Below are 71,686 nucleotides of genomic sequence, written 5' to 3' on the forward strand. Positions count from 1 at the left end.
TGGTACGTATTTAAGGCCTCTTGGAAAGTGTATTTAATGCCTCTTGGCAATTGTCCGTGTTCTCAAATTGTGGTTTTTAGAGAACAATTTAAAGATATTTTCTCTATTTCATACATTGTTAACGATACCCAAAAAAAAAAACTCATAGACCTTTCCATTTGTGTTCTCAAATTTGTTTTTTTTCTCGTTTCCTTCTCCAAATGAGAGAATGATTTGATAGCAATATTGATTGCGAAGGATGGTGGCAGTTTGCGATCTGAACTTCACATAGATTAGGTGATGGAAGGTGGGTATAATTGTGAATAATGTTTAGATGAAAAAAATATGTAAGAGTAGGGAAATAGAGGTGACAATAAGAGAAAGGGAGAGAGAGATATCGTGAGAATAATCTCAAAGGAAAGAAAGAAGGTGCAAAAGGAAAAAAATTCAAGCAAAAGTAATGAAAAAGGTTAAAAAAATCATTTTTTAAAAAAAATGGATACAATTTCTTTTAATTGTAAAATTATTGAAAAAAAATTATATAATTTTTTTTTACTTAAAATTATTTATATTTAAAATATTAATTTATACCTAATTTCATTTTTTATATATTAGTCCCATTATTTGAACCATCTTCCAACTGTTCAAATTTTTTAATGTACTTTCAACAATCAGCATGAGATGAATTAGAAGCCCCAAATCTCATGATATTTTCTTGGAAATGGGCTACAAATACAAAGCAATAAAGAAGCTAACTCTAGGTTATTAATTGTAATTAGGAGAAAAGCCCAAAGGCCCACAACTTGAAACCCAAATCCATTGTGGGAGGGGACTGCTCTTGGTTGGTCCGGACTCTGGAGATGGATTTTCAGACATGCGTGAAGTCAAAACTCTAGGCTATGTTTGGTTCCGGAAAATTTGAGGGAAAATGTGAGGAAAATAAAATACAAAGGAAAAGTAGAAGGAAAGAAAAAATGAAGGAAAATAAAAAAATAGATTAAAAGTTGATAAATTATTTTTTTTGTTACTTCAAACTTATTTTATTTATTTTAACTCATCAATATAAATATTAAATAATTTAAAAATACATAAGTTTTTAATTAGTTTTAATTATATTTAATTTTCTTTTATATTTTTCATAGAATAACCAAGAGAAAATTATTTTCCTTAATATTTTTTTTTTTCCTTTGTACTTCCCGGGAACCAAACATAACCTAAAGAAAACTGGCCTTCCCAAAACGACCAGCCCATCAATCAAGGGGTAGCAGAAGAAATCCATGGTTTCCAGAGAAAAAAACTAAAATAGTGAAGAAATTAAGTATCGGCATACTACTGACTGGGCACTCCAGTATTGAAAGAAACATGTTTCCCTCTTTTGTTAGGCGTAATCCAATTATTGATTGGCTTTAGGACTTCCAGTCTTCCACTGATTTCTGCGGCCGCCTCTGGTTTGTGAAGAAATTAATCATAAAGGTTGACACAAACAACCGTGCAAAGGAGAAGAAAAAAAATTGTTCCATGCACGGCTACAATAATGTCGCTTCTGGAAGCATGTGTTTTTTGGCATCATGGGTAAATAGGGAGCTACCAATGATCTTGCTTTGCAGTAATATGTTTCAACCAAAAATAAAAGATGCAAAGAATTAGTATGAATCCAGCACTTCACAAGATTATGCTTGGCACCCTTGGAACACACATTTTTTTAACGATTCCAAGGAGAAATTGATATGCTATTTTTAGCTTTGTAAATTTTAGAGGGCGTTTTTAGGTTCGAAAGCATTTTTTATTAAAAATAATATTTTTGAAGAGGAAATTAAGAGTACTTTAGGGATGATTCTAGAAAGCGTGTCTAATATTTCTGATATTTGAATCATAAAAATTTTAAGTATTTAAAAATATTAAAAATGTTTTATAAAATTATTATTAAATGGGTTCTAAAAACACTTATATGGTTTTGAAGAAGCATTTCATAGATGATTATAAAAAAACACTTTTTATTAAAAATATTTAAAGTCCATTTGTCTGTAAATCTAAATATTGTTTTTAATCTAAAAAGTGTTTTTGAAAAAATATTAGGTATTTAGTTTTAAACTTTTGAAAAATTATTTATAGTATTGAAAAATCAAGAAATATTTTATATGTAATTCTTTTAAAATTACTTAGAAACATACTTTCATTTAAAATACTTTGAATATAAACACTTCTAAACACACTTTTAAAGTTCGTTTGATAGTGATTATGAGAAGTATTTCTAGTTTTTTTATGCTTAAAAGATAAAAAAAAAAAAAATTAAGTGTTAAAAATACTATAAACACTTTTTAAAATCATTGTTAAACGCAGTTTTAAAGTTTGTTTGATAATGTTTTTATTCAAAATGTTTTTAATGAAAGTATTTTTTCTAAAAATATTTTTAGGAGAATCACTTATTAAAGTGTTTATCCAAAAACCACTATAAGTGATTTTTTTTTTATATATATAAAAGTATTTTCTAAAATTTTTCAAACACCTCATTTTTTTCAAAAACACTTTTTAATTTAAAAAACGCTCTTTAAAATTACTGCTAAATAAACTCTATATAAAAACCATAATAAACGCTCTTTTATAATATTATATATAAAATACTTTTAACAAAAATGAGGATAATTTTGTTATTTTAAAATATTTATTGAATAGAAATATGTTTTTTTTATATGATCCATATTGAGAGCTCCTTTCATAATGCTTTTAAAAAATACTTTTAACTAAAAAAATGATAAAATTCAAAAAAACACTTTTAAAAAGTATATATAAAAATAAAAATAAAAAACATTTGCCATGTTTTCTAAAAAAACATTTGATAAGTTATTCTTCTTTACAAAAAAAAAATACATCAATTAAAACACTTCAAATAAAAACATTCACATATACATTATAAAAAGTGGGATTCATGTTTAAAAATTAAAAGAAAAAATTTTAAATTATTAAAATACATATTAAATAATTGAAAAAAAAAAATACCTATCTTATTAACTTAACTCCAATCCAAGCTTAATTGTATATACCCACTAATGTTTTTTTAAACCCACCAATAATGTTTTTAAACCTTACATTCATCTATACTAAAATATAGAACATAAATAATCAATTAATAAATAAATTAAATTAGATATTTTAAATTAATTTAAAAAAATTATAAAATGATATAAATAATAAATAATATTAAATTATTAAATCAAGTTTTAGTTAAAAAATCTACTTGAAACCCAACTCAAGTAGCAAAAAATAATTGGCTACAATAGTCACACATATTGGGTACAAGATCATGATAAAAAGGAATTCAAAATAGTTGATCTCCCTGTCATTGGCTGAGTTGGGGGACAAAAATGTTGAGAGTCTTGTACAAGATAAGACAGTTGGTGTATGATTAACACATTATGTATATAGAAAATTAGAGATTAATCTATGGCTTCTTGAATTTTTGCCATTCTGCCATGCCTAATCCCACTACTTCTCTTATCATTGGTTTTCTCCCAATTATTCATTTCCCACTTCCAACCTTGGAAATTGCTGCCTTCTTCTCTCTTCCATTGCCCACCGGCTAAGCTCTCTTTCTTTCGCCTGATGACTCCATTGCCCGTCTCTTCCCTGCAATTTCCAGCTTAGCGAGTCGACGGTTGGAGGATTCATCCGTCTTTTCATATCTACTCGTGTTTGACCATTGCACTACACGTAAAGATTGATGGAGGACCTGAAAACCTTTGACTTTTTCATATGTCATGATTCTTTGCTGGAAAATTCGCTGCCTTATTCAATTATATGTTTGTCACACGTCACCTTTGCATCATGAATTATGTACCGTGTTTCACCCTTGCCATACACATGTCCTATATCGGATGGTGTTGTGTTTTGCTTTTTTGGCAATCCGCAGATTGGATGGTCAGGATGGAGTGATGAAAGAAGGTATGGGTGTGTTTGGTGCATTGGGAGCACACCACATGAGCAGAGGCCATGGGTGATGGTACCGTCAACAACTTCAGTCAGACAAGCTGGTATAAAGATTATGACAAACAGAAAAAAATGAAGAAAAAGTGAAAAACATAATTTGCAAAGGTTGAAGGAAGGAGTTGTGAAATTTCTCCCGAAGGAAAAAGAACATTGGGTGAGTTCCTCATTCTTTTCTCAGATTCCAGAAGATGGGATTTTCTTGGGGTGGACTTTTCTAAATGGGTCTTGGATGTTTGATCGGTTCAAATTCTTTATCGGGTAGCTCAAACCCCTCTCAACAACCTTAAATATTTTAAGCTTTTTTTTTCCTCGTTCGGGTCTTGATTCATTAATTTATTTATCTTTTGTTCCAAGTTGATTCTTCCTGTGCTGCTACCTTTATTTTGTTTGTTATGTGTTTTATTGCTTTTCAACCTACCAAACCTCACAATCTGCAAGTTTTTTAATGCCCAGATGCCATAAAGAGGTATATTTGCCTTTAGGGTTTGTTTTTTTTACTTTTTTATGTGATCCATGGTTAAAACCCAAACTTTGCTCTTACCTGGAAGCCGGTTCTGATGCTCATCTCCATCTGGGTATCTATGAATTTTCAGGTTATAAATACTGATTTCATCTCTGTTGCTTCCTGTTGAGGTCTTGCTCCTGCTTCAGGTATATGTTGTTTCTTACCCTTGTTTCTTATGAGCTTAATTGCCATCTATTTTCCATTTAATTGGTCATAGATCTCTCCTTCTGAGGAGATGACTCTGTTTGCTCCAACCTCAATTTGTAATTTTTGGCTTTTCTGATAATTTTTTTTCTTCTGTTGTTTCTAAATTGTTGTGGCCTGTGTGAGGGAGAAAGAAATATGTTTTTTGACTGATATTTTTGTGACTTCAGATAGCTTTTTAATCAGTTTTCTTTGTAACTTGTAAACTTTTCTCCAATCCTGTTGGTCTTTCAGTTTTTGTATAATCATGGTTTGTTTTTTCCTTTTTTGTTGGTGGGTGGGGGGGAGGTAGGCTGAAGAGAGATCTTTCTCTTAAGATGATGTTGGCTACTTTCCCATATTCACTTAATTTCAAAATTGATTTTTATCATAACCCATCACAAGTTGTAATCTGACTGCTATTTTAAAGGGGAATTTGAAGCTTGAAGGTTTTATCTTCTTCTTGGCCTCAATTGGTATCTGAGGCATGCCCTTCATACATAAATTGAAACCCTCTCAACTAGGACTTGAAAATCATACCATTCCAATATTTTAGTTTGTACTCTATAATCTCCATAGATTCTGAGATGAATGTTGTCTGCCTATATTCTTGATGGACGTCAAGTTGATGGTGATGGAACAAGTGTATTTCATTTGCAGACATGACTCCATTATGCTGAGGAAAAATGTCTGATGACCCGAAAAAAGCTTTTTGATAATTTAATCTTAGAATGTGATCTCTTTTTGGTTTTCCTAAGATAACTAGGACCAGAACATTGTGAAATCAGAGTTTTTTTTTTGTGCATCAGCGAGAACTTCTTTCCTATGCTTTGTGGGACTGTATTTGAGTTGATATAGTACCAATCCAGGATGACTAAAGAGTTGATTCCAAGTTAGGTAACCTCTGGAATTGTATGGTGCAACTTATTTGAATGTGTCCTGGTAAATTATGATTGATTTTGCTGATAAAAATGCCATAATATTGAAAACATTGAATACTTTATGCTGATTCATTTTAAAATAACAGTAAAAATGCATGTCATGAGAATTAATTGCTAGTTTTTTGAAGCATGGGGAAAATTTTGTAATTTCAGTGTTCAATTTAGTGGCCAAGAAGCAGGAAAAGAACAGGAAAAAATTGGATCTTTGAACTATTAGGGTACCAAATATCCAAAAAAAAAAAAATTGTAATAATGTCGAAGACGAGGGTTTAGCTTGAATACCCCTTTTCTTGATTAAACAATGATGGGAAAACAAAAATTTACCTTCAGAGATATTTGTTCATCACACACCCTCTCATAATCTGTTTAGGTGTTGCTTATTTTGCTTCAAATGGTGATTCTGAATTGGCATTTTTATTTTCACAGCCAGATAATCATGGTACTGACAATCACAAATTATTTTCCTATGTGTTGATTGTTCTTCATCCATATAATAACCTTTCCTATTCTCTTAAACTTCTTCCATGAGACTGAAGTAATTTGGAAAGGGAAATTTCTGATACCAATGTTGAGCTCCCTCTGAATTTTTTCTTCGATCTCCATATGAAACCTTTTAGATTGTCATCTTTTAACCCAGGATGATATGTTTGGTCAAGCTGAAGTCTACCTAGGATATAAAATATTCATAATATCGTATAAAATAAAATAAAAAAGGTTATATTTATCTCAAGCCCTTGAGGCCTGGCTCAAGTGGTAAAGAGATGGGGAGGGTTTGTGGGAAATTTCAGGTTCAAGTCCCAATGAGGACAAAAATTTACCTATAAATAGTAATAATAATAATATCCAATCAAAAATAAAAAATAATAATAATAATAATAATAATAATAATAATAATAATATTGTCAAAAAAATATTAAGGCTTATGGAAGACAAGGCTTGGTAATAGAAGGATGGGAAACGGTCATAACTCTAGAAGGAGAGAAACCTCATTTGCAGAGAGTTGAAGTTTTGGCATGGAAAACAGAGATGCTAAAATAACTCTAATAAATTTGATGGGATGGAATACCAGTTATCTGTACATTATGTTATAAGGTTAAAGCTAGTTCTCATCCATCAACCTTCCAAAACATATCTTGACTTGATTATGATTTGCTGAACTATCTTGTTCCTCCATTGTTTTGTTTGGTCGAATGCAGGCATCCTTGACATTTCGGGGAGATTTCTATTGAGAATTTGCAGCATCAGGTGCTTATTTAGTGCTTCTTCTCGGCAAAGGAAACACATTTGTTCTTAAGTTGCAGTTTACCGGGTTTAGCAGAAATTTCACATCGGGCACTAGTGACAGAGGACTCTAATTCTAGAGGCAACCAGTTTCCCTTGAAAACTGAGTGATTAAAAGAAAACCATGTCTTTAGTTAGATCTGCAGAGCTATCTGCTAAAGCTTATGGTAATCCCAACCTCTATTCATTCAAGGGAAGCAGTACGGGCCCTGGCTTTTCTACTCAAATATTCCGCTCTGATAAGCGGAATATCATGTATATGACTGAATCTTACTGTAGTGAGAGTAATGATCCAAAGTACTTAGTCGACTCTCCAACAGAAGAACTGATACACCCACCTAGTTCTGGCATTTCAGGAAGGCCATTTCACCCACAGGGTACCGCTTCTTACCAGCTCATAGCTGATTCTGTTTCCTCCATGACTCCTGAAGGCTCATTTTTTGAGTCAGACTACTTGGAGTGTGAAAGCCCAGATCAAATCAATTACAATGAAGACAAGATGAGATTGAAGCTTCAAGAATTGGAGAGAGCCCTTCTTGATGATAATGATGATGATGATCAAAGCATGGAGATTGATGCTGATTGGGCTGATCCGATTGGGAATGAACTCCTCCATGACTCACCCAAGGAGTCTTCATCCTCAGATTCTAACCTAAGTAGCATCAGCAGCAACAAAGAAGTATCACTAATACCTACTCAGACCACCAAGCAGTTGCTTTTTGATTGTGCTGCTGCACTTGCAGAAGGAAACATTGATGGAGCATCAGCCATGATAAGTGAACTCCGGCAGAAAGTCTCAATCCAAGGAGATCCTCCACAGAGGATTGCAGCCTACATGGTGGAAGGTCTTGCAGCTCGCATGGCTTCCTCTGGAAAATGCCTCTATAAAGCTCTGAAATGCAAAGAGCCCCCATCTTTGGACCGGCTCTCAGCTATGCAGATCCTCTTTGAGGTATGCCCATGTTTTAGATTTGGACTTACAGCAGCTAATGGTGCAATCACAGAGACATTTAAAGATGAGAAGAGAGTTCATATAGTAGATTTTGAAATAAACCAAGGGAGTCAATATATATTGCTGTTACAATCGCTTGCAGAACAGTCAGGTAAAAAGCCCCACATTAGGTTAACTGGAGTGGACGACCCCGACTCAATCCAACGTGCTGTAGGGGGCCTAAAAGTCATTGGGCAGAGGCTTGAGAATCTAGCAGAAGATCTCAATTTGTCATTTGAATTTCAAGCAGTGGCTTCAAAGACTTCAAATGTCACTCCGGGAATGCTCAACTGTAAGCCTGGAGAAGCACTGGTAGTAAACTTTGCTTTCCAGCTGCACCACATGCCTGATGAGAGCGTCTCAACAGTAAACCAGCGAGATCAGCTTCTCCGGATGGTTAAGAGCTTGAACCCGAAACTTGTGACTATTGTTGAACAAGACATGAACACAAACACAGCCCCTTTTTTCCCGAGATTTGTCGAAGCCTACAACTACTACTCATCTATGTTCGACTCTCTTGATGCAACTCTCCCCAGGGGCAGCCAGGACAGAGTGAATGTTGAAAGACAGTGCCTGGCACGGGACATAGTTAACATTGTAGCATGTGAGGGTGAAGAAAGAGTAGAACGGTACGAGGCTGCAGGGAAATGGAGGGCAAGGATGATGATGGCTGGTTTCACTTCATGTCCAATGAGTCAGAATGTGAGTGATACAGTCCGGAAACTCATAAGGGAATACAGTGAAAGGTACACAGCAAAGGAGGAAATGGGTGCTCTCCATTTTGGGTGGGAAGATAAGAGCTTGATTTTTGCTTCAGCATGGAGGTGACTGGTGTTTAGATTATTCAGTTGCAGATATCGCTACAGCATCTGGCTTGCCTAGGTATTGTTTTGGCTGCGTATGAACTATATTTCTATGTAGGATCAGTATATATTGCGTTGCCACTTTATTTAACGTAGAATTAGGATATAAGGAGATGTCTGATCTAAGTCACTTGACGATGAAATTGTATGAAGTCTAATGCTTATAGGACTGCAGATGAAAAAATATATGAACTGAGTTGTAACGGCCATTGATTAGTTTACCAATTTGTGTTGCTGGACACCCAAACTAATTCACCAACTGGATGTTGTTCAGTCCATTTTCTTGGACCTGCTTTATATGTATAACCATGGCATCCAAGCCCCTTACCTTGATTCGTCCACCATCTATCTGATCAAAGGAGAAGGCTATCATCTGCGTCCCTGGCGAACCTACTTGTGATCCTTGGATTTTTCAGCTATGGTTTCTCATGGAAAAAACACCAACCCCTGTAACTAAATGAATTTCTTTTTCAGTGGAGCGTTCCAAACGACTGGAACTTTTTCAAGTTTGTGCCTAGCTCTAAGCAAAGTTCTTTCTACAGAAATAAGCTTTCCTCCTCATGAAGGATATGCCATCCAACCCTGGTCCCTGTTCCTTTCCAAGATCGGATATGACTATATGAAGCCCAACACATTCTTCCAACTATAGACAGCAGGAATGATCACATTCTTCCCCAAGTTTACGTCCAAACCGGAGTTGAGTCAACCTGAAAATCCCCTAGTTGGTCTATTAAGAAGGTTCTATGACGAGAAACAGCTAAGTTGGTCAACTATGAAAATTCGTCACTGCTGTAGACAAAAACTGCAGCTTGAATTGTCTCATAATAATAAATAAGAAGGCCAAAAGAAACACGATTTTGTGCAATTTATAAGACTTGAATAATGACAGAATGTGATAAGATTATTTAAAGAAAGGGGGTGGGGAAGAACAAGACAAGATAATTCTCTGCTTCCGGTTCAAAAGGCCAAAATATTCTTGAATGTTTTCTTCTAGAGGTGTAGAACAAAACAAAATACTAGTGAAAATCAACCATTCCAGTAGATGACCAACTGTTCCTGCGCAGGCTTGAAAGATAAATTACCGAGTTTTGACCAAAACTACTCATTATTTTAAAAAAAAAAAATTCCACAAGCTAAACCTCGTTCCAAAATAATACTAATCTAATGCTTTTCCACCACATTGGCATCCACGTCATAGAATATGATCTATGACCTTTAAATTTAAAATTGTAGTTGGTGATTATGATTTTGAATTTTTTTTTTTAAATCGTAATTATCAATTACCGTTTTAAGCTTCAAGTTAGAGCTCAATGGAGATATCTTTGATATTTATTTGTATGATGTTTATTTATTTATTTATTATGAATGAATTATTATATATTAAAACAAAAATACAATAAATTTTAAACTTAAATTGAACAGGTATATGTGTGATGTCGCATATCACATACATTATAGTATATAAAAAATAATTAATTAATATGATAATTTATATCATTTTTTTTTACAAATATGATTTCATATTTTATTTGTTTTGAATAAATATAATTTTGTTATATTTAATTTATATTTTAAAATAATTAATTAATTATAATTTATATTAAATATAATTTCAAATTTTTAATAAAATTAAACAAAAATATTTTTATATCAAATTAAAAATATCAATTATTTATTTAATATATTTTTTTTAAATGATCATATAATTTTATATATATTAAAAAATTTAAATCAAAACCATAATCAATAACTAAGGTTTTAAAATCAAGTTCAAAACTATAATTATCAACTACAATTTTAAAGCTTAAAAGCGTAATTATCAATTATGATTTTAAATTTTTATTAAAACGGTCAAAGTTGTAATCATCGACTATGGGTTTAAACTTAAAGTTAAAATTATAATTGATGACTATAATTTTAATTACTTTAAAAAAAATTCAAAACCGTAGTTACCCACAACATTTTTATGATGTGAATATTTTCGCGAGATGCACTGGAATGGACACCATGTTGAAATCAAGTTGAGTTTGCGGATATTTTTTTAAAAATGAGTTATTTTTTGTCAAAACTCTAAATTAGCAACTCATCATTCACCAGTAAAAGGAGTTATGATCTTCAGCTTCGAACCCTCAACTCTCCAACTTGTACTAATTGTATGCACAAGGGCAATCAATCAGTCATTTACCAACAGCATCGAACATTGTCCTGCGGGGACAAACCATATCCTCCATGTGAGATGTTTTAGCACACCAGCTGAGGCCTCTCCAAAACGGCTTGCTCTTCGGCCCTATTCTTACTAAGAGAAAGAAGGGAAATCTTGTATCCATTACATCAACTAAAATATATATGAAATTTTAGAATTCTTTTTAAATTTTAATGTAAAGTAAGAAAAAACATTACCAATTCATACATTTAATAGTACTTTTAAATTTGTCCTACAAATTACCTTTAAAAATAAAAAACAAAATACAAATCAATTTAATACAATTTATTAACAAGTACATATACCATTTATTTTTAGTATTTCTTTCGTGTCAATATATCTCACTTACCATTTACTACGCTCCACTTTTCTCTTTTTTCCTTTTTTCTTTTTTCCTTTCTTACCACCATAATTCGTTATCACCTATTATAGTTTTTATTATTATTTTTCTATTTTTCCTTTATATTCTTTTTAATGTATTTTCTCATAAAACTTCTTTAATTTTAATTTACCTCAGAGACCATTCTGGATCCACTTTATGGTATAGGTATAGAGATTATCATTACAAAAGAATAAAGATGACAGGACTGCAATGAAATTCTGCTGAGTTAATGGAATAAAATTGAAAGACAATACCATAAAATTATACAAAAATAAAAGATGTAATAAAAATAAAAATAAAATAGAAACAAACCCTTGAATCTATTGTCTCCTCAGGGTACAACAATTCCCCCACATTCACTTTTATGGCATAAAATCATCCCAAAAAGGGAGAGAAAAAGATGGCACTAAAAAGGGATCATCACCTAAAATTACAAAATTTCCCTGCCATCCTCTTCACAAAACCCTGCCATATTCCCAAGTCATAAAAAACATGAAGGCAGACATGTAATCTATACTCAATGCTTCACACCCACAAAACACAAAGCTACCTCAGCCTGGGCCTGGAGCTCTTCCAAGACTTTTACAAGTTTCTCACGGCTTACTGTGGTTTCAATCTGCTCTCTGAGCATTTTCCTCAATCTTCATCCATGCACAAGACACAGAACAAACCCAGAATGACTAACTGCAAATTCAAACAAGGAGGAAAAAATAAAAGTATTTGATTCTTATGCATGCCTGGCAGGATGTATCATCACCACAGATTTCAAATTGCAATGTAAATGTGAATGAATGAAATAGTTAGAGATTTTGCTCTTATGAATAGCTGCTATTGCCACTCAAGCTATCATATTATGAGCAAATTAAGGGTGTACAACCTACCTATATTCTGGAAAGTGACTCCTTAAAAGATTAAAACAAAAATAATACTCTTCATTTTTTACAATTAAAGGATTGGTCACTAAAATACTAATTTCCTTGAGTTCCAACACAAGATTAGCGATGCAAATTTTAGATACTTCCTGGTTAATGCATGGCCAGCAAAAATTGCATAAAAGCATATTTTTTTCAACCCCTCTTTCCTTCATTGTGAACAATTAGAAAATTCATTCCGTAGTCCAAATCTTCTGGTTGAACAGGATAAGCAGGAAAAACCTGAAATCATCTACTTCATCTGCCCTTTTCGAGATAACATCCATTAATGCAGAATACAGACAAAATGTATGGCTAGCTTATACTGTAATATGATTCTGGAAAAGCGGATTCTTCAACCCATTTTTTCCTTCATTTTGGGCAACTAAAGAATTCATTCAATAGAGTTCTGATCTTCTGGTTAAGTAAGATAGACAGGTAAAATATGGAAACCATCTATTTCACTTACCCTTTCCTGGAACTACCAAATGCAGCCTTAACCACCGAAATGCATTACATATACCTAAAATTGTATACTATAATACAGAAGTATCAATGTGGAAGGTAAGTTTAAGCAGGGACCCAATGCAATGGCCTCCTTAACAAGTAAAAAACCAAACAGTGCAGAATGGGTTGTTAGTCTAGGATGAGGATTTCTGACTGGAAAAAAACAAAAAAAAAAAAACAAGGGTCTTCAATTGGAAATCACAGCCAAATTCAATGCTATGATTTAAACTTACTTAACATTCAACTCAATCAATGAACTGAAGTTACTAAACGATGTATGGAGATGATATATGGATGCAGCATGGGAAAAAAATTTTATTTTGTTATCAAAATGCAGCATGGGAAGATTAAAAGGTTCTTTTCTTTTTTGTCTTTTTTTCATAGGTTAAAAGGTTCAATTCTATATCTGATAGGAAAAATAAATGGACACCAAAGAGTGCAACTAGGAATTATCATTCTGATCTGCATATAGCATTCCTTGTTTCTAGCCTTCTATTTATTTATTTATACATTTTAGACGAACACTCAACAAATGCAGAAAGAAAATAAAAAGGAAGCATGCTTAGCAATGAAATAATGTGGGACTGATGAAGATGTACCTATGGACAATGGCTGTGTCTCCATGACCTGTGCAAATTATGAGCATAGTATTAGCCGGCAATTCATGGTAGAGGCTTCGGATTCTAGTGTCGATGCGAGTTAGTATGTCCTTCAATTCAGAAGTCACACTAAACTTGATGCCTTTTGGTGTGGTAGACTTCTTATTACAAGTAAGCAATGATATCATCTCTGCCAGTTTTGCATTCAACTTGTCCGTGTCCTCTGCTTGATTCTTGAAATAGGAATTCAATTCTGAGAATTGAGTCCAAACAAAGTGTACCTTATCATTCTTTACCTAAAACCACAAATATACATAAACAGTTGAAAGTGTTCCAATCATAAAATTACAAAAAAGTGTAAGATCATATAGTCATTAACCCCAAAAATTAAGCAAGGAGGCATATGGCCAGTTAGTAAGATCTACCTCCTTTTTGGCCTTTGAAAGAGCTTCAACATCAGAAGCCACAGGAAACGCATGGGATGCCTCAGAAGTGTATCGCCTAACTATAGAAATATCATCAATGAAAGAGGACGTTTTGCCATAATCATTCAAAACTGTAAGGAGCTTCTTCCGCATAAATGACGGAGGTGAACCAAATTCAGGTCCTAATTCCAGAAAAAAAATAAAGAAAAGAGTCAAAGGCATACATTTAGGAATTCAGGATTAAAAACATGCTTGCTTATATATAGGAAAAATAATAATTAAAAAAAAATACAATGTGATCTATGAGTTGTTTAGATGAGGCATGTGCAGGTCATTGAATGAGAGATAGCAAGGACAGCCCATGCAATACTTGCCACTGGCACCTGGGCACCTACATTAAAGGCAAGATATACTTGTAGTGCCCAATATCATTCCAGACCAGAACAATGCCACATGATCAGCATTGGATATGTACGACCAAGGCAGACACCTTTTCCTAAAGCAGAACCAATTGCGATGGAGAGGAAACCTGTCCTAAGAGTGGACACTGAGAACAAACTTTCCCAATGTCCTTCAAAAGCTTTAGCATAGTACCCAGATGCCATATGCCAACCCAGGTTGGAAAGAAATTTCATCACAGGCCTGGCAGTGTTGGACTTAAAAATCAACTCACCGTTTGTTTCTAGGAACATAGTTTGGTGGCTAGAGTTAGGGACTCAGCAACATAGACTCTGCCCTTGGGTGCTACTATTATACTTTAGCCAATCCAAGAGAATGGGATGTTTGATGTCATGCTAAGGATCACTGTCATTACAAGACTCACCCAAGCTGCATCAGTAGTTTACTACTTGATGAGTTGCATGCCAGGCTACAAACCTGTGCCCAGGTAGTACTGACAACAGGTACCCCATGCAGTGGCATTGGTCCAGGACTGCAATCCAACTAGCGCAACCATACCAAGCCTTCGTATAAGGTCCAAAGGGACTCAAGTGAAGGGCCAAGAACTTCATCATCTAGACTATATTTCTCAACCTCACTATTGCCATGCCACATTCCCTACCTAGGCTCTAACTACAATTCCTCTACTGTTTCCCTTTCTCCCAAAATCGCTCCACTCTCCCCTCCAAGAAACTAGGTGAGAATCTGATCTAACTTCTTTTTGTTTGAACTTTTTGAAGTAATTATGACTTACGAGCAAGCTCGAAACTCAGAAGAGGATGGAAGGACTAATGTACTGGAGGACTAGAAACCTCATACTTTGCACTATCTGAGTCTAGAAAGAGTGAAATGTAGAACAGTCTGTGAATGTGAGCTCAAATGATCAGATATAGCTATGAAACAATGGTAACCTCAAATATGTTTGGTGCATACATGACCTTAAATAGTCTGAATAATGGTAAACATGGATTCATGGAATATTTTTCAAAAGCTGGCCTCAAATATTTATTTGAAACAAAGCTATGGTGAAGGTGGTGGTGCCAATCATTACTGATCTGTTCTAACCCTCTTATTTTATATGATGATTAATGAACTATCCAATTCTTTTCCAAATATATGATGCAAACCCAAATGTAGCCTGATCTTTCATAAAGAAAAGCAATATCTAATTGCTCCTTGGATGCTCCATCAGCTTCATTTCTGACATAAATGGTACCATGAGAATGCATAAAACAAATGACTTGCCATGTCTGATCTTTAACAGTGCCAGCTCCATAGCAGCTCTTGCATCTTCAATGCTGTCATGTCCATTTCTTGATTCCTGTATCTCCCTAGAAAGAAATCTCCTGGTGAGCACTCGAAGAGCAGTTTTATAAGATGCACCACGAGGGTGCTTGTATAATACTGCAGTATCAATCACCAAATCATGAGAGATCTTCAAAGCTAACAAATCATTCTCCAATGAATGTCCGACTAGGATGGTCTCTTTGTAAACGAGCTTCAGAAAATCTTCCTGAATATAGAAAACAACTGTAAATAAATCAAGAAACAATAGTTTAAACATGAAAGAATCAGTGAAGTAACAGCAGACATCCGTGGGTAACCCTAATCGGCATGGAATACAAGAGAAACAAAATCCAAGCGAACCTGAACATCCTTCAGACCTGTAGTCACCCCATTCAACATCTCACAGGTGATTCCACTATACCTGCATAGTCCAATATAATCCTTATAGCAAAGAAGAAAATGTAGTTACTTTTTACACACGCACGGATTTTATAAGGAGATATTTGGTTGTCCAACAAAAATTTAATAAGTTCATTGCGTTTTACACAGCATTTCAACCAACACATTGATATATAGAAATTGAACCACTATAGTGTTTCACAGACTTCCCTATCAAAAAATAAAAAATAGTGTTTCACAGACTTCTTGAACAAATAAGTTGGAGAGGTGATATTAAATACAAGACACCCCCTACTCAAAATACCCCTGAAAAAAGTTACAATTCAAAAGGCTCATGGACTTATTTTTGTACAGGTACACCCCAAACACTGATAAAATGATGCCACATGAGGGAAGGAAGAAAAATAAATAAATAAATCAGGAGTCCATTAAATCATTTATTTCCATCCCAAAATCAATTATACAGCTCCAATGCTTATGATATTAAAAGACCAAACCACTCCAAAATCAAAATTTATACAATCCCCATTGGGCCAAAATATCCCCAATCAATTTTCAGAAGTTCAGAAGAGAACATTCAAATCATGTCACTAGACCTCCCCATCTTCTACAGTGACTCCAGCACAGAAAACAATGATGCGGATCAGTTTGCCCCTGATTCTTTCCTTCACAACTTTCAACTCGGTCTCCATAAATTTTAAAGCATGTGAAGAATAAAATTCTTCTAAAATTGTCAAGAGTAAAAATAAAAAAAAGTAATAATAATCATACTAACAGGAAATTACATCAGAACCGTTGTGTTAGTGCAACATGATAAACAGTCAATAAAGAAGAAAGATATCAAGTAGATGAATGCACATTATATCCAAAGAGTGCAAGCTTTACATTGAAAATTTTCAGATTTCAAATAACCCAGTCCCAGCATAGTAGTTATTAAGGATAGGCATTGGAAAAAAAAAAAACCTGAATCTATATCAATTCTATGTTCAGGAATTAAAAGCCAGAAAGTGTGTAGCAATAATTTGGATAAAAATGTACCTAGTGTTGTAATCAATGATACAATTTGATGGCTTAACCAATTTATCTAACACGACCTGTCAAGAATTCAAACCAATCAGGATTAGTTAAACATAAAATGACACAAGAAAAGGATTTAAACTTTTAGAAAACTACAACTTAGAAGTCCCAATGGCACACTAAATATGGAGTGAGGCATGTACTAAATATGCAGTTAAGCAGACTAATATAATCCCATCTAAGATTTCTTAAACTACCTACTTTACCATTTGGAGAAAATAAACAACAAAAAATCAAATTTAACCCTAAGCTTAACAACTATAGCATCCAATCCAATAAAAATAGATCATCCAAGTAATATTAAAAAAAAATGCTTTTATTCGATTTATGAATAAAATATGTTTTCTCCAATTCCATTTTTAAAGAAGCTTGTGTTTCAATTTCCATTTATGAAACAGTTTTCTTTTCCTACCAGTCCATCAATGAAAAAAAAAACAGTTTTTTCAGAAGTTCCATATATTAAAAACTTTATTTTTTTTTCAAATTCTATTTATAACAAGATCTGGTTTTTCTAACTTCCAAAATAGAAAATATTCTATTTCTATAAATTCTAATTATGAAAAAAAGACTATTTTTCCAAAATCCTATATGAGAGATTTTTATGCTTTTTCCAATTCTGTTGATGAAAATTTCAACTATGGTATTCAAATTCCATTAATAGAATAGTTATACTTTCATTCATAAGAGGATTTACCAGAAATACAAATTTAAGGGATCACAATTATGCATTTGTTGAGGGGTAAAATGATAAAAATATTTCATGTCATTAAGGCCATGCAGCCAGCAGCTCCAATGACTGGTGGAAGGGTAGGATAAAAAACGAAACCTTAGGGGAGGTAAGTGGCCTATTTCAAATGTGAGGGAAGGTCCCAATAGTTTTAGCAAACCTCAGAGGAGATGGTATACTTTCCCCAAAATAGATGAAAGATTTAGATATATATATATATATATATATATATATATATATATATATATATATATATATATATATAAATAACCCCATTACAGAACTAATTAAAGAAGAGTTGTCCGCCATTAAGTTGAATATTTCAAGTGCTGTAAACATCACAAAAATTGTCCAGGTGAAAATAAGGTGCACATTATCCATGTAAAATATAGATAGACATGGCCCAAAGATTGAGCCAAATGGTAGACAAGGACTTATACCAGACCCCAATAGTTGAGAGTCAAGGATCTGTTGTTCACTGTTCCTGTTTTTGTTGTTGTTATGCATTGTGGTTCATGCAAAAGTTAAGACACAATTGATAGTTAGCTTTTCTTTTTTCTTTTTTTTTTTTCTGATAAGTAGACAGCTATCTATAACAAAGTGAGATTGGAATAAGGAAATTACACTAGTGGACAATGGTTTTCGTAGCTGAAACGATATTGGAAACAACAGAATGAATAACAAACCAACACCACCCCCAACCCAACCCAACCAAAAAGAAAAAAGCAAATAATAGGGGGAAGAAACTTTGGAGTCAAACCAATTCCTTTGCAATATAGAAAGCAAAACATGGTAAAATGTACCTGTCCTTTAATATCTACCAGACTAATTCTTGTGAGCTCAAACCCCTCGCTTGTGACACACTACAAAAAAGATTGTTGACCAAGCCAAACATGAATACACTGTGAATATAGCACCAAAAGATTTATTTGCTCCTAGTAATACAAAGAGTAGAACCACTTGAAACCGAAACAATGTTTTAAGAAACATTAACAGATTATCACTCTTATTAGATACAATCCTTCCTGACATTGTCCTTCTAAAAGATAACCTGAACATGCCATCTGAAACAGAGTGCTAAGTGAAACACAATAAGCAACCTAAAATGGAGAAGATAACTCTAGCATACTAAATAAAGATTAATAGCCAGAAAGAAATCTAGAATAACTCATCAAAGTTGGCCCATGTGCAGACAATAATTAACAAATAAATAACCTAATTTTGGAATTGAAGTTCATATATGATTTCTTGATGAGCAACAGTCCATATAGAAGGAATCAAATCATGTTTTGCCAATCTTAATAAGTAGAACTTCATCCATCACAACAAAATTAAATCAAATAGGAAATCCTTTTTAAACCCATAGAAGCCATAGTTTAGGTGTTTCAACCAAATCCAAGTATGCAACAGATATGGCAGGCCACCTAGGTCATGTACAACCTTTTCAAATAAGTCTAAATTGATAGCACTTTCATGTACTGTATAGGCATTAATTTAAAGCCTCATTCAACAGCATTTTCATCTTTTCAAGTCAATACTTGATATCTGTAGCCTTACCATCTCACAATCAAGTGCCAACATTTCATAGAGGCAACATCCTGAAGGAGCAGGAAGAGTTGAAACAAAACCTGCATTACAAAATATAACAATTAAGAAACTAGTTATCAATTAAACAAGAAAATCTTTCTGAGGTACAACGTTTTCGTTTCTTCCTCCAATAGGTTTTACTGAGATACAGAGAAAATAAATAAATCAACATTTGTGATTATACATCACCTGGTTGATCATGACAATATCCATTATCTTCCAGTTCCTTTGCTGTGAGTGTGTAATATGTAATGGGGAAAGGTAAATCTTTCAAAACTTCCATGGACGATGGATTATTTGAACCACCACTACAACCTCCTGCACCGTAAAGATTCTAATGAGTTGCAATGAAATGGAAATTGATGAAAGACTCTAAAGAAAAAGTTCATATAATTGTCTCATAGGTCAATGCAATACACATGCTACCCAGCATTGTTCATTGTACAGCCTAAATTAAAAGAGCAATACCTATTGCAAATAACTAAGAAGCATATAAAAACTTAAAGCCAACTAATCACTAAAAAACACAGAGAAGTCCGGAATGTGAGAGAAGTTACAAGATATAAAACATGGCTCCCAGTCACATGGTGCTAAGGGCTACAATATAAACATAAAAACTTGGAAATGGCAGATCCACTGAACTCTGTGATGGACAAGCAAATAGAGCAACTCACATCTGGCTTCTATGGTATGCAATAACTGTGATACCTTCACCTCATGCATATTCCTAAAAACAATAACATAACTAAATGACCATACAAGCCCACTTTAATAACATCCTGGACTAGTACACATGCTGAGAAATTGATAGGCATTGTAAGAAATCTATTCAATCATGACATCAAGAAAATTAAGAAACAAATAATTTGACCATTCAACATAACAAGTGAAATAGTTTCAAATAAGAAATAGACCTTGTTCAGATGTCTGATCATGTTTTTTCAATGCTGAATCAATTTCATTTCTCTTTCTTTTGAGCTTGCATGTCAGGAGTGCATCAATCGTCTGCATTCTATCTGATACACAGCTAGGATAGAATGACACCATGAAACATAATGGTTACCAATGGGAAAGTATAAAAAATAGCAATTTGATGGAAAGAAAAAGGAAAATGAAATATGTTCATTACCAACCTAAGAGCTAAAACTGCCCTTGGATTGCCACAGAATTCTTTCAAACCACCAAGTATTTTAGATTGTGACATGTACAAAGCTGCATCAAGGCCTGGGACATAGAGCATAACCACTTTTGGAATCAGGGGTTTGTTCTGCACATCATCAAAAAGTTATTTCAGTATCTCCATGGATGCAATTTTTTTCCTATCACATACCAGTGAGGTAGTCATGAAACAAAATGTATTGAAACATAGCATCTAAGAAAAATATTTAGTTCTCAATCTAACAGAACTTTTGAATCACATCATCACAACTCAAGAAGATAAAACAATATAATAAAGCAAATGATTTTTTTAAAGAAAAAAGAGCCACGTTAAAAGCACATAAAACAATGGTTAATTTATCCTTTGTTCCTCAGTACAAGTTATACTGCTAATTTTTGAAGCTAGATTATGTGATAAATTTAAATTAAATTTTAAAAATAAAATAAGAAATAAAAAAGGAGAAGAACAAGAAACTGCGGTGTGCTACAAAATGAACAACATTTAAATGGGGGGCACATACAAACATTTGTACATGGATGCAAACATGTGTCTACGTGCAAGATGTATCAAGGCAATAACGAGGATGTAAGGCAGGGGCGGAGGGGAGGGTCCTTACTTTAATAAAAATCCACGATGGCATGAATCCTTCAGCAAGCACCCAAGTTACAAGTCCTTGAACGTCCTGTTTCACAATGCAACTCAAATAAAATTGTTTTGTATATTATATATCTATTAATTAAGATCTCAAGAAATTTAGAAAGTAGTGGAAACTTACTTGCAGATTCAACGTTGAGTCAGCATCGGGAGTCTTGAAAACAACATCAGCCTTAGCCTGCAAATGTGCATATATGCATCAAAAAACACCACCAAAGCTAAGTTTTTTTTTATTATTTTTTTTATAGGCAAAAAGAAGGCATGTATTAAAAGTGCCCAAAAAAAGGTGTAGCAAGTACACACGAAGTATACAACCAAAGCCTAGTAAAGGCGAAAAAGTAAGAAGTAACAAAACCCTCGCCTAACTTGGAGTCCAACCAATCTACAAAATCTAACATAGACAACATGTGGTGCTCTATATACACCATAGCCCACAACAAGCACAAAGGAGTTTTTTACCCACAAAAGAGTCATGCCAACCCAACAGATTCCTTCTAACTAGGGAATGCAAAACCCACTACACTCCAAAAAGGGAGTAAATAGTCAATACAAAGAATTTTGCCTCAAGACACTTCCCAGACAAAAAAGCCGACCTTCATTGGAGCCCAAGTCCTCCACACTATACTAGCCAGAAAAGGCCAGAAAAGGCTCTCTAGGTCCCCTAGGGAAGGAACCACAAAGAGATCTAACTGAAAATTCGCTACTCTTGTTTTCATTCCAACTTAGTTTTTCCTTCACTTCCCTTTTAACTACCAAAGAACATAATTTCCGAAACAAAGTCTCCACTTCAACTAGCTCTCAATCGTTGAAATGTCTAGAAAAACAAGGGCTCCAGCTACCCCCTTCCCCAACCTCCTCCCAAGCCTCTGCCACCCATCCATCTTTGTTGGCCACAAGAGAGAACAAGTTCTGGAAGGCTTCTTCCAAAGTTTGATCCTCACGCCACATGTCTTTCCAGAATTTAACCCTTCAATGTCATCATTAATGTTTGGCAGCATACGCATCTTCTTTCGCAGACTATATATGTGTCTTTTTAGCAAGGATTGGTTTCTTGCCATTGTAGCTTGAATCTAAACCCTAAATCTTGCCTGCCTTAAAATTTTGTCTACTATGTAACCAAATACATTTTAGAGCAGTTCAACAGCAATAAATACTTCCAGACTTCTGAAAGCTGAAGCATACAAACCCAAGTCTACTAACTAGGTCTCCAGATTTTACTGTGCATAAGCCCTCTCTCTATTCTTCACACTCTATGGCACATTCCCTAAAACATGCCTGACAGGTTCACGGGGCCCAGATGTGAGCCATGCCCACAAATATACCAGAAGATCATCCAGCATTCTTTCACGGTTTTCAAATTCACCAGCTATTGGACATCTGATTTCAGCATTGTCCCTTGAATTCAAAATGGAAGAAGCCCTAACAAGAATCTCGTTGCAAATGTAAATACACTGTTAAATCTGGAAATTTCCCGAACATAAAACCCAGCACAAGCACCCAGGATGGCATGAACTTCAACTATGAAATTTCCAATACACTTCCAAGGTTCATATGCTTAACTTGATAGTAAAAATAATTTACGAAAACAGAAACTCTGTTTTCCATTAAATAAGAAACGTCATACCATGCAGTACGATTATTTCTTCAAATTTGTTGATCAAACAACACTAATCTAACATAAATGATCTTCATGTCCGCATGACAAGACATCAGAATTTCAACTGACACATATATGTATATATCGAGAGAGAAAGAAGAGAGAGGGAGAGAGAGGGGGATTGAAGGAGGGTACCTCTGGACCGTAGATATCAAAGAAAGTGGAAGAGGCGGTAGCATTTGTGGCGCTCTCCGGTTTGGAAACGGGGTTTTGAGTTTTGTGTTTGGGAGAGCGCATGGTGTGAATCTCCGGAGAAGGCAAATTGACTTACAGCGCTAAGCCTCCGCCGGACGATTATCGACAAGCAGGGATTAAGCTTCGTTGGTTGCTAGGTTTGATCGTTGCTCACTTGGAAACCATTCTCACTTCTCAGTCCTGCTGCCTCAAACTAGGGCTACGGAAATCTTTGGAATCAAAAACAGAAAAAGGTCTTCAATTTCTTCTAGGAACATTTTATATTTGGTTAAAAGGGAAAAATAACTCTACCTGATAAATGTCGGGTAATTATATTTGCATCCACTCCTTTAATCAATTTTTGAGGATTAATTTTATTGACCTCCTTTAAAATTTTAATTAAATACATTTAGTGTTTGAACCAATTTAAAATTCTAAAGTTGAAAATAATAATTTATTTTCATCCCAATATTTGATAATAATATGAACAACAATAAATAAATAAATAAATTAATAATAATAACCTTATATTTTAAAAGAAATCAATTTTGAGAAGTTTTTTTTTACTAAAAAATAATATATATGATATTTAAATATTATTTTTATAAAAATAAAAAAGAATTGAATAATTTGTGAAGTTATAGAATTATATTTTATAAAAAAAATAGAAGAAATATATTTATTATTATATTTAAATTCTTAAAACCAGTAAATATTTTTCTAATTTTTAAAAAGGGAAATAAAAATGTAAATTTCATTCTAATTTTCGGTAAGCATTATATCCAATAAAATCCACAAACCTAAAATATATGAATTTTCATTTGAATAACTTGTCATGCAAAAGAAGCCTTAGAATTATATTTTATCAAAAAACAAAAAAAAATACATGTAAGAGCATTTAAATTCTTAAGGATAAAATGGTAATTTTAAATTATTTTATAATCAAAATTTAATAAAAAAATATGTAAGAACATTTAAATTCTTAAGGGTAAAATGGTAATTTTATATTATTTTATAATGATCTCCATTTCTCGTTCCCATATAACAAATGCTCCCTTAGTGGAAGATTTTTTTTATTTTTATTTTTTTTGAAGAATTTCCTCTTAGACGATGGAAAGGTTGAACGAAGGTAGACCGTAGATATAGCGTGGAAATGAGGTAACGGCCCAAATTCCAGCCCAGCCCCACTTTGGGTCATATGTTGGATCCGAGGCCCCCATCCAATGCCCCAACTCCATTTTCTCTCTCTTTGACCAGGGTTTGAACTTTGTAGAGGCAGAGAAGGAAGGAAGATGTCAAGGGTAGTACAGCAGCCCATAGGGCAAAAGAGACTGACGAACGTGGCGGTGGTTCGTCTCAAAAAGAAGGGTATTCGCTTCGAAATTGCTTGTTATAAGAACAAGGTCCTCTCTTGGCGCTCTGGAGTGTATGCCCCAATCCCCTTTCTCTCTCTATAAAATCCCGAACCCTAATTCCCTTGGCTTAATTTCGTCAGTTCTTGGATTCTGTATGCATATCTCTACCTACTGTTATTGCTTCTAAAACTTATCCGTGTAAATCATAGAATAATGGCCAACATGCTAAATGGGTTCAAATTTCCATTCAATTTTTTCCCCAAAAAGTACTTGGGGATATTTTTAGGGATTCTAGTGTTGTTAATGTCTATACATGATTAAACGGTTATAGAAAATTAGTAATAATTCGTATAATTATTTGATCTACGTGGGATTGAACAAACTTGGGTGTTTCTTGTTGCATAATTTTACTTAATAGGATGTTGTTTTCTTTGTTTACATTGATATTTTTTGGACAATTCGGTTGAAAATTTTGTTGCTTTTGGGGGTATTACAAAATGTTAACTTAGACTTACATGCATTCAGGTAGCCATCTTCTCCTGGCTTCTTTACTCCAACAAAAGAATTATGTCCACTCACCTGGATTGATTGATATTGCTATGTGATTTGAGGATTTCATTTGTTTGTCTGGATTTGTATAAGTGTACATAGTGTGAGCATCACTTAATCAAACATCATTAACTTTGCTAGTTACACTGGCAAAGGGCTGCATCATTGATACATGTTTACGTATTGCATGTTTTTCCTGTACAATATGTAGAGTGTATCATGGTTTATGTTTGCAAATATATGGCTTTGTTTGGTAGTGGTAAAGAACTGCATTTGTTTTCAGGAAGAAAAAAAAACATAGAAAAGGTGTTTGGCAACAAATTTTCAAAATTTTTAAAAGATGTAATATTGTTTTTCATGCTTTTAAAAATCCAAGCAGATGAACAATTGAAAATGAACATGTTCTTTCTTAATTTTCAAAAATGAAAAAATTTCAAATGAAAATTCATTTTTGTTGACAAACAAGCCCTATGACATTGCTTTAGCAACTTAAAATTTAGGAGCTGAAAATTTTTATTTCTACCAATTTCATTTAGCACACATCCCAACACATTTATGTCTTATTCCTTTATTTTTTGACAGCTTGCATCATATACTGTTTGATACTCATTCCAACAAACTGACAAACCTTGAGTTTCTTATAACTCTTTAGCAATGATAGATGATTCGCAATCATCAAACATTTTTTGTTCATTCTATGTGTGATATTTAGAACATCCTTCAATGCTAAGCATACTGGAAAATGATCAACACAACACGTTTTGGAAACCATTTTGGTCAATTTTAATTTGTGTACTGTTATTTGTTAGTGAAATTATAGAAGAGCGTGTATATTTGAATAATTTATGCTTTTTTTAAGAACTCTCAACTCTTCATAAATTTGATATTTTATATACTATTTCACTGTTCCTTATTTACACTTAAGGCCCAGATTTATGTTATGTTATGATTTCTATCTTTTTGTTTGACTATGAAAGAATGAAGAGAATAAATTGGTGAACAAGAAAAAGAAAAAGGCAAAAGACACAAAGAAAACATAAACACAAATGAATTCATTCTTTTCATAAAATACATTTTTTTAGAGGCAAGCGTACATAATATATTGCAGACACTGATAAAAAATTGGGGGTGTGTGGTGTGGAATGTTTCATCCCCAGTATAGCCAGCGTATATAAAGGGTGTCAAAATGTTAGAAAGAAACAAAATATTAGTGTCACCCTATTGGAAAATAAAAATCTTCTTATATTCACTTTGAAAAATTAGTACAAATATATATACAACTTTTAAACTTGTACAATAAATGGAAATAAAATAAAACAACTGACCTACTCCTAAAATTCTTCCTACAAATCTTCTAAATTACAACATCCTTAGTTTACATAATCAACTAATTAAATATGCGCAAAATATGCACAAAATCAGGAATAAATCAAATAAACTCCATGAAATCAGGAATAATTTTTAGATTTTGACATTCCCCCTCAAGTTGGTTCAAAGATATCTTCCATTCCTAGCTTGCCAACCATAGAGTTGAATGTAGGATTCTAACTCCCTTTGTGAACACATCAACTAGTTGTAGTTTGGATGCAACAAATGGAGTGCAAATCAATCCACTATCAATCTTTTCTTTAATGAAATGTCTATCAATTTCAACATATTTAGTCCTATCATGTTGTATTGGGTTGTGAGTAATGTTGATTGCAGCCTTGTTATCACAATTTTTTTTTTTTTTTTTTTTGATAAGTAAAGAGAAATATATTAAACAAACAACCAAATTAGTGTCCTCTAGGTATACAAGGAGTATACAAAAGCAGCCCATAGACTCTAAACCAAGGAAGAGGAGAGAATAACCCCTACCCTTACATAGAGCCTAGCCACTCAAAAAAGCTAACAAGAGAATAAGGGCTCAAAACTATAAACACCCTAACCCAATACCACAAATTACATACAAAAGAATGTTTCAGCCTTTGGAGTGAAAACACCTCATTCCCAAAAGCCGACAAATTTCTTTCCTTCCATACTGACCAAAATATACATAAGGGGGTCATTTGCCACGCCTTTTTACAGGTTTTCCCCACAAACGTTCCATGCCATCCAAGGAGAGTTTCCTTAACTGAACCAGAAAGAACCCAAGCCACACCAAAGAGAGAAAAAAGAAGATTCCACAATGCCCGCGTCTTAACACAATGAAGTAAAAGGTGATCCACCGTTTTTGCTTCAGAAAGGTAAAGAAAACACCTATTTACCAAAGAGTACCCCTCCTCTGGAGTTGCTCCAAAGTTAAGATTTTGCCCCAGGAAGCTTCCCAAGCGAAGAAAGCTACCTTAGGAGGCACATACGCTCTCCAAATACTATCATAAGGGAACAAAGCAGATCCTCCGGGCTCTAGAATAGAATGGAGCGACTTGACTGAGAAATCTCCACTTCTAGATGTTGTCCAAACCACATTATCCTCGTCCTCCCTTTGCACTCTAAAGGCTTGGATTTTTAGCATAAACCGCTCCACCATCTCAATTTCTCAATCATTAAGCGCCCTTGAGAAAAGAGGGGTCCAACCATCCCCTACACCATCTGGGTTCCACACATCCGATACCCAGGCATCTTTAGCCAGGGAAATGGCAAATAAAGAAGGGAAGGACTCGCAAAGAGGCTCATCTCCACACCACTTATCCTTCCAGAATCTCACTCTCCTACCTTTACCCACGCAGTCGGCTAAATTGCTATACATACCCAACCATTCCTTTCTAATAGCTTTCCAAAGCCCTACTCCATGCCTCCCACTTACGGCCCGAGTACACCATCCCCCTCCTCTACACCATATTTGTGACTGATCACTTGCTTCCACAAAGCCTCACTTTCAATGGCAAAGCGCCAATTCCACTTACCCAAGAGAGCTTTATTCATCAAAGCTAAATTTCTCACCCCCAAACCACCTTTCTTTCTTTCCAGACAAACCAAGTTCATCCTAACAAGATGTGGCCTCTATTCAAGAGCACCTCCCCCCCATAGGAAGTCCCTCTGAATCTTCTTCAACCTCAGCCTTACTTTTTTGGGCAAAAAGAAAAGAGACATGAAGTAAACCGGCAAACTAGATTTCCAAGATCTTTGGTTTCAAATTCTTTTGCCAACTTTCCCGTAAAATTCTACATGTCTTCTACGTCATCTCCAATGACAATTATGCCATTTACGTAAACAAGAAGTGCAGTAATCTTCTTTTTAGGTGATTGCTTGATAAAAAGGGTATGATCTCCTTGGCTTTGGTGATAGTCAGATTTGAGAAGAGACTTAGTAAATCTTTCAAACCATACCCAAGGAGACTGCTTCAAACCATACTATGATTTCTTCAATCTACAAACCTTTCCACTGTTGAATTTTCCTTCAAAACCAAGAGGCAAATCTATAAATACTTTTTCTTCCAAGTTCCCATGCAAAAATGTGTTTTTTACATCAAATTGTTGTAGAGACCATTCAAGATTTGCTGCTAAGGATAAAAGAACTCTAATTGAATTCATTTTTGTCATGGGTGCAAAAGTTTCTTGGTAGTCAATTCCTTAGGTTTGTGTGTATCATTTTGCTACTATCCTAGGTTTATGCCTCTCAATCGAACCATCAACTTTGTATTTAATGGTGAACACCCACTTGCATCCTACTGATTTTTTTTTTTCTTTGAGCAAATAAATAATATCCCATGTTTCATTTTTGCACAAGGTTTTCATCTCCTCATTTATAGCCTCCTTCCCCCTAGGATCACTTAGAGCCTCTTGTACATTTTTAGGAACTGAATTTGAGGACAAATGAATGGTAAAGGCCTTATATTGGTGGTAAAATCTATGACAGGATAGAAAGTTTGGCAAAGGATGTTGAGTACAACTTCTAACATTAACCTTTACGAATAGCTATAGGAATATCAAGATAGTGTCAAAACCATGATTAAGAAGAGAGAGATTAGAAGGATTAGATGTACCTCATTCTAGAGTAGAGGACTGGTCGTTTGTAAGAGAGATTGGGTATTGCTCTTGCATTGGTAGGCTTAGCCTCCTAGAATAAACCATCGAGTCTGAATCAACGTTTTCTGCTATTGCTGATTTTATGAGTTTAAACAAATAATGAGTTTAAACAAAGGTGAAAAATCAACATGGAAACCACCTTTAAGCGATAAAAAAAGGGGAAACAAAACATCTTTAAGAAATTGAATCAAACTCTCCATTCCATCAAATTTCCCATGCTTTAGCTTTGGCCAAAGCATCCAAAACAAAATAGAGGTGTCATTCTCCATTCTACTTTTCTTCCTCACAAAACTCTGATGCTACCCCAATAAGACCTCTCTAACCAACCTTAGCAACACCCAAGACACCCCGATAAGTGCAAATTATCTGTTGCAATAAACTTACTGTTATGCGGATCAAAAAAATAAATAAAATAAAAATAAGCTTCTTGTTATACCACAATGAAGAAAGATATGGCTGATTTTATAAAAGCAACATGGGTCATTTAGAGGCCTTCCTCTTCTTCTTAATTTATCCTGTGTCAAAATTTTCTTCCAAGTCGCCTTCCATGCAAAAAAAGAAACTTCAGGAGCTCCTTTCAAAGAGCTAAAAAAAATTGGTAGAGAAATCCCCTCCTTCGAGCCTTTCCATGCTGACCTATTCTCACATCCCCTGGTCACCACAGCTTCTTGAATTTGCTGAAGTTGAATTGATCAGAACAAGCAATGAACCGAATGCCTAATGTAGAAGTGATTGTGCATTGGTGCTTTAGTTTGATTACTGGGCGACGTATTTTTATTATTATTATTGGTGATTACTGGGCGACATTGAAAGGAAAGAAGCTTTAGTGTATTTCCGTGCATTAGTATCTTGTTAGGTAAAGAAAGACTCTTAATCCCTAGGTTGTCGTTTTCTTATCCAAAAACACAGTTGACTAATTACGTAAGCGTAAGGATCACCTCCCCACAAGAAGTCACACTGAATTTTTCCCAATGTTATATGGACCCCCTTGAAGGAAAAACTAAACGAAGTGCTCTTCAAAATGTAAATCTGCCACCATTAGACAACTATTAAGTTTCCATTAGGGTAGTATTCTAATGTGCCTTTCCTCCATCGCATCCCAAACAATAGAAGATTTGAAAGGAGCATAGGTGGAAGGCAACTGACCCAGCCTGGAAGGCTTAAGTTTTCTCCCAGGTTAGACTCAACTCTGAAATGGCTTCAAACCAAAAAAGAGTCCACCTCAAATACAAAATTTGATTAGACACATCATTAAAAAAAATGAGTAAATGGAAAACCTCCACCACTTCTCCCTCCTCCCCCCTCCCCGACACCAGTTATTTTTAATAGACAAAATGAGGATACGTATTAAAAGCATTTAAGAAAGGGTGCACCAAAGTACACATGATGTAAACAAAATGCACATCAGGCAAACAAAAAGAAAGTAAGCCAACAAAAAACAACCACTCTCTCCTTAGTTAGAACCCAACCAATAAACAAAATCTATCATGGTCATGGAAGTGTCATCTATGTACTCTTTAAGCCAATCCAAAAATATACGCATGAAGGAGGACTTGATTGTCTGTTCTGAGTGTTTTGTATCGCTGAAAATTCTTATATTTCTTTCCATCTAAAGTGTTCAAAAAGGCACAAAGGAGCAGCTCTCCAAACTTTCTTTTGCTTTTCACTACAAAATAGCCATGCTAACTCCATAGATTTCTATACAAAGGATAATAATAAAAAGGAGAAAATACCCAACAAGAGTAGCAAGATTGCTACAGATCAAGGGTTAAACAAAGCGAATGGGGAGAAGTAGTTTTGTGGTGGAGTCCAAGTTGTTTGAGATTGAGGTTGAGGAGTCGGGTGGAAAGTTGAAAGGATGCATATGGGAGAGATGCAAGGGTTTTGATTCTTGGGTAAGATTTGGGGAGGCTAGTCTTCGTTATCTGTTGGAAGGCATTGAAACATGTTGTAGAGAGGCGGATGATCAAAGATGGGCTATGGAATGGTTGGAGGGAAACAGAAAGTTCAGAATGGAGCGACGGATGAACAAAGCAGGGAGATTCATCCTATGCTCGGTCCGAGATATGGAAGCAAAAAGATACAGCATCATCTTCCCTGAAGGGAAGGGTCAGGCCAGTGGATGGAATTTGATGGCTGTAAGGTTGAGAGGGCTGGGAGTGACACCGACAGAAGGATTAAAGCTCACCAAAATGTCAGAGCTTCCGTTGAAGCCGAAGGGAGTCCTGAAGGTTCAGTGGAAGGAAAAGAGGGAGGAAACGAAATCTTATGCAGATGCTGTTAAATCAACTCCGAGAAGGGTGGGTGAGTCAGTGTGATTAGAGGTAGGGGATAAAGGGGTGCGTGGTAGACTTGAGCATCTGAAACATTGTCTAATAGGGAGGTGGGGTTCAATCTCAACTCCTTTTCCTGAGTTGGATTACGTTAGATTTTGGACCCGCCATAATTGGGAGGTTAAGGGGAAGTTGTCTATTGTCGGGTTGGGTAGGGGTATTATGCTGTTTGATTTCGAGCAGGCTCAAGAGGCTGAGAGAGTATTGGCCAGAGGCTTAAGAAACATTAAGGAAAATTGGCTCTTCTTGGACAGATGGAATCCTGAGGTGGGATGTTCCCTTAAGGACTCTTTTGCCGCAGAGTCTTGGGTTAGGGTGGTCGGGCTCCCACTCCATCTCTGGAGCTTTGAGGTGTTTAAAAATATTGGAGATGGGTGCGGAGGATTTTTAGCAGTGGATGAAGGCACCAGGTCTATGTCTGAGTTGCAATGGGCGAGGATTTTGGTGAAGCGTGTGGATTGGGAGGTCCCTAGCTCTGTTCATATTGTTCTGGGGACGGGGTGCTTTTCCCTTCATCTATGGTGGGAATCTGCACCTTGGTTCTCGCAGGTGGTTCCGGCGGGAAGCTGCTCCGGGAAGGGCGGGGTAAGGACGGGGGAAGAAGACGCTGGGTCTCATCGGGTGGCTTGCTGTGGGAGTCAAAGGAAGGGGGAGGAGCAGTTGGGGGTGCAGGTGGAGGTACAAGACGTGGCGCGTAATGGAGGAAATTCACTTTTTCACTCTGATGAGGCCTCTGCAGAAGGGTCTGTTGAGAGGAGATGGGTTGATGGGTTAGCCGTCCTAGTGGAAGGGGGTAGGGAGTCCCCTCCTATCGATATGGACATCAGTGGAAGTGGGCTGGCAGGCCCTAGCAGGAGCTGCGACCCTTCAACTTTGTTTAGTGGGGAGGCCCAAGACTGTTGTCTTGTTAGCCGGGTGGACTTGGGCCGGGTTCCAAGGCCCATTCCCTCTTCCTTAAGTGATGGTGTATCGGGTGTGGCCTGTGGGCCTGGTCAGGCTGATGTTGGGGCTTTTTATGGAAACAAGTCCCCAGTCTCGACTCCTAGGGCTCGGGATATGCTTCCGCCCCCCTCTTCCAAAGGCGCAAGTCGAGTTGCAAGAGGAGATGTCGATCCCCTAGACGGGTTGCCGCGAGACTCGTTGACGCGAGTTTCCTCTCAGGATCGGGGGCTCGTGACTGACGAAGCTCTTCGCGAAGAGGCTTCCAGGTTCGCTGTTCTCTGTCATAATCCTATGGGGGGTCGGGATTTCTCTTCTCCTTCTCCTTCTTCTTTCGGTCGGATGCCGTTGAATGAGGGGTCTTTCGGGGTATCGGGTTCTGAGGTCAACGAAGAGGAGCAGAATCCGCTGAGTATCATCCTGGCTGACGGTAGCAATGGGGTGCTTGCCTCTAGGGGAGAGAAGCCAGTGGCTGGAGAAGGTCCGGGGGAGGAGTTTGAGGGGATGCTTCAGGATCTGGACGGGTGCCGGTGGGACGACAGTTACTTGGCGAGGTTTAGTAAATTCTTGGGCTTCTCCACGAACGGTTTTGAAGGCGAAATACTAAATCTGCTCCTAAGGACTAAGAGAAGAAGGGAGCAAAATTTGAAGAAGGGCTCGTCAGGGACCACTAAGTTTGACAGGGAATTGAAAAAACTTGAGTGGTCTATCAATTACTCTGGGGCTAGAAAGGAGAATTTTGCGGCCAGAGTTGGTGGGGATAGAATCTCGATAGTTAGATGAGGTTAAAAATTCTATCCTGGAATGTCAGAGGGGCTAATGACAAGAATAAAAGGAAGGTTATCAAGGCCCTAATCAGATCGCAAAAGGTGGATTTGGTGTGCTTACAGGAGACCAAAATCCAAGAAATGTCCCAAGGGGTCATTCACAGTCTTGGCGTGGGAAGATTCTTAGGGTGGGGAGCTGTAAATGCAAGAGGGGCAGCTGGAGGGGTGGTGGTGTTCTGGGATAAGAGAGTGTTGGAGTTAGTAGGCCTGGAAATGGGAATTTTCTCAATCTCGTGTCGTTTCAAGAACTGCGAGGATGGGTTTATGTGGTTTTTCACTGGGGTTTATGGTCCTACTACGAAAAGGTTTAGAGAACCTTTCTGGGAAGAGTTAGGCGCAATTCGAGGTTTGTGGTCTGATCCCTGGTGCATCGGTGGGGACTTCAATGTTATTAGATTTCCTAGTGAGCGGAGTAGAGCAGGAGGAATGTCTGGCTCCATGAGAAGGTTTTCGGAGGTTCTAGATGAGTTGGCTTTAAGAGATTTGCCTCTTCAGGGGGGTCCTTATACGTGGAGTGGGGGGTTAAACGGCCAGTCCAGGTCAAGACTAGATCGTTTCCTGATTTCGGAGGAGTGGGAAAATCAATTTGGTGGAGTATCTCAGTGCTCCCTCCCAAGGCCTGTGTCTGACCACTCCCCAATCCTGTTAGATGGGGGTGGAGTTAGGAGAGGTCCTATTCCTTTCCGTTTTGAGAATATGTGGCTCAAGGAGGAAGGATTTAAGGAGCTTCTGAAGGGCTGGTCGCAAGGTTTTAATTTCAGTGGCTCATATAGCTTTGTCCTCTCAGAAAAACTAAAGGCTTTAAAAGTTAAGCTGAAGAATTGGAATAAGGAAGTCTTTGGTAAAGTGGGGGTGAATTTGAGGATGGCTTTGGGCAAAGTTTCTTTCTGGGATGAGCAGGAGAGGTAGAGAACATTAAACGAGCAGGAGTTAGAGGCTAGAAAGGAGGCCAAGGAGGAATTTAAAAAATGGGCGATTATGGAGGAAATCTCGTGGAGGCAGAAATCAAGACAAATTTGGTTGAAGGAAGGTGATAAGAATACGGGATTCTTTCATAAGATGGCGAACTCTAACAGTAGAAGGAATTGTTTGAAAAAGATTAAAGTCGGAGGTATCTGGCTTTTAGACGATCAAGATATTCAAAGGGGAGTGGTGAGGGCCTATCAGGACCTGTTATCGGACCCTGGTGGCTGGCACCCAAGTATGAGCAGCTTGGAGTTTGATAGAATTGGTAGAGAGGAGGCTGCCAGGCTGGAGGAGATGTTTTCCTTGGAAGAAGTGTATTTGGCCCTTTCGGAGCTGAACGGGGATAAGGCTCCTGGTCCGGATGGATTTCCCATTGCCTTTTGGCAGTTTTGTTGGGATTTTGTCAAAGACGAAATAATGGGATTCTTTAAGGATTTTTTTGAGAGGGGGAAATTCGTTAAAAGTCTTAACGAGTCTTTTTGGAAACTTATTATCAACACGAATTATGGGGAAGAAGAAGGAGGGTGGATCTCTTGTGAGGTTAGGGAAGGCTATGGGGTGGGGTTGTGGAAGGAAATCAGAAAGGAAGGCGGGCTGTTGTTTAAAAACGTTTCCTTCACTGTAGGGGATGGTAGAAGGGTGAAATTTTGGAAGGACATTTGGTGTGGTAACATTCCCCTTTGTGAGGCATTTCCTTCTCTGTTTGCATTTGCGGTTTCCCAAGATGTGTGGGTAGAGGATTGTTGGGATTCTATGGGGGATGGGGGGGATGGTCTCCTCGTTTTTCTAGATCTTTTAATGACTGGGAGCTGGAGGCGGTGGCGAGCCTCCTTTCGGTCCTTCAAGGTAAGAGACTCAACATTGGGATGGAGGATAGTGTGGTGTGGAATGCTTCTAAGAATGGGATATTCTCTGTAAAATCCCTGTACAATACTCTTGATTCTGGTGATGCAGTCCTGTTTCCGTGGCGAATCATTTGGAGCCCTTGCGTGCCTACTAAGGTGGGTTTTTTTGCTTGGGAAGCTTCTTGGGGGAAGGTTCTAACCCAAGATCATCTCAAAAGGCAGGGCTGGTCTCTAGCAAACAGATGCTTCTTATGTTGTAATGATGAGGAGACAATTAACCACATCCTTATCCATTGCCCCAAGGCGAGGGTGCTGTGGAATCTTGTGTTTACGTTGTTTAGAGTTAATTGGGTCCTTCAGCTCACGGTTAAAGACATTCTCCTTGGCTGGTCCGCTTCCTTTGTAGACAAGAAGCGTGGGAAAATCTGGCGGGCAGCCCCCTTTGTTTATTTTGGACGATGTGGAAAGTAAGAAATAGGATAGTGTTTGATAATGAGGCTTTGTCGATCCAAAGATTGAAAGCCTCTTTCGTTTGTAATCTTTTCTCTTGGACGAAGTCTTGGTTAGATGGAGAGCCCCGTTCCTTATTTAGCTTTGTAGATTGGTTGGGCTCTAATTGAGGGTTGGTGGGTGTAAGCTTCTTTGTGCTTTTTGTTTTTGGGGCTTCTCGTGTATACTCCCTGTATGCTTCGGGTTGCCTTCTTGCTTCCCTCTTTTTATGAAATTTTTTCTATGTTTATCTATCAAAAAAAAAACTCCATAGATTTCCTCTTAAAGGAGTGTAGCACCCAAGTCACACCAAAGAGAGAAAAAACTAGTTGCCACAATATTCTTGCTAAGGAACAATGAAGGAGCATACGATCAATCGACTCACATGTAGCATCTATTTGGCATACTCTAATCTTTCCTTCTTAATCAATCAAGTGTTAACCCCCCTTCCTCAAGTGATTTCCCAAGACAAGAAACCAACTATCATTGGCACCCATGGATTCCAAAATATGATTTTGAGGAAAGGCTCACTGGTTCATTGAGCTAAGGAAGCATAGAAGGATTTGATAGTAAGCTTGTTGCTCTTGGATTTCTTTCACCCCAATTTGTCTTCCTCATCCCTTCTAACTAAGCATGAATGTAACTTCTGAAAAAAGTCTGTACCACTTCCAATTCCCAATGATACAATTATCTATAGAAGTGAGGACTCTAATGGCCACCCTTCCCTTTCTGCTCTCGCATCTCAGCTACCCAAGGATCTTTTGCAACCGCAATAGAAAATAACTCCAAAAAAGATAGTTCCAAGGAATTTTCACCACACCATATCTTTCTAGAATTTAATTCTTTTGTCATTGCCCACATAGAAGCAAGTTTTGCTTTTAAAAGTCCTCCATCTGAAGCTTTCCAAACACCCACATCACAGCTATCCCTCACTAACCTTGAACACCAAACCCCCCTCATGTGCTCCAAACTTTCTTGTTATGACCTACCTCCAAAGGGTTTCCTTTTTTGTAGTGAATCTCTGTTTACTGAGCAAAGTCGTGTTAAGGGTATGCAGATAACTGATGCTGAGACCTCCCTTTTACTCATCTAAATAGACAATAGACTAGTTAACCAGATGAGGCCAATTCCTACCAGCCCTTAGGAAGTCGCTTTGAATATGTTCCAATCTTAAGCTCACCTTTTGGGGAATAGCAAAAGAGGATATAAAATAGATAGGCAGATTTGACAAATTACTATTGAGAGTCCCTATGACTAAAACAAACAAATGAGAAGAGAGCAGATGCCATGGTCATAACCCCCTCGAGCTCCAAAGAAGCCAAGAGGAAAGTCTGATATTAATCTTATACAATAAGTCCTCTTTGGCCAAACCCCATCTTACTCAACAGGAAGGAGGAAATTCCAATTTACATGATCATAAGGTTCTTTTCATAAAATACATGCACTGAACTATGTGTATATACATGTGTTTCATGTCTATTCTTTGGTGTTGTGTCCAACACTTAGCTGTCTTAAAGCCTGATTAGTTCGCAGATAAGTGCTTCTAATTAACAATTTTTTTGTTTTCCTTTGTGATGGATGAATTATAGTTGTCCACTCATTTTATTTTCTTTTTCATTTGTTTGAATATTGAAGTTCTTTAAAATGTAATTATTCAAATCTTTACTAAATTCTTCCACAGAGAGAAAGATTTGGATGAAGTATTGCAGTCACATATTGTTTATTCAAATGTTTCAAAAGGAGTTCTTGCCAAATCAAAAGATTTGGAAGCAGCCTTTGGGAAAGAGAGAGATGAGACTGAAATTTTGTTGGAGGTGAGTAAAATTCATTATCATACTTTTGAATATACCATTCTGGTAAGTCATTCATATACCATGTTTTGTGAATGTTAACCTGCTACAAACTTTCAGTTGGTTTGATTTATTCTAGAAGGTGTTTCTTTACCGATTTCCTTGTGGTGGTAGATTTTGGACAAAGGAGAGCTTCAGGTTGCAGGAAAGGAGAGAGAATCTCAGTTATCAAGTCAGTTTCGGGATATTGCCACGATAGTTATGCAGAAGACCATCAATCCTGAAACACAACGTCCATATACCAGTAGCATGATTGAGCGACTAATGCATGAAATCCATTTTTCTGTTGATCCCAACAGCAGCTCAAAGAAGCAGGTTATCTGATTTGTTTTACTGTAACTTGACAATAAAAAACTGAGTCTTATGAATCATAGTAATTTTTTAGCTTGTAAACATCACCATGCATGTAAATATTAAATTTATCATTCAATTAATTAATAATTCACTGCTTTTTAGTTTGTGTATCTCAAACAAAATTAACTCCCTGCATTTCATATATGCCTTTGCAATATTTGATCTAGTTTTCCTGTCCTCTTGAAGTTGTGTTGATGTGGATTCTATATTTATTCTTGATAGCAAAAATTCCATTTTCATGCTATGCTGTTTCTTCTGCAGGCACTAGAGGTTATTCGTGAGCTTCAGAAGCACTTCCCCATAAAACGCTGTCCAATGAGACTGCGGCTCACTGTTCCTCAACAGAATTTTTCTTCTCTTCTAGAGAAACTCAACGTCTGGAATGCTAGCATTGTTTCAAAAGATGAATCTGGGGGTCAACTATCCATTGTAAGTTTGAGATCTCAACCTTAAACTCTAAAAGTATTCTATTTTGAGCTTAATGGATTTTGAAGTGTTATTTTTATTTTATTTTTATTTTTTATTTTTTTGAAGAAGAGACATAACATTATATATTATAAGATCTACAACATGTTAGAGTGCATGATATACATGGTGGACCTAAATACTACAAGATTTAACTTTTAGGAAAATTGGTTGATCAATATGGTATTATAACCTTGTTTATTTCCCCATTTATTGTGTAAGTCCAAAAGAGATTAATTGTAGTTGTTTGTCTACTAGCCCGAGTTTCTCTCCATGTGTGGGTATGGGGCAAGAAAGGGCGTTAAAGTGCATGATATGCATGGTGGACCCCAATCCTACTAGTTTAAGTTTTTAGGAAAATTGGTTGTTCAATATGGTATTAGAAGTCAAAATTCCTCTAGCATCCTCACACATAATTCAAAACATATTCCTAGGAAAAGAAATCATCTATATCTATTCATCATCAATACTATGACCAAGATGAGCAATATATAATAAACTAGCCTATTTGCTTTCGCAAAAATATGACTACATATAACGTCAAACTCATTGATCATCAATCAAATATCCTTGACTAACTAGCAATATTTGCATGAAAATTAATTAACCTGTTAACAATATCAATAACTATTTTGAAATCACCTTCAATACTTTCGTTGAATTGTTTTGCTAAGTTCATTCCCCAAGGCTTCACACCCAGCTACTATAATTGATGCTTGACCCATTAATTTTGTACCCTGACAAAAATATTACCATCATGTTTTTTAATAATGCAACCCATTGTACTAGATTTCCTAGTACCAACCCTAGAGCCATCAAAATTAAGTTTGAAACCTCCATGTTTAGGAGGATTCCACTTGATCCATATACTCAAATTCCTGTTCGGAATACAATGATAACCAGCTCTAAAATCACTCAAACAGATTAGTTGTACCAAGTGTTCAGATTTAGTTTACCCATCATTAACTCATGTTACTGGTTGGAATTCAAATATAATTATATATGTTAGCTTGCTTAGCATCATGTACAATAATCTTTATCTATTTCTTTATCTGGAATATATAATGAATAGGGGTCCCCTTCAGGCCTTTTCTAGAGCTCTAGGAGGTTTGAGACAAGGAGACCCATTGTCTCCTTATTTGTTCATCTTGGCAATGGAGGCTATCTCCATGCTTGCTCTCTAGGGCAAAGGAAGGTGGTTTTTTTATGGTTTCCTGGTCAAAGGAAGACATGATGTAGGAGTGGAGGTCTCCCATTTATTATTTGCAAATGATACCCTCATCCTTTGTGATGCTAGTAAGGAAAATTTTGAGCACCTAAGTTGGCTCTTCGTGTGGTTTGAGGCATGTTCAAGGCTAAAGATTAATCTGGAGAAAAGTGAGTTAATTCTAGTTGGGAATGTCCCAAATATGGAGGAGCTTGCTGAGGTTCTAGGGTGCAAGGTGGGTGTTCTCCCAACCACCTACTTAGGTCTCCCTTTGGGTGCTCCTTACAAGTCTTCTAGGATTTGGAAAGGGGTGGAGTAGTTCCAAAAAAGGCTTGCTTTGTGAAAGAGGTAGTATTTCTCAAAAAATGGAAGACAAACACTGTTTAAGAGCACTTTATCCAGTTTACCGATTTACTACATGTCCCTTTTTGTCATCCCTAAAAGGGTAGCGGCCAGATTGGAAAAGATTCAAAGGGACTTCCTTTAAGGAGGGAGGGCTTTGGCTAACAAGCCCCATCTAGTGAATTGGTCAGTTGTTTGCTTAGAAAAACATGAAAGGGGCTTAGGTTTTAAGAGTTTGTTGATCTTTAACAAGGCTCGCTTGGGAAAATGTTCTTTGAGATTTGTGAGTGAAAGGGACCCTATTTGGAAAAGGGTAATTGTTGGTAAGTATGTGCCAAATGATGGGGGTTGGTGCATGAAAGAGGTGAGAGAGGTATGGAGTGGGGGTATGGAAGACAATAAAAAATGGATGGAAGGCTTTCAAAATTGAAACCCGCTTTAAGGTTGGTTCTAAGATAGGGTGAAGTTCTAGAAGGATAAGTGGTGCAAGGATCTACCTTTGAGGAACTCTTTCTCAAATCTTTTTTCTATTGCTTTTCAAAGATGCTTGGGTGGCTGATATTTTGAATGGTGGTAGTTGGGGCCTTAGGTTTATTAGACAGCTGAATGATTAGGAGTTGGAGGAAGTAGATATCTTTTTTGGGAGGTTGCAATCTACATGATTACTCCATCTTTTTAGGCATTGATGACATTATGGTGTGGGTGGAGACAAAGAACAGTGATTTTTCAATTAAGTTGGAGAGTGAAGCCATTCCCTCATGGTACAATTTGGAACTCCTAGGCTCTTGTAAGAGCTAGTTTTTTTTTGTTTGGGAAGCAACCTGGGCCAAGATTTTGACTCAAAATCAGCTTAGAAAGAGGGGTTGGAGGATGCCTAATAGACGCTATATGTGCAAAGTAGAGTAAGAAACAAGTGATCATATTCTCCTTTATTGTTTGAAAGCTCGCATTCTATGGCAGTTGATTTTTGCTTTTTTTGATGTATAGTGGGTGATGCATTCTTCAATGAAAGAGTTTCTCTTGAGTTGGGGTGGCTCTTGTGTTGGCAAAAAAAGGAAAAAGGCTTGGGAAGTTGCTCCTTTATGTCTTTTTTGGTCCATTTGGAGGGAGAGAAATACAAGAGCCTTTGAGAATTGCGAAAGTTTGGATCAAACAATTAAAAGTTCTTTTTTGTATAACTTTTGGGATTGGGTTAGATTGTATATTGAGGATGGTTCTATGTTGTTGTTAGATTTTGTGAACTGGTTAGGCTCTTCATAGGGGGCCGTTGATGGTTTTTGTGTGTTCATGCTTTCTTTCTTTTTGTTTGCTTTGTATACATCATATATATTTTTTAAATATTAATACAATCTGCATTTACCTATCCAAAAAAATAAAATAAATAGGGTGGAGTAGCTTTCCTTGATAGCTGTTGGAGTGTTTACAAAATCAACCAGGAGAACATAGTTTAAATCAAGTACCAAAACTCCAAGACTATGCCCTTTATTTGACTCATTTTGAATGATGCAATGGAAGAACTGGTGATTACCACCATTTGTTCCCCCACCGCCTACCAAAAACATATTAAAAATGAAAAGAAGAAAGTACAAAGAAACCAAAAAGCCTTTATAACTTGACTTGTCATAAATAAGCAATGGTCATTGGGAGGTCAACATTCATTCCTTTCATATGGTCTTAAGAGACAATGGTGACAAATTGGGAGCCATTTACTTGTGCAATAATTTGGAGTAGTACATGTTAAATTTTTTTCAGAAAGCAGTTACTGAGGCAGTAATATTCAGCAAGCTTTTTAGGTTTTTTTTTTCCCCCTGGTGGGTGCATAGGTAGGGGCTTAGAATCAATTGAATGGATGGAAACTAATGCAGGTTAAAGAAAATCATCATTTTGGAATTATCCATGGTGATTCAAGAGTTTTATTATTCTAGAACTAGTCTTAAATTTTATATACCTTTGCAATAAACTCACCTATTAAAATATCCTACACAACAAATTCTGATTTTTTTTTTTTTTTTTTGCTCTATCAAGAGCTAGAAGTACTTTCTTGGGTTATTGCTCTAGAGAAGGAAAGCATTTCTGACTTGCTTTGATTTAGAATTATGAGGGCCTCTACCCAAAGTTTAAAATTGTAGGTGAAAAATGTTTCTGCTTTAATAGGAACCAAATCTGGTTAATAAGCCAAATTTGCAATTTAGAAATTGAGCATGTCCTGGTAATTTAACAAAATTATAAAATTTAAAAAAAATAAAAACCCTAGAAATGGGGCGTTCCTTCTAGTCATATCTTTATGTTATTGATGGACTGATTGAAGTGAAAGTATTAAAAAGGTTTTTCTAAACTGGTGTATGCAAATTCCCTCATTGAAGTTGGCCCAATTATGAAGTGAGTAAAAAGATTGTATTAAATCTGCAGGCTTGATGTACAGCTGATTGATACACAATTGAAGTGTTAGGATGTTCCTTTTTGTATTTTTCTTTTTTGTTTGTATTTTATTCTTTGTAGTCAAATAAAGATATCAGTATCTCACATTCTTTTGATATTGATTTTCTTCTATTTTTATTTCCTGGAATTCAACATCTTTATTCTTTTGCAGATCTGTGAAATGGAGCCAGGTATTTTCCGAGATTGTGATGCCCTGGTGAGGAACCTGCAGGGAAGGTTGGAAATTCTTGCTGTCTCTCTGCACATGGAGGGGGACACCCATGTGGATGATTATGATGATCATGAGCATGTGCCATCAAGGCTACCTAAGGAGTCTGCAGATCCTGTGCTCCAACTGAGTGAGAAAGTACAGAGACAGACAATCTCTGTGGGAAGCAGTAGTACTGAAGGGGAGGTAAAACAAAACAAGTGCAGCACATGTGATGCGTTTGTAGGGGATTCCAAGCAGTATAGAGAACATTTTAAAAGTGAGTGGCACAAGCATAATTTAGGACGCAAAACTAGGCAACTCCCTCCCCTTTCTGCAGAAGAGTGCCTGACTGATATGGAAATGAATGACTTGAAGGCAGATCTGAAAGATTATTCATTTTGAGGTGGGGCTATATTTTTAGTTAGCACTAGTTTCTGTTATACAAAGGTTTTCATAACCTTATCTACAAGTTCATGATGTCTAATGACAAAACTAGTAGGTAAATTGAAGTATAAATAGGAAATTTAGCAGAATAAGGATCTGGTTTATGGCTCTTGGCCAATATATATACTAGAAAACTGTGACAATACAAAATTTTCCATATATATATATATTATGTGTGTGTGCATTCACACCAAATTTGTATGGTAGAGTAGGGGCTAGCGTAGTATCAAGGGAAGCTACAGAGAAGTTCTAGAGAGTTTCAGAGTCTGTTAGCTTTTGTGGGATGTAGGAGTTGTAAGAGTGGGAAGTTGATCTATTGGAGTTCTTAGAAAGTTACCTCATACATAAGATTGCTCAATTTATTTTTTATATTTTGAAATAACATCAAAGGGTAAGGAATCATACTGACCCTGTTTGTGTTTGTAAACACACACACAACATGCTAATATAGAAGCCCTTGGGAGGTTCCGTAGCAAATTTAGTCTATGAATGGCATGAACATTTCTTCCAAGTTATAGTACTGATGAGAATCTACTGCCAAATATATAGCTGGCAATTGACAAGTTGGTGGGTCAACATGACCTTTTCCTTCTCCTTCTTTTATTTTCACTATAGGATGATATAAATGGGCTACTTTCTTCTATTAGGTCTCTCCTATTAACTGTGGTTTTGATGGCTAGATGTCTAAAGTTTTTAGTTGCATCATGTATTATCTGACTGTTGGTTGTATTTTGACAGGTTTGGGCATATACTGAAGTTAGCAGATGAAGTGTAGGGCAGCATCTCCAAATTACCTATAGCCACTGTGTGTTTACATTACCCTGGGATCAGTGCTGTGTATAACCGAGTTTTGAAGCCCCAGCCCTTTTTGGTCTGTCAGATACCTACCCAAGGTGAATGGGGTTTTGTCATATGTCTACATGGTAACAATCAAGTGAGTTCACATGTAAAAGAGACCCATATGAGTATTTACACCATATAACTTAAGGATGCACGACATCTGAAAAATTCCCTGAAACTCTCTATGAAGCCTCGAATTGAATTCGATTTCAGTCCTTTAAGGACGGTATTTCAAGTTTTTAACCTCTTTTTTTAACGCTTTAATCATAGACTGTTAGCAATGAAGGGAAATAACATTGCTCTTATTTTGCATCAAGTTCTTTTCTAAATTGAAAGATTTTTTCAATAAAATTATCTATATAAACAAATAAGCTACATTGGGTGAGGTCTGAATGGAATGGGTAGCAGCTGATTCTGCAATGGGCTTAAGGCCCAATACCATGTTTATAAAAGAAAGTACAGGATGTGGAGGCCCGATAAGAAGGCTGAGGACGAAAGGGAATATCGAAAAATTGAGAGCTGCGTGGTAACCGCTTGGAGCCATTTGGTCTCCTTTGGATTCCTTCATTAAATGGAGAGCAAATACTATCCACATGATCATCACCACCTTAGCCACCTCACAATCTCCTAAGAATATCCACCTTTTAAATAATCGAAAAAAACCTCAGAAAAACATAGTTCAAAGAAAATAAGAGATCTATATAAAATCGTCCAGATTCTTGGCTGGCTGGTAATGCCAAGCCCACATTCTCTGCTCACCACCCTTTCAAAACTCAATTCACTCTGAACACACATAGAAAAGGGCAAAAGAAGAAGAAAAAGAGAAGGTACTCAAAGGAGAGAGTAAAAATGGCTCTGGAGAATTGTTTTCAAGTGAGCACAGTGTCTTGTGCTAGAGCTGGTGTTCTTCAGTCCCACCATCCATTTTCTGCTAAGGAAAAGCTTAATTTGCCGACATGTAAAGGAGTCAAACCGTCCATTTTATCATTCTCCTCCTCACCTTCTTCCTTGGATTACTCCTTCCATCGCATCTGCCGCAAGTCCCGCATTGTCTGCAAAGCTCGCGAGGCCGTAGATGAAGGTTGCTTAGCTTCTCCTCTCTCATATCTTTCTAATTTGATTCTGCATCTTTTTAGTATTCCTGGTAGCCTTTCCTTTTATGTATGCATGATTGTCCTTTATTGGTAACTTGTAGAGATTGACAGTGTCAAATTGAGAGCTTTAAAATTGAGAGAACCATAGTAGATATGGCTCCACGGTCGCCATTTTCTGATTGTGCCAATCAAAACGTTCGGAAATATTAAACCCCATTTGCATATATAGAGAGAGAGAAGCAGTTTCAAGTAATTTTGTAAATAAGGGGCATTTTTTCACTTCATCTTCTCTTAAACATGAATTGTCAAGTAAGGTAATCAGTAGTGATTCTTTGCTAAAGTGAGTCCAAAAAGCGTTCCCCAGAAGTTGAATTAATTAAAAATGCATGGTGGCAACACATGCAGTTAAAGTGGTGACAGATTCAAGCTGGAGTAACGATGTGATTGCAAGTGAAAACCCAGTTCTAGTGGAGTTTTGGGCACCATGGTGTGGGCCTTGTCGGATGATTGCGCCAGTGATCGATGAATTAGCCAAGGAGTATGCAGGAAAGATCGTGTGCTGCAAGGTCAACACTGACGATTGTCCAAACATTGCCACCCAGTATGGAATAAGGAGCATCCCCACTGTTCTCTTTTTCAAGAATGGGGAGAGGAAGGAGAGTGTGATTGGCGCGGTGCCCAAGTCCACCCTCACTGCCACCATAGAGAAATATGTAGAGATATGATGAGAGACTAGCCTTGTATGTTTCTGATGTATTTTATCTTCAAATACTCTTTTCCTATTCTACACCAACCTTGCAACAAGTGCCCAAGTGTTCGTTTTGCAGATTTTTTTACTTTGGAAATTTTATTAATCTATTTTCTATTTTCTTTGGCTAATGTTGCAGACCCAGACACCATATCGATGAAAAACCTTTGATCAGAACCATACCATAGATAGATTAAGTGCAACCAGAGATGGGGCTGAACAGATCCTCCCCTTTTCCGAAATCAATCTGATTTGTTAATTCTTTTTTCTGAACACCGTCAGTAGCTTTGATCCATCCATGCATTAGACTGGAAGTAAAAAAGAGTAGAATGGATACTTCAAAACTGGCAAATTTGTCAAAATCCTTCCAAACCGGCAATACATATATATATATATATAGATATATATATACACTCCATGTGTCCAGGACATCCGTCCACGTGCAAGCACAGAGAGAGAGAGAGAGAGAGAGTTGCAAATACTTGGTTTACAAATGGTTTCAGAAAAAGAATAGAGCAACTACTTAAGAAAAGAGCTCCACCAAACAATATTCCCTCTCTGAATTCCCACGTCCATTCCCATTCCCATTGTGAGTGAGTTGAGTTAGTTGAGGATAAGCAGCTGTATCGAGTGATAAAATCAGGAAAAACAAAAGTTAGAAGAAAACAAAGCCACTTAAAAGAGGATATAACATTTCAATGATAAAAGCACTATGCTATATGTTTTCCTTTTTCTGAAATTAGTACAGAGCGGGAGGAAAGGCCCTGAAACTATTCCATCATCATACACCGCTACCTCCTCCACAGCCTGGCATTTCACCAATTTCTCGTGCTGCACAAGCAGCTGTGATCATGATCGACAACAGAAAACATTAGTCAGATTCCCCATAGGTTCTTTCACGGTGACTGCTTCCAATCAAACTGTAGATTATTGAATCCATTAACTGCTCCTAGCCCGCCAAGCAGCTGGTTCCCCAAATCTTGTTGATGATTAATGCTTTGATCCCGAGTCATGGGTGTCATGCCCACCCTTCCATTTATAGTCAAGGAGTTATTACCCATTGCAGCTCTCATTCCATTAACCATGGCAGACTGCCCTAGTCCACCCATGCTGCCAAATCCACCGCCTCCAATACCTGGAGTGCTGTTTCCTGGCCCATTCCCTACCAGACCACCATTAAGGCCTGTGTTGTTACTTGTGGGCAAAATCCCATTAACATTTTTCACATCATTCCCCAAAGAACCAACACTCACCATACCCGCTGTGCCATTAAGTTGGGATGACATCATCATTTCTTGAATGATTTTCTGGACTGAGCTCTGCGAATCACTTGGGTCGGCCTCACCAGAGAGAGAAGGCTGTTGCATGGAAATATTCGCAGGTGAATTTGCTGTACTCATGTGAGTGGCTGCTGTCAAGGCACCATGGGAAGTTTGGGGGGGATTGTTAGATGAAGAGGGTGTTGGTGATTGGAATGGAGAAGGATTCGGTTGAGGCTGTGGTATTGAACTGGAGGAACCAGGGGATGGAATCTGAACAGCACCTCCACCATAGGGACTGTTTGCATTGTTCATAGAATTTTGCTGTCTAGAGTTCATGGAGTTCTGGTGTAGAAGCCCAACTATGGTGCTGGAAGAGGTAGAGGCAGATGCTGGGTTGAGGGAGTTATTTACACTAGTTACACCATTGCTAGAAGCAAGCTGCATCGCAGTGGCCTGGACAGAACTTGGATCATTGTTTGCATTCTGAGCAATTGTTTGTTGTTGGTGTTGTTGTTGCTGCTGCTGTTGCTGTTGTTGCTGCTGCATCTGTTCCTCCGGTTGTTGAGCTTGGTTATGAAAGCCAGATGAGGCATTTGTTCTCCGCGGGAACTTGGCCAAGCTCTCTGAAATGAAACAGAAGAAATTAACTGAGTGGAATTTGATAATTGTTGCTGTAGCAGAAATGCAACTCAAATGAAATAACGATTCTGAATTTTGGGATGGCTAAAGATGAAAAGCTACACCCAGGAACTGTAAGAAGTTCAAGAGGCATATATATGGTGAGGGATACATAGACTGCTCTGACTTGTTTTTGGTATAGAATCAATAAAAAATAAGTCAACCTTTATTTTTTGAGATAGGAAAGATGGAACCTGATTACCATACAGCATTATCTTTCACAAAAAAGAGAAGGGGGGAACATGGTTTCAAAAGGACAGGATGAACAGTAACATTTTTATCTAAGAACCTGATTACCATACAGCATTATCTTTCACAAAAAAGAGAAGGGGGGGACATGGTTTCAAAAGGACATGATGAACAGTAACATTTTTATCTAAAAAGTATTGACCTATTCTTCAACCCATATATGAACAAAAAAGAAAGTGCAGGGAACCAAAAGACACTGAACCCAATGTAGCATGCATCACGAAACCCAAGGAAAAATTAACTCAGGTGCCCTCTCTTCCTGATAGACACTCGCATGAAAACAGCAGCTAAACTCTCCCCACCCTCACCGTCCCCCCAGCAGAACTTCCCCAAAAGACCACTTGAATTTTTCTAGTGGCAATAGAAGTTGGCCCCAATCAAACCTTCTAATAAAGCTAGGATTTTGGTGTCAATACCCAAACTTGAACCAGCTGGCCTGGAGAATGCTCTAACCACACTGCCATCAAGATTTATAGAAGCACCACTAATCTCTTCCCCTGGGTTTTCCCAATGAAAGACCACAAGACACCCTAAGAAGGAGGAGCCCAGTTGATCCTCATCCCATCATCCCTTCTATTGGCACTGCACACCTTCAGTGCTATATAATCATATGCTAATTGCAATTGCCAAGAACTCTCTAGTGGCTGACCCCCAAGTGAAGTTAAATGTAGTAGTGAATGACATGAGAAAAGTGACCTCAACGCCTCTGTTAATCCTTAAAAATCACAGCGCCATCATATCAAATCAACATCAGGAGAAATAACCCAGGAAATATTTGCCAGTCACAATAACCTCTTCTACAAAAACAAAGCAACAAGACAACAAAGAAAGGTTTGCTGTCTTGCCACCACCCAAGTAAAGGAGACAGCATTCAAGGTTAATGACTTTATAAAACCACCTAATCTGCGGCAAATAATTAATACTAACCCTTTATTGCCACTAGCCATGTGTCATGCATATGCACCTTACTGAAGTCTGGAGAGTTTGGAGGGCAATGGAATTCATATCTCCCTCTTCTCTATTCCATGTACAAAGTTTCTTGCCAGTGGAAGTCATCTCTTATTTTCTCTATCATATCATTTATCCCCCCCCCCCCCCACATATCTTCACTTGTGGTAACATTTATATTAATAATATTACAGATCTTAGATAAATGAATTGATTTTTTTATGGGTAGCTTCAGATAGTCTAGCAACACTAGAACTGTAAAGACTTTCAGAGCAATTTCTCTATTGTATTCTTCCAAGCCACCACTTGCAGCCTCATAGAATTACAACCAACAGAAAATTGAAAGACGAGAAAATCACATGTAGCTCACCCATAGGTCCAGTTCCTGTGTTTCGACTGTAATCAATCAAGTCTTTCATGCTATTAACGACTTCTGATATCTGAAATGTATCCAGAAACAAGAAAAGGAAATAAATAAATAAATAAATGTGACAACCAAGTTGCACAATCAAATATGTTATTCTCCTTGAAGCGGGACCTGAATGGAACATAGGATAAACAAAGAATGCTGATAATTAAATGCATGCAAATAAAGGAATTACAGGTATGAGCACACCAGTATGGACTATGACCATTATAAAATCATGATTATCATAGTTATCATGATTATGATGATGATGAAGACAACAATAATGATTTGATAGGCTACAATCATGAACAGTATTGAAAAAACTCATTCTTAAAAAATGCAATAAATGCAAATGTCATTTGCATTGTATCTCGATATGAAGGAATGTTCTCATTATTTAAAGAAAAAGGCCAAAATTATGCGAGTTTAAACTTTAAACCAATTTGGGGCTCATGGCAATAAACCAATGCCAAATCCTCAAAGAATTCAATGGTACATCTTGGGAGAGTGAACTATGTGCCAAAAGAAATCAAGGCCTTTAGGAATTGAATCTTTAGTTGGACATGCGCTAGGTAGATCTATGACATAAATGAAGAGACAAATATGAGTCTAATTGTACATAAAGAAGATTGATATACTCAGAGTGCAGGATGAGGTCTGAACTGCTGGATTCAGGGAGTTGATAACTTGATGCTGCGTAAAATGAGTTGGATAAATAGTTGAAAACAAGAACCCATTAAACTCATTAGATGGTGGTGGCCATGGAGTGAAAATTACAACCAACCTAACATCAGTGTGGATTGCATCCAGCAGAAATTAAGTATGGGGTTAAGGAAAGTTCTGTGTGATCTGGTTTCCTGAATCATGCACTTTTGAAGGTCGGGTAAAGAAGAGAAAGTTCATTATAGTGGCTGAATGGAATGAGCCAGGAAGCTAATATAGGAGAAAGTATATGCCTCGCTACCAACAAATAAGGCAAATCAGAAACAGAACTTCACAGTTGGAGACTAAGATTCCATATTTTAAATAAAATGAGCATGGAAAACAACAAAATATCCTGCTCAGACTAGCTAGACATAATGGCATCAAAAAGCAAAATATATCAGCAGGTTTCAGACTCTGCGGAGTTCTCAAACTTACTTCCTACAACTTTGCAACTGTTGACCATCAAAAGACACCCAAAGCGCTCAACTTGTAATACTTAAAAGACCAGTAGTTGCAAAAATATAGTCTAACTTTGCAACTTTTGACTGTCAGAAGCTACCGACAGCATTCGACTTCTAATGGTTAAGAAGTAACTTCTAAGTTGTGATGCCACATTCACCAAAATAGAATAAGATGGGTCACCCAAAGAACAAGTACAGTTAGCTAGTCATGATGGCAAATTGATGAGAATAGGAAAAGCGCCTTACCTGAAGGCAGCGAACATATCTCTTTGTATATCCCAAATCATTTACTAATGGTACTTCCAAAGCTTTTGCTAATTGACGAGCTGACGCAACAAACCTGAATAACAATTACAAATTACTGAACAATAAAGGGTATTGTAGGTGTCACACTATAAACATGGAACACTAGTTAATTCCGCATTCCACTGATGTAATGCAAAATTATACATAAAATTATGTCCAGGTCCTGAGACTGTACACTTCAGAAATACAGAAGATGAATGAAAAGAACTATAGCAAAACATGCAAGCCTCACAAGGATAAAGGAACATTTTTGAGCTCGCATCACATGTAACTTGCATCCCCTGCATGTAAGCAGATCCCTCTTAATCGAAAACATTATTCAGTTTGACATATTCCTCTGAACACCTCAATTAAATAAACTAATTAAGACCAACAATCTACTGATTGTATTAAGGAGAGGAATGACAAAGTGTTATTAAAGATGCAATATTCTAATTCATATTTGCTTTCCATTTCTTCAAAATATAGAGCCCGCATAGCCAAGAAAAGATATGCCAAGTGTCAAATATTTTATGATGTCAAAAGTACTTTGAATAAGTACTTTAACTTCATGAAAATGTTGTAATTTATTCATCTAATAAAACCTTGAAAGATGATGCTTTTCATTGAGAGGAACAAAGTTCAAGAGAACAATAGACGGCATGATATTGTTATAAGCAGCAATAATCAACAAGTATATAAACTTTAGAGCAGAAATAACCAAAATATGCACAAAACAAATACATGATTGATTACATGGCATGCACATGGACAATTACAAAGAGAGTGAAATGAAAAATATGGAGTATAAGAATTAAGTTTAGAGAATCTCTCCTTATTCAAGCATTCAAAACAGTATATGGACCACTAAAACTGCCAATTCTCAATTTAAGGACAAAAATAGAAGCACGGCTTAGAGCCTCAGGTCACATAGAACTGAGGACTTACATATTACAGTTGCTTTGTAACTCTGGAACAGACAAATTGGATGATGCATTTTGAGTAGCAGACTGGTATTTCTGAGCTGCAGCCCCAAGCTGACTAACCTGCACAGTCCAAATAATCATAGTTAAAAGAAGGTAGTTTTAACAACACAGACTTCATAGAAAGTTCCCAAAAAACACACAACACCCAAGTACACAGCAAGTCTACAAGACACACCCAAAAGGGAAACATAAACGTAACAGTGGGAAAATTATGCATGACAACTGGCATCAACAACTGTCATACAGAACACGATATCTAGTAGAAATGCAAACCTTTTCAGTTAATTAACAGTAATATTGGTATAATAATGAAAATAACATTAAAAGATGCTTTAGATGTCCCAAGGAGACAATATTAGATCAGAAAACTGAGTAGACAAGGTTCAATCAGAACTCATGTAAACAGTGATTTAAATAAACATGATTTTAGCTAATGCTAATTGTATCTTTATATCCAATTGGCTAATCTGAATGAACCAAAAAGAAAGGCAGACAAAAAAAAAACAAACAAGAAAACAGAAAATCAGCACTCAGGGTATGTAATAATACAAGTCATTATCATTTTTTGACAGGCAAATTATAGATATAGATTACCAAGCACCTAGTAAAAAGATGGATCACAACTCAAATACACAGGAAGCAGACAAAGTGTGGCAGAAGGCAAGAATAAAACTAAAAGGAAACTCTAACCAAGCCTAAGCCGTTCCCACACAATCAACAAATTTTAAAAAAGAAAGATGCAATCCCAAAGGAATCCCTAGACCAATCAACCAAAGATTTGAAAGCCTTCATGGTTTAACAGTTGGAGATTGACTAGTACAACTAAAAGGGAAAATAACTCCCTGTTACAATAAATTCATGATACAAGTATCTAGGCCCCCTTAGGAGAACTTTTTCTTTTTTCAAAAAATGAATTAAAGTTCAGAAGTTTTCTTACTAGTCGTCACGGTTTGGGAGATCCAAGCCACAAGAAATTGCAGTTCTCTATAGTTTTTCATTAATACACTAAAAAATTTGTGGTTCTCGGGAAACATAGTTTTGGAGTTCAGTATATTTGCAGGTAGAAACCCCGACAGTTGGAACTCCACCCGACAAAAACAACTACAACCACTACTACTACTACTATAATACCAGGAAGTTAACTCCAGCCCCCGCCACCGCTACTTCTACCACTTCTAAGTCCAGCTCATTTGGATGGTCATATCAAAACATGTTAACAACCCTTTTTTTTTTTAGATAAAAAGCAATAGCATTGGAAAGTGCCAAAAAAGGGGCACGCCATAGTACACACGATGTATACTGTCACCAAAAAGCGCCAAAAAATGGACAGAAAAACAAAACATGCTAACAACCCATTTGGATGGTACAGCTACATTGACCTGACTAAATGAAACCTGTCATTTTGCTTTCATTTCCGATATAAGGCACAATCTACCTGTGTTAATGGAGTTATACCCGCCACCCCACCCCCAACATGAAGCATAAAGCAATACATACTAAATTTTGTGAAAAATACTAAGTTAAAAGCAGTAAACATTGGCATTCGTTAATATCAACACATGAAAACAATGGCACTGGAATTTTGATGAAACCAACTTAACAAAATATGAATTTTAATGCATATAAACGACATTCAATCCATAAATTACATTTTAATCATATACTTGGATGGACTGTTCCCACATGTTTGTGCCATTTTCAAAGTTCCTAATTTCCCAGTTCATTTGTACTCCCCTTCCCTAATGAGGAAAAAAACACTTGAGAGAAAAAGCTAATACATTAAGCAAAGTCTTCATTCGTCATCATCCACAAGGTCCACATTCAAATCATTCAACAACAGTTACACGTAAGCTTCAATCCATATGTTTCTTACAATATGTTTATGGCATCTTTTACATGGGATCATTCCTCCTCTTTCTTTCCTTCCGTCATCCATTTCTACTACACAAAGTAATTAATGAAATCATCTTTTTTAAGAAAACAATTTTCAAATTTGATTTCAAAAAACTATTAAAATAGTCAAAGGATATTTGAACCATACTACTGCTTACCACGTATACCTTAACTTGTATCATATATGCACTCTGTACTGCATACACCTTATCTCATATCATATATGTACCAAAAGATACACTCAAGACAAGATGCAAACCGGCAAAATGCATCCTTTTATATGAAAATTAAAATATAATTTGCAACATAAGTTTTTGATAATCATAGACACAAACACACTTACTATAAATTCAAGTAAGTCCATATGCCTCCAAAACAAAATGATTTCATTGCACTGCTAAATACAATGGAATGGCTTTGCATTCATTAAGCCTACTAAACAATGATTCACTATCCATTGGATGTTTAAGCACTCCATAGAATAAGTAACAAGTTCATGACACAAAATATCAAAACATAATTAGCCAAAACAAGTTAAAAGGAAAGGAAAAATGGTGAAGGCAGCTACACCAAAAAGGTCATAGACATGGGTCATGTAGTTAGCTCCCAACATCAGAACCTCATAGACGACAACCTCTCTTCCCTTCTTCTGTCTTTGCAAATTGTTTTTCCTTCTTCATTATCCCAAACAAGGGGGTTTGCATCCTGGATCCCACTGGTCTTTTCTCATCCAAGTGGTTCTATGCTCTTCCTAATACTAACATCTCAATCTTGTTCTTCATTCTAAGTTCATCTAGAAATTAAAGAATCCCCTATAAATCGAGGCCTTCAAATGGATGGTGTTGAAAGAGTACTAATGATCCACTCTAGGAGAAGAGGCAATCTAACTTTCAGAAGGAGGGGTGTTGTCCACAGCCCCTTTGCACCAAAGTTGAGGCAAAGGTTGTTATGTTGGGTTGCTATAGAATAGGTTGCTCCAAGAGACATCACAGATATAATGTTGATGTCTTCCATGGGTTTTTTAGAATAGTTGGTGATCACTGGAAGATGCTTGATGTCTTTCCGGGGTTGCTCCAGCATTTTCTCATTCTGTTTCTCGTACTTCCATCCTTCTTTATATATTCTGTCTCTATTTTCTTATAGGCAAAAAGTTTATCTACTCATTACTCCTCCCAGAACAACCATAATCTCATAAAATCAACATGAATAAATCGCAGTTCCTGCAAATGATAAATTTATCATCTGATCGACACATCGGGAGGATTTCAATTAGCTAAGCTTATAAAAAGGGAAAGTTCCAACTAGTTGGATTTTCACAGATTTCAACAACACAAACGCATACAAAGAGAAGCAGAAGGAAGGGGGTGGGGGGGAGAGAGAGAGAGAGACTCGTGAAGATGGCCAACTACAATCACTCTTATAAGCAAAGAATTGGTTTGAAGGTGATAATCCTAAAGTGTTATTCCTCCCAAACCCAACCATTCCCTGTCTCCCACCTGCAATAGGTAGTTCAACTGGCAGGCACTCCCTCTCAGGTATTTGAGGTCCCAGGTTCAAGTTTCAATTGTACCTAAAACACATTTCTTGAGGAGGAGCCATGTATCCATGGTTTCCTAAGGTCAAATGAAGCAACACTAGTGGGATTTCGCATGAGTGAAATTGATTTTGTAAGTAACTACTTTTATAAACAAAAAAAAGTGTCACTAGAATAAAAGAAAGCATCTTGTTGCCAACAGACAAGGATATAAACAGGTGAAGTAACTCAACCAAGCAAGCAAAACTGACTTGGTGAAGGTCCCTGACAACATAAAGGATCTTGTTGTCAGCAGGCAAGAAATATAAACAGGTTAATTATCAACATAACCAATCAAATAACTTTGATTTGATCAAGGTTCCAGGCAACATATTTAGTTCAAAAATGAAAAAGCAACAGAAGAGCTTCTTGGTGATAGAGCCTAAACCACTTGATCAGTAACCTGAGGTATCAACAATCTTCTAGGGATAAGCTCCTCATGACGTCGAGCACAGAACTCCCATGAGCAAATCTGTCCAAAAGCAAGAAAAGGGGCCAAGAAATTGTAAATAACTAATATCCCTAGAAGTTGTGATTTGTTGTAAATAAGAGGCTAGTTTATCAGTGTAACCTTCAAGTCAGGTGAGAAAACTATCCGAAGTTGACCTTCACGAACGACTCGAAGCTGTTCAAAGACGCTTTCCTGTATTGCTTTTGCATAGTCCAGGATAATTTGCCCAGACGAATTTTGATACTCACGGGGCATATCAACATAAAGAAGTTCTTCCAGAGTACCACTTTCATACTTGATTTTGAAAAGCCTGGGCAGAACCTCCACAGTCGCTTCTGAAAGTAGAGTTTCAGATTTTAGATAGTGACACAAAAAGAAAAATCAAATAAATGAACTACAAAGTAACAAAAATAATTCAGACAAGACAGCATTTCAACCTAGAATTTTTTAGAAACCAAAACATACCAAAACCTCGTCCTGGCTTGCGGTTGCATATCTCACAGTGCCACACATCCTGAGGACAAAATCGCAATACCATAGTTTACATGATTGTTTGAAATTGATAAGCAAAACAAAATAATGAGTTTACCATAAATTCTATTAAGAGAGTTGAGTCAAATATATGATGCTGTTAACAACCGAGAGCAATACTATAAAATAAGGAATATCAAAACTAACACTTTACAGATCTGAAAAAGTGGTAAGAAGTGAGTAGTAAACATGTAAAGGTTCATAAACAGTGACCTCATCTCACTCAATATGACCAACTAAGATAAGATTGCTAGGATTTACAGCCCTTAGCTTCAGATATTAGAATGGTAATGCTATATATCTGGGCTTTCTCTGACAGCATACCTGAGGAAAAACTCCAGTTGTTTGTCGACCACTTCCATACATAGAAACACACCACTTCTTCTTGGCATGCGGAGCAAAATACTCAGCAACAAACTTTCTCCAGAATTCAATATTGTTGTCCTATGTGGAAAATTAGAACAAATGCAACTCATAATAGTCTCATACAATATGCAGACAAAATATTTTTTTTAATTAAAGTAATCCTCACAGTGGGTTTGTGTTGTTGCTGATACATGTAATATGTCAGCCGCCGGGCACACATCCCAGGTTCATATCCTGGTTTCACAGGAGATCTCAAAGGCAAATTCTGCGCTTGAAATTGCTGTTGTTGTAGTTGGGACCGTTGCTGAGGAATAGCCTTCAAAAGGTGCTGTTGCTGCTGTTGTTGTAGCTGCATGTATCTTTGTTGTTGCAAAAGACTAATCTGCGCAGCAGTAGCCTGCGAAGACTGCCTTGACATATGCAGGAACTGCTGCTGTTGTTGCTGATGCTGTTGTTGCTGATGCTGCTGTTGCTGTTGCTGCTGTTGGTGCAGAAACAATGACTGATCAGAATGTTGGGGTTCCATTTTGACAGGTGCCAAGCTTCTCATAGTTGGAATTTGTTGTGGCTCCAGTTTCACTGGACCAATATTTCTCAAGGACTGCAACTGCTGCTGTTGTCCATGTTGATCATTGGTCACCTGGGGCTCTAGCTTAACAGGTCCAACACCACCTAGCCCACCTCGAATTGATTGGTATTGCTGCTGTTGCTGAGTGTTGAGTGGGGCGGAGAACTGTTGCAATGGCTGTTGGCCATGCTGGAAATTTTGTGCTTCAAGTTGTTGAGACTGCTGTTGATCTGGCAACATCTGGTTTCCAGAAGGGTTTTGGAACTGTTGTCCCTGACCAGCCGAACCAGGGTTCGCCATGTTGGTCGGAACAAATGATGCCGGAGGAGTGAAACCCAATCCATTTCCAACACCAGAGAGTGGATCAGATTCAGCACCAGCATCAATACCTCCACGCTGACCACTTCCTGGACCAGAAAGCCCAGGGTTTGAACCCCCATTTCCAAAAGACTGACTGAGCAGTGAAGAAACACTGGGTACATTTCCAAGTAAATTCATATTATTGTACTGAGTTCTTGGAGACACAAGCGAAGGGAACCCTGTTTGGGGTGGCACAGGACCCGCCTGAGCTCCTAACATACCAGAATTCGAACGCAAAAGTGAAGGGGGAACAGGTTGGGCTCCACCTATAGGAGTGGGTGGCCCGGATGGCACCATCTTTCCAAAATAACAATCTACAAACACTCACTCAAGTACACCACAAGATTCAAATAAACTTCCAGTTACACAACAAAGTGCGCAAAACCTGACATTTCCCTCATCCCATCAAGCAGTTTACACCCAAAATCAAGGCCAGAAACTCCAGAGTCCTTGTTGTGCACCAAAAGAAATGGGGAAGCTTTGTGCCTGAGCATACGGAGTTGGGCGTTACCAAACACAAGAGGAAAGCCAAACAAAACCAAAACCAAGCAACAAGCTTTGATTCTGAACATTCTAGAATTGGACTAGCTCAGCGATTTCTTCAGTGAACCGCTGTACAATTGATGAGTTTTTAGATCAAGTAAAGCTTCAAACATTCTACAAAAGGGCAACCAATCAACGAATCGAACTCCTAATACAAAACAGGGGTTCAGAATCTCGATATCACCGCCTGTCACTCCAAACCCTCACTAAAATCATCACAAAACGACTTCAATCGACTCCCAACACAAATCCAAATCTCCAAACCTCACAAACCCAACAAAGATAAGTTCTTTTTCACACCTCGCACCTCAAATTCCAATCTTTAAACCCCAAAAGATTTAGAGAAAATAAAAAAAAGCAAACAAAAAAAAAATTAACACTCAAAAATAGAAAATCAAACAAAAACCCAAAAGACAAGAACCTAAACACATCGATCGAACCCTAAATCGGCGATCCGGAGCTCCAAACGAGCAAGAGAAATCGATAGCGTCCTGAAAAGCTGAGCCTAAAACGACGACGCTTGAGGACTTACCAGAGTTGTAATTGAACACTGAAAGTCTTCACAAACTCCAAAGATTTCGATCGAAGACAGAAAAACTGATCAAAATTGGGAAAAACATGCAGCTGCTCTTCACTTTGCTGTTGGTTTGCATTGAGTAAGAGTACAAAATTTCTAGGGTTTTTTTTCCCTTCTTTTTTGTTGCTCTTGGGCGAGTTCTTCACAAGGTCCCTCAGTATATCTCCATGTTGCTTTGCCCGTTCTTCCGCTGTATCTAGAGAGAGAAAGTAGAGAGAGAAAGAAGGTGCGTCTCCTTGCGGACGTCAAAATTGTGTTCAATCAGATTGAATTTTTCTTCATTCCTTCTTTACCTTTCTCCTCTCTGGGAATGAAGTCAAATCCTCTTCTCCCTCACTCATGTCATGCCCTCATGTCCCATACCCCATATTTCCCCATACACCACGTATCATCATCATCATGGACCGTCTAATGTTATCCTTATTACAATTATGACACTGGATTGCGGTTTAATTACTGAATTGCCTTCCACTTGGATTTGCCTAGCGTGTGAAGCACATACCATACTCATCATAGTCACCCGCATTGATCAGCAGCCGTGGCACCAATCTATAGCCTAGAACATATATCCTTTATTTAGAAAAGAAAAATGGAAAATAAAAAGTAAAAAAAAAAATTAAAAAAGAAGGGTAAAACTCAGCTTTTGATATTATTAAAAAAAATATTTTACTTTTATGTGAAATTCCATTTAAGGAATATATGGGACATTTAATGCTCTAGGAAAGCAAGTTTTGACTTTTCTTAGTCAATTCAAACAACGATTAATGGATGCAATTCCATGGTATATATATATAAATGTAATTTCAAAAAAAAAAAAAAAAAAAGGAGAATAAGGGAGGAAAGTTTGAAGGAAAATTAATTTAAAAGAAAACATTGAAGAAAATTTGGAGAAAATAAAAAGGGAATAAAAATAATAAATAGATTTAAAGTTAATAAATTTATTTTATTAATTATCTTAATTTTTGTTATTTATTTAACTTTTCTATAAAAATGATTAAATAGTTTTAAAATATATATAATGTTTTTACTAATCTTAATTATATTTATCCCAATTTCCATAGTAAAACTAAAAGCTTGTTTTGTAACCGTTTTTAAAAATAATTTCAAAAAATAATTTTTAAAAATAATTTTTTAAAATAGTCCTCTAATTTTTGTAAAACAAAAGTTTATTTAAAAACTTAAAATATTTTTAATCCATTTTTAATATTTTAAAAATAATTATTATATCTAGTATTTTGTTTTAAAACATTTTATATGTTTATATAATTATTTCTTAAAACAACCTTTAAAAAAAACAAGTGAAAATATCATAAAACAATTCAAAGATGTTATATAAAAATATCATATTTTATGTTCTTAAAAATTTAAAAATAGAAAAATAATTCTCAAGCAATTCCTAAACGTTAGAAAATCATTTAAAAAAACAAGTTACTTATTTTCTTAGTACTTTTTAGACACCAAATATAGTCTAACTTATGTTTAGTTTTTGAAAAAATTGAAATGAAATGTGAAGAAAAGATAAATAAAGGAAAATCATAAATATATCAAAACTTAATAAATTATTTTTATGTATTATTTCAAATTTATTTTATTTATTTTATATAAGAATTAAATAGTTTAAATATATATAAAGTTATTATTAATTTTGATTATGTTTAATTTCCTTTCCCATTTTTTAAATAAAGCTAAATATATATATAACTTTTTCTTTCTTTCTTTCTTTGCTATTTCTTTAAAAATATACGCATAGCCTTAAAAGGATTGTATTATAACTAATTTTATTGTAATTTTTAGGAATTAAATAAAATTAAATTATACAAAATAATGGAGAAGTAAATTAATAAGATCATACAATAATTAAATTATTATTTTTTCTTATATTAAAAATATAATATAAATTCAATTGTAATTTTTTTAAATGGCTTCATTTTGTTTTTTTTTTATAAAAAAAAAGGTAAAAAAATATGAAGCTCTCAACCAAATAAATGAAGAGGACCACATGAACAAAGATCCTTGTTTTTTCTTTGGAAATTTCAAATAGTCATGAATCTCCTTTGTAATTTGTAAGGATTTCACAAATAAAAATGACATAAAATATTGTAGATAATATTACATCACACCCACAAGGTTACAACTTACAACCCATTGCCCTTGTGAGTGTATGATGATTTCACATTGAATCATTCCCCCATCCCAAAATCCCACCTTCACACTTCAATGCCTTCTCAATTTACTTGCCTAATTTTTCTCATGTCATGCGAATCTAGGGAAACAAACAAGGATTTTCTTTTCACTATACTACCATATCAATAAAATATTCCATCATTTTTTTTTACATTATAAGACCCATAACTTAAAAGATCAACCAAAATATGATTAAAGCGTTGCATGGGAAACTTCTTTTGTATCATTTTCTCTACTAAAAAGGTAAGGACCCTTAATTTTTTATTATTCAGAATAAAAAATATATAAAATATATTTAACAATAAAAAATTATTTTATATTTTTATATTAAAAATAAATAAATTGCTTTCAGAACATATCTATTAATTGTTTTTTATTGTTTTCATTTTATTTCTAAAAATTATTTTTAAAAAATAATTATATAAATATGTAAAATAATTAAAAATAAAATATTTGATATAAAAATGATTTTTAAAACATATTTTAAAATATTAAAAATAGACTAAAAATATTTTAAAATTTGAAACAAACTTTTTTCCAGTAAAAATTAGAAAACGATTTTTAAGAACTATTTTTTTAAATTATTTTTGAAAATAATTATCAAACAAACTATAAAAATAAAAATTATAAAATTATTTTAGTAGGTGATGCGAGTTTGTTAAATAAAAAAGAAAAAAAGAAAAAATGAGTTTAAAATTTTTAAAAATTGAATCATCCGGCTGCCACGTCAGAAAATCAAGGGCGAAGGTTGCTTTCTAATGTTTTGTAGTTAGTTTGGGGGTCCAATCGTGGCCGTTGAAAGGTCGTAAGCATGACAATTCAGGGTCTTGATGAAAAGATCTGTAGCAGTGTAATCGTATGATCAATCTGCTCAACTGTCATGAATCAGAATCGTTATCGTAATAATCTCCATTACTAATATTTTCAGAAAACGACACTAAATCCGGGAGGGGGAAAAACACGACGACATTCTGTGATTTTTGTCAGCAACCGAGGGCCTTTTCGTCATGCCATGAAATTTTGGATTGCCGCGACAGTCCATCAATCGGGTGGCCCTGAAATATCCAATCATTTGGATTTGAGTCTTGGCGAATGGGCCTCAGCCACGTTTCGCGTCACATGATTAATGAGTGTGAGCGATTAGATGGGACGAAGTCCGCAATGAATGACAGAGAAGCGAACAGCGAAGATAAGAGGAGAGCTAACCTCCCCGCTGCGGTAGATCTCTGTGGCCCGTGCTGGAAGGAGGAATTACGGAGATGCCCCCGGGCGGACACGTGTTGGATGATGGGGGCCGCGTCATGGCGATGCTGTGCACACTGGGGTAGAGTTATTCTCTCGGCTGAATCATTTCCAATGATGAGTATATAGCCCACATATCACCATGTAGTTTGGGTTGAATACAAGCTGAAATGACGAAATTACCCCTCGGGACCCTAATATCTTAAATAACTAATGAGAGCACGGCCAGACCATGGAGTACAACTCAGGTGCAGCACGAGGGCGTATGAACCCGTTGGGCTGGGCCACTTTGAAACTTCCATCACAATTACAACATGGCTCAAACATTAAATTAAAATAAAATTAAGCACAAATTTTTAGGCAAAATTTTCTAATAAAAGGATTTTGAAAATACCCAGATGATGAGGTGGCATTTCATGTGTTTTTTCAATTTAATGCAAAATTGATATTCAGACTTCAGTCAACAGATAAAATAGAAATGAAAAAAGAAAAAAGAAAACTCAAGTCTATTCTGACAATAAACAGCCCAGCAGATGAGTCTAAAACAAAGAAACTGAATGGAGATGATTAACCAAAAGGGCCAAGTAATAAGGTTGTCAAAGCAGCAAATAGCAACAATGAAGCATTTTTGTCATGTAGTTGGTGGTGATTTAGCGAGGCATGGAATCAAAATGGAAAAGAAAACTAAGGCTGCCAAACAGGCCTTTGGCCACCCAGTCTTCAACCTTTTTGACACCCAAAAAAAAGAAAGGACCTCTAAAAACGAGCATAATCCAGAGGGCTGTGGAACATCTGATTGGTAGACCTTCTTTCTGGTACTCCTCAGAAAAAGGTACCACGTACTCGTCTCTACCACCAATTCATCACACTTCAAAGTTCAACACACGACTGGCTTTATAATTTTGTTCACCATCCTCCGTTGCATATATACCCTGTTCGTCTGATGGCTGATGGCTGGCCCCCCATTAATGACCATTTCCAAACTCTTTCAACTGTTTTTGACCCTTTCTATATATAGCAAGGGCACTTACCTGCTCATTCCAACTGGGATTTACTTACAAAAATGCCACTCTCCCTAGAAAAAAATTTATTTTTATTTTTTAAAAAATGATTATAAAATTTGAGGGTTTTGCCCTTTTTTCAATCTATAACTTTATTAATATCATAGTTAAAAACATATAATAAAGCTTTAAATTTTAGAGCTGAAAACCATAATATATTTTTAAAATTAATCATATTTCATCTTATCTCAAAGTTTCCAAAAAAAAAATCTTAACAAAAATACAAACCGAGGAGAAGGGAATTACGGTAGAAAAGCAGGGCAAATTGGTACTTCAGTAAAGTTTCCTATATCTGACGTAAGTGACGACAGACGGAGCTGGACTACAAGAAACCCTAACGTGGATAAAAACATCCTGTCATTTATCACCTCATGCCAAGCCATGCGATGCCATGCATCACACATCCATGCATGGATGTGCGAATACATACATACATGAAGCATGCGTGGTATTGAGTCACGTGTCACGTAGTTAACGGAAAAGCACCGTTATTGAAAAGGCATAACGGCCGTTTAAAGTTATATATATCAGCACTGCTGACAGTTGGACCCTGACCTTAAGTGGTTCAAAAGAAGATTCTCTCTCCTATATAATATGTTTTGAGGTCCGATCCCCTGTAATCAGACCTATTATATTACCTTGTCACCTCCCATTACTGTTCGTCCATATTCTGCTTCTCCGTTCTCTTACTTTAATCGTAGGGATGAGGGAGTTTGCTCAAGATGTGCCACTTAATTGCGTAGCTCGCGATGTAGGGGAGAGAAAGTAGTAGGTTTTTTAATTTATATTTTTAGTGAGAAGTGTTAAGATAGAAGTAGGAGTATTTTATTAGGGTGTCTCTGGGAATGGGTATCTTCGACGGCGATGTTAACTCCACATTCAACCAGATTCACACTCTTGATTTGGCTCCAGAATTAGGGTTCCAAATTTGGCGGGTTGAACCAAATCCAATCCCTTATTATTATTATTATTTTAAAATATAGATTTGGATAAATTTATAATTTAGGTTAAACTTTTTTAAAAATATAACAACTCAAATTAAAATTGGAAGAATTTGATTATTATTTGAATTGAATTTGAATTTAATGCAGGGACAAAATAAATATGAAATTATAAATCTAATCTTCTATATTTTTTTTTAATAAAAAAAAAACCAGGTAAGAATGCTATTATTTTTTTCTCATAAAAAAATTACTTTCTTGTAAAACCATGTAAAATATTAAAGGGTGTTTATGTAAAAAATAAGTTATTCTTCAAATTAAAAAATACAGCACATTAGTTTTACCGATTTGAAATATTTTCATCATTTTTAACCTGTTTTTTCATATTTTTTATATTGAGTGTTTTATTTTTAATTATTTTACATATTTATATAATTATTTTATAATACAATTTAAAAAAAAAGAAATAAAAAAGATAAAATAATTAAAAGGTATTTTTAAAAATATTATATTTTTTGTTTTAGAGAACAAAAAACCATTCTTAAAAATAATTAACAAATAAGTCCTAAATATTCATCATCTATTTGCCACATAACAATTTTTTTTTTTTTTGGAATAATTGGATTAATTCACAAAAAAATTGCTAAAAATATAAGTAGGTGAGGAAGGTGATCCTGTAAAAAGCACACTGAGAATGGCTGCTAATTTCAGAGAAAATGACCAGTGCTCTGTGATCTGTGTGTCAATCTATCTACATGTATATATAAATCCCATTCAGATTTGGTTTGACACGTCTGAAGATGACTTGCTTTCTGTTGCCCTACAACCACCTATTTGGATACCAAATTCTCTCCTGTCTTCCTCGGCACAGTCTCGACTCTTGATTGGTTCTCCCACACAGATTCTGAATCCATTGCCCTTGAGTTTCCATGATTCCCCATCTCACAGGCAGCTTTATCTGATTATTCCTCTAGTACATGGTGTTTGGAGGACACTTCAATTTTTTCATTCCCATAATTAAAATTAGATTGGCTAATGGGATTTCAAGGGGAAACAAAAAATTCCAAAACAATTTATGTTCAATGAAGAAAAGAAAAGAAAGGAAAAGAAAAGAAAAGAAAAGAAAGGAAAGGAAAAGGGTCAAATGTAAGATAATGAGAAAGTTGTATGTTTTATATTTGGACTGACATCCAACTTTAGGAACATAACAATGATGAAAGTACCAGCAGGCTTCTCAATTATTGTTGGAACATTCATTGGCATAATTACATTTTGTTTGTAATGTATACTTAGTTCTAGTGTTAAACAAGGAGAATATCAAAAGTCAATAGAAGAACCACCCTCATCCCTCACCAAACTTTTGTGCTCTTCACTCAAAATACCAATCCTACCACTACTTTTTTTTTAAAAAAAAGTCTTTAATTTATTTTTAAAAATTATTTGGAAAAGATTTTCCAATTTTTTCTAGAGAGAGAGCATTTTTTTAAAATCTTAATTGGGATTAAGGAATGGTCTTTGAATTATTCTCAAACCTCTTCAAGTTTCATTCTTAATTTAAAATAGATTATTTTGAAATTATTTTGAATGGATTTCAACCCTTTTAATTATCGATACTATTTTTTTCAATAATTATGTTTCCATTATCATATTTTATATTTTTCTTCATTTTCATACAACATAAGATTATATTCATCTTATTCAAATTTTATAGCATACGACACCATTTTTATTTTTACACCACTCAAACTAATTCCGAACATTTTGGTTTTTGATTCGTTTAAAATTAATTTAATTTGGGTTAAATTTTATTCATTTATAAATAAGGATGAAAATATTAATTTACTTGATTTTATGGATATATTGAAAAATATCAGTTGATTAAATAAAAAAAGATCAAAACTCATAGAAATATTGATAAAAATTCTAAAAAATGATTTAAAAAATAAAATAGACATGTTGAAGTTATAAGAATAAAAATTGATTAAAAAAAAACTTATAGAAATATTAAAAATAAACTCAAGAAATGATAGAAAAATTAATGATACAAAGTTATTTTACTGTATAGCTTTAAAAATATAATCCCATCCCAATCCCACATCGGAATTGAAGAAAAACTAATGTGGTATTTATGACTGTCAGCAAAGGGATCCAGGCAACATTGGCTGAGGAATTATGGTGTCTCGAGGCCGGCCCACTGGCGCCCTAACTGATATTGTTTCTTCAAGTTAACCTGAATCTGCAGGCGGTATAAATCACAGGCTAAGAAATATTCTGAAACCTGTTCAAACATGTGCCTCGGATTGGATGTTTCCCTCATGTGCTTTGGATCGCTTCCCTCGCTCTGTTTTTCGTCAAAAACAAATAGAACAAAACATCATGTTTATTTACTTTTGTTGTCTTCTCAGGCAGTGAAGGAGGATCCACAAAAAAAACTGAATTGGCATTAAATTGTTGACTAAGGGGAATATTGGTTTTGGAATGGACTTTATTTGGATATAAACTCAAAGTTGAATTGACATTGGATTTGTGAAAGCAGAAAAAAACTGCCATGTGGAAGGTGAGTTTTATTTTTCAAGGCCGAACGCATCTGCCACAGAGGTGAGTTTTAAATGCTGGGCTGAATGCATCAACCATGCATTTGGTAAGCTTTAATCGGCCAAGCAGAGCACATCCAACATGTCTGAGTTGAGCTTTAATTGGCCAAGGCAGAATGCATCCGCCATACCTTTAGTCATGCTTTAACCAGCGAAAGGCAAGCTATGCTTAAGGTGAGATTTGTATATTTATTTATTGATAATGGAGAAAGCCCACTGTGGCAGGGTCCAAGGTAAGGCCCTTTGGACCCATCCATGGTTTCCAAACTCTTGGGAGACTGACTGCACCCGCCATAGCCAGTTTTGAGTAATCCATGGATTCCCAATGGAAAGAATAGAACCTCAAAACTGTACGTCTATGTATACCACACATCTTGACACTCGCCCTTACCATTGAGCCATGCCATGATTGGTGAGATTTAGGTGATAAGGGTAGAAAATATCCGCCATGCATGAGCTAAGCAATAATCGGCCCAAGAAGAATGCATCCAACACACCTAAGGTGAGCTTTAATTGACGGAAGGAAGAACACATCCGCTACGCCCAAGGTGAGAGCTTTAACTGGTTAGGGCAAAACATATATACCATACTTAAAGGTGAGCTACGATTGGTAAAGGCAAAGTGCATCCGTGTGATCCTGCATTTTCACATGCAGTTTCACTCGATGGCAAGACTCGACTTTTGTTTGTGAAAAACCAATTTTATAAATAACGGAGTCGCCACTTATTTTCATTTTATTTTTTAAAAATGGCAAACAAAATAAGAAATAAAAAACCCAAAAAAATGATTCATTTTCTTTAGAAAGACTTGTCTTTGAAGACTAGAGTCTAATAATGATGTGTTTATTATTCAAGGAAGCAATTTATTTTACTTTATATTTTAAAACGAGGATTTAATAATTTTGTTTCAAATTACGATTAATGGTAAGTTCGAACAATTAGAAAACCTTAAGTTACAAATTCAGAGGTTTATGTTATTACATCAAAAGTTTTGTAATTTATCCTCCAAGAAGCTCCTGAGGAAGAATCAAAGACTACAAGTCGATGAATTACAATGTTTTGCTTGGATAGTAATCTATATGTGTCATGGGCAAAAGGAGGGGTCTACAATTTGCCATGTTTAAGGTTAGATTTAATTAGGGAATACATAACAGATCCTCCACACCTTAAGTGAGCTTTAATTAGCAATAGTAGGATGCATCTCTCATGCCAAAGGTAAGCTTTATTTTGCTAAGGCAAAATGCATTCGACGCTCCTATGGTGATCTTTAAATGACACATGTAGAATGTAGAATGTAGAATGTATTAACCACACTTAAGGAGAGCTTTAATTAATGAAAGTAGAATGCATCCGCAACATCTGAGTTGAGCTTTAATTGATAAAGATAGAATTCATTTACCTTATCCGATGTAAGATTTAACTTGCAATGGTAGAATGCATCCATCAAGTCTAAGGTGAGAATTAATCAATTATTTCTAATTACTTTTATTCCAGAATAGTTCTTTATTATTCTTCTATGGATTGTGCGAATGAAATCACCACTATAAGAGACTAAAAAGTTATCTTGGGGTGTAAAACATGAAAACCTAGGGTTAGAGCCACGGGAAAATAATGGGTAAAATTGGACTAAAAATGGAATAAATGAATGGTTGAAGCATAATAAATGAAAACATAGATATCCTTTGATGCTAATTTGAATTAAGGGATGGTACAATAACTTATTCCTTGATACTAGAGATTCTTAGTAATTTTTTATCCCTAATTATCTAAGGTTTTGTTATTGTTTTCTACCTTAAAACAAACATACATAGAGTGGTAAAGGTCTAAATCCAAAACCTAAACCCAGATTTCATATCAATTCATCTATTTGGTATTTTAGCAATGAAATCAAATATTAAAAGTTAGGATACATATGCAACCCTAAGTTATAGAACTTAGGTTGACCTTGTTTGACCTCACATTCTAAATATCCTAAGACTATCTAAAATTGATACCCTTGTTTTGCTTGAGGCCCTATACCTAAAGTTGGATTGTGGAGCCCCTAATTTTGAATCATTTGAATTAGAAATCAATAACTCTTTTGCAATTTAATTAGATTTATTTTCGTAAATTTAATTTTATTCTAATAAATTTTTACACATTCTCAATTCAAGAAATTAGGCAAAAAGTAATCATTTAGATCTAATTTGATAACTTCCATAGGTTAGTTCTTGAGAACGATATTTGAAGTACCACAGAAGTTGTAGTGACTCTTTCTTTTGTTTTTTTTTTCTTGGCTAGAGTTGTTATGTAAGTTAGGCTTTGTAGTTTCGACAACAACAAATTGTGGTCAAGAAAGTCTACCCTTGATGTGAACTTTAATTAACAAATGAAGAATGCATTTGTCATATCTAAAGTGAGCTTTAATTGACAAAGGCAGAACTCATTTGCCTCATTTAAAGTAAGATTTAATTTGTAATGACATAACACATCCATCAAGCTTAAGGTGAGCATTAATAACTGAAGGCGGGATGCATCTACTACAGTTGAGGTAAGCCTTAGTTGGCGAAGGTAGAATGCATCCACTAATTGTCGAGGGAATAACACAACAATTACAATTGAGGTAAGCTTGAATTGACAAAGGTGGAGCTCATTTGCTACAGTTATGTTGATATTTAATTGGTGAAGACAAGATACATCCACTACAACTAAGGTGAGATTTAATTAGTAAAGGCAACACACATTTGCTACTCTTGAAGTAAGCTTTAATTGTTGAAGGCAAAACGCATCTATCACATCTGAGATAAACTTTAATTAATGAAGGTAGAAAGTATTTGACACGTTTGAGGTGAGTTTTAATTGACGAAAACTAAATTCATTCGCCTCATTTAAGGTAAAATTTAATTAGCAATGAAAAAACTCATCCATCAAGCCTAAGGTGAGCTTTAATTGACGAAGACAGAGCACATCCACCATGCTTGAGGTGAGTATAATTAGCAAAGATAGAACACATTGTCACATCTATGGTGAGCTTTAATAGTCGAATAAAAAAATGCATTTGCCATGCCTAAGGTGAACTTTAATTAGCATTAGCAGAAGTCATACATCATGCTGAAAATAAGATTTAATTGATAAAGGCAGAGCGCATTCACCATGCTTGATGTGAGCTTTAATAGACAAAAACATAACTCATTCACCTTACCTAAGGTAAGATTTAATTGGCAATGGCAAAACACATCCACCAAGCCTAAGGTGAGATCTAATTGGCAAAGGTAGAATCCATCCACCAACATGAGTTTTAATTAGCAAAGGCAGAATGTAACTATTAGGCTTGTGGTTTGCTTTAATAGGCGAAGGTAAAATGAATCTACCACACTTGAGATGAACTTTAATTGACAAAAGTAGAACACATCCACTACTCTTGAGGTAAACTTTAATTGGTAAAGGCATAACACATTTACCACACTTATGGTGAGGATTATTAAGCAAAGGCAAAACGCATTTGCTATGCCTGAGATGAGTTTTAATTATCAAAGGCAAAACTCATATACCTTGCATGAGGTCAAATTTAATAGGCAATGATAGAATACATTCGTCGTAATTAATAAAAGCATAATGCATCTACCATGTCTTAAGTGAGCTTTAATAGACAAAGGTAGAACTTATTCACCTTGTTTGACCTAAGATTTAATTGACAAAGTGCATCTACGAAGTCTAAGTTGGGCTTTAATTGGCAAAGGCAAAATGCATATGTCACACTTGAGTTTTAATTAGAAAAGGCAAAACGCATCCACCATGCGTATGATGAGCATTAATAAGTGAATGTTAATTGACAAACACATAACTCATCCACCAAGCCTAAAGTGAGCTTTAATTGGCAAAAATAGAACTCATTTGCTATGCATGAAGTGAGCTTTAATTGGCGAAGACAGAACACATCCACCATACTTAGGGTGAGCTTTAATTAACAAATACAAAACACATCCACCATGCCTATGTGAGCATAAATTGGTGAAGGCAGAATGCATCCACTACACCAAAAGAGAGTTTAATTGACTAAGGCGGACACATCTACAATGCTTGTGATGAGCTTTTATAAGAGGAGGTGGAACACATATGTCGTGTCACCTAAGGTGAACTTTAATTGGTGAAGGAAAAATGCATATGCCACACCTATGGTGAACTTTAATTAGTGAAGGCATAATGCATCTATCACGCATGAGGTGAGCTTTAATTAGCTAAGGCTGAATGAATCTACCACACCTATGATGAGCTTTAATTAGATAAGGCAGAACACATCCATTATGTCTAAGGTGAGATTTAATTAACCAAATTAAAACTAATTTGCCTCATTTGAGGTAAAATTTAATTGCTAATGGTAGAACATGTTAGGATACTTTATGCTATTTTTAGTTGTTGGTAATTTTGTTTCTTTTTATTCTGGCAAAGAATCCTTTTTAGATAGTAACTTATTCTTCATGAAAGATTGAAGGTTGTTGTTCACTCAATTAGATTGTCATAAGTATGAAAAAGTTTGCGTAGTGGCAAGTTAGTATTTGAAAGGTTATCTATTAGATCGGTTTCAAAAGCTTGAGTTAAAATGTTTTAAAACTTATTTTTAGTAAAATAGGAGCACTCAATCGTTGGCTAAATCGCTTGAGCATTGAAGCCACCACTCAAGAGCTTAAATAAGCACTCGAGCACTTAAGGAACTCAAGTGGTGGATAAATCTACTCGAGTGCTTGTGTCAAGAATTGTCATATTCTGGTAATTCAATTTTTGGATATTCAAGATTTTATTTTTAAGAAAATTCAATTTATGATCCTTTAGGTCTTTGAACTTATATATACCCTACCTAAACTAACATGTTTCAAGGTTCAATGTTTTTTTTTTTTTTTTTTTTTTTTTTTTTTTTTTGTTGAGAAAAACCATAACTTGTTCTATTGTTCCCTAAAGCTCTTCACAAATTGTTTAACAAATTTTAGGTTGTTAGACAAGCATGCATTCCCTTAGAGGCTAAGGCAATTCATTAAAGCACTCAAGGTCTTGTATCCTAGACATAGATTATGATATAGGTATTGGAGAGTCAATCTTAGGTAGCATCTACTAGGTAAAACTATGTATTTTGATCTTGTATAGTGAATTATAAATTTGAGGTCTTACACCTCGTGGTTTTTTATCTCCACAGTTAGTGTGGGGTTTTCCACATAAAAATCTATTCTCTCTTTTGTATTGGTTAATTTTTTTTATCATTCCAAATTTCTTACAAGGATTAATTGTTATAAAAAGTATTAAATCATTATTAAAGGATTAATTGGATAAAAATTTCCAACCCTTATATTAAAATATTTGAAATTCACTCATTCACCCCCTCTGGGTGTTACCTTACTAGACAATCGGTTTTCCAGAACACATCGACTAAGCCTGGAGTGAGCATTAATTAGTGAAGGCATAATGCATCTACCATGCCTAAGGTGAGCCTTAGTTTGTGAAGGTAGAATGCATATGTCATACATGTGGTGAACTTTAATTGTTAAGGGAAGAACGTAACAACTGTGTTTGAGGTGAGATTTAATTAACAAAAATAACACGCATTTGCCACGCCAACATTGATCTACAATCGATGAAGGTAAAATGTGTATGTC

The 71,686-nt window shown here is 35.8% G+C and overlaps 5 protein-coding genes across 8 annotated transcripts; 3 read left to right on the top strand and 2 right to left on the bottom strand.

The window, feature by feature from the left end:
* Positions 1–3,953: 3,953 nt before the first annotated feature.
* LOC117906788 (scarecrow-like protein 1) lies at positions 3,954–9,011 on the top strand. 3 transcript variants are annotated; one of them, XM_034819987.1, is made up of 3 exons: positions 3,954–4,429; positions 4,557–4,614; positions 6,789–9,011. In XM_034819987.1, the coding sequence occupies exon 3, from the start codon at positions 6,998–7,000 to the stop codon at positions 8,690–8,692; it is 1,695 nt and encodes a 564-aa protein (XP_034675878.1). In that variant the 5' UTR covers positions 3,954–4,429; positions 4,557–4,614; positions 6,789–6,997; the 3' UTR covers positions 8,693–9,011. The 3 variants fall into 3 exon arrangements, with proteins under 3 accessions (XP_034675878.1, XP_034675879.1, XP_034675880.1); XM_034819988.1 differs by having other exon boundaries at positions 3,954–4,221; XM_034819989.1 differs by having other exon boundaries at positions 3,954–4,117.
* Positions 9,012–11,518: 2,507 nt separating this feature from the next.
* LOC117907252 (small RNA degrading nuclease 5) lies at positions 11,519–23,157 on the bottom strand. The gene is made up of 14 exons (XM_034820728.1): positions 22,875–23,157; positions 21,204–21,260; positions 21,045–21,110; positions 20,403–20,536; positions 20,184–20,296; positions 19,459–19,587; positions 19,240–19,310; positions 18,486–18,545; positions 16,917–16,972; positions 15,840–15,900; positions 15,438–15,705; positions 13,755–13,936; positions 13,330–13,625; positions 11,519–11,953 (listed from the first exon to the last, which is right to left on the bottom strand). Exons 1-14 carry the CDS (start codon positions 22,974–22,976, stop codon positions 11,830–11,832), a joined length of 1,719 nt encoding a protein of 572 aa, XP_034676619.1. The 5' UTR covers positions 22,977–23,157; the 3' UTR covers positions 11,519–11,829.
* A 969-nt stretch (positions 23,158–24,126) lies between these two features.
* On the top strand, positions 24,127–43,597 carry LOC117906158 (ribosome maturation protein SBDS). Its single transcript, XM_034819120.1, has 6 exons — positions 24,127–24,339; positions 36,905–37,037; positions 37,188–37,388; positions 37,689–37,856; positions 42,032–42,473; positions 43,253–43,597. Exons 1-5 carry the CDS (start codon positions 24,206–24,208, stop codon positions 42,470–42,472), a joined length of 1,077 nt encoding a protein of 358 aa, XP_034675011.1. The 5' UTR covers positions 24,127–24,205; the 3' UTR covers position 42,473; positions 43,253–43,597.
* Positions 43,598–44,050: 453 nt separating this feature from the next.
* LOC117906159 (thioredoxin-like) lies at positions 44,051–45,313 on the top strand. Its single transcript, XM_034819121.1, has 2 exons — positions 44,051–44,435; positions 44,854–45,313. The coding sequence occupies exons 1-2, from the start codon at positions 44,204–44,206 to the stop codon at positions 45,171–45,173; spliced, it is 552 nt and encodes a 183-aa protein (XP_034675012.1). The 5' UTR covers positions 44,051–44,203; the 3' UTR covers positions 45,174–45,313.
* A 235-nt stretch (positions 45,314–45,548) lies between these two features.
* On the bottom strand, positions 45,549–58,333 carry LOC117906157 (transcriptional corepressor SEUSS). Of its 2 annotated transcripts, none has more exons than XM_034819118.1 (9): positions 56,160–58,333; positions 55,952–56,071; positions 55,562–55,610; positions 55,217–55,431; positions 55,034–55,117; positions 51,142–51,239; positions 50,155–50,248; positions 48,704–48,773; positions 45,549–47,081 (listed from the first exon to the last, which is right to left on the bottom strand). In XM_034819118.1, the coding sequence occupies exons 1-9, from the start codon at positions 57,216–57,218 to the stop codon at positions 46,093–46,095; spliced, it is 2,778 nt and encodes a 925-aa protein (XP_034675009.1). In that variant the 5' UTR covers positions 57,219–58,333; the 3' UTR covers positions 45,549–46,092. The 2 variants fall into 2 exon arrangements, with proteins under 2 accessions (XP_034675009.1, XP_034675010.1); XM_034819119.1 differs by having other exon boundaries at positions 55,049–55,117; positions 56,160–58,332.
* Between the last annotated feature and the right edge of the window lie 13,353 nt (positions 58,334–71,686).

The sequence above is a fragment of the Vitis riparia genome, chromosome 18 (genome assembly GCF_004353265.1).
Source record: "Vitis riparia cultivar Riparia Gloire de Montpellier isolate 1030 chromosome 18, EGFV_Vit.rip_1.0, whole genome shotgun sequence".
Lineage (NCBI taxonomy): Eukaryota > Viridiplantae > Streptophyta > Magnoliopsida > Vitales > Vitaceae > Vitis > Vitis riparia.

Bases quoted from the DNA above. Each gene is read 5' to 3' on its own strand.
- LOC117906159 (XM_034819121.1), top strand. From the start codon at position 44,204: ATGGCTCTGGAGAATTGTTTTCAAGTGAGCACAGTGTCTTGTGCTAGA. The intron at 44,436-44,853 runs GTTGCTTAGCTT...CAACACATGCAG, and splicing joins TCGCGAGGCCGTAGATGAAG to TTAAAGTGGTGACAGATTCA.
- LOC117906157 (XM_034819118.1), bottom strand. From the start codon at position 57,218: ATGGTGCCATCCGGGCCACCCACTCCTATAGGTGGAGCCCAACCTGTT. The intron at 56,072-56,159 runs GTGAGGATTACT...TTTTCCACATAG, and splicing joins AGCAACAACACAAACCCACT to GACAACAATATTGAATTCTG. The intron at 50,249-51,141 runs GTAAGTCCTCAG...ATTGTTATTCAG, and splicing joins TTACAAAGCAACTGTAATAT to GTTTGTTGCGTCAGCTCGTC.
- LOC117906788 (XM_034819987.1), top strand. From the start codon at position 6,998: ATGTCTTTAGTTAGATCTGCAGAGCTATCTGCTAAAGCTTATGGTAAT.
- LOC117907252 (XM_034820728.1), bottom strand. From the start codon at position 22,976: ATGCGCTCTCCCAAACACAAAACTCAAAACCCCGTTTCCAAACCGGAG. The intron at 19,588-20,183 runs GTCTATTTCTTA...TTTACGGTGCAG, and splicing joins TGATCAGACATCTGAACAAG to GAGGTTGTAGTGGTGGTTCA. The intron at 18,546-19,239 runs GTAAGGCTACAG...TCTTTTTTGTAG, and splicing joins TGGCACTTGATTGTGAGATG to TGTGTCACAAGCGAGGGGTT.
- LOC117906158 (XM_034819120.1), top strand. From the start codon at position 24,206: ATGTCAAGGGTAGTACAGCAGCCCATAGGGCAAAAGAGACTGACGAAC. The intron at 37,038-37,187 runs GTGAGTAAAATT...TTGTGGTGGTAG, and splicing joins AGACTGAAATTTTGTTGGAG to ATTTTGGACAAAGGAGAGCT. The intron at 37,857-42,031 runs GTAAGTTTGAGA...ATTCTTTTGCAG, and splicing joins CTGGGGGTCAACTATCCATT to ATCTGTGAAATGGAGCCAGG.